General features: G+C 38.4%; 2 protein-coding genes across 2 annotated transcripts; one reads left to right on the top strand and one right to left on the bottom strand.

The window, feature by feature from the left end:
• The first annotated feature begins 3576 nt into the window (after positions 1–3576).
• Positions 3577–25207, top strand: usp14 (ubiquitin specific peptidase 14 (tRNA-guanine transglycosylase)). The gene is made up of 16 exons (XM_057857340.1): positions 3577–3739; positions 4274–4419; positions 8657–8689; positions 8773–8877; positions 8955–9058; positions 9127–9185; positions 12695–12825; positions 12905–12985; positions 13062–13144; positions 16647–16761; positions 16910–16975; positions 17075–17167; positions 17231–17359; positions 17425–17494; positions 23889–23996; positions 24076–25207. The coding sequence occupies exons 1-16, from the start codon at positions 3724–3726 to the stop codon at positions 24222–24224; spliced, it is 1488 nt and encodes a 495-aa protein (XP_057713323.1). The 5' UTR covers positions 3577–3723; the 3' UTR covers positions 24225–25207.
• A 19-nt stretch (positions 25208–25226) lies between these two features.
• Positions 25227–45027, bottom strand: thoc1 (THO complex 1). The gene is made up of 21 exons (XM_057857339.1): positions 44869–45027; positions 44613–44686; positions 44481–44541; positions 44328–44397; positions 38665–38783; positions 38538–38586; positions 38356–38451; positions 35993–36075; positions 35843–35916; positions 35668–35776; positions 35466–35600; positions 33808–33908; positions 33679–33745; positions 33465–33515; positions 33328–33398; positions 33154–33249; positions 33012–33077; positions 32864–32947; positions 32626–32773; positions 32460–32544; positions 25227–25580 (listed from the first exon to the last, which is right to left on the bottom strand). The coding sequence occupies exons 1-21, from the start codon at positions 44914–44916 to the stop codon at positions 25303–25305; spliced, it is 1965 nt and encodes a 654-aa protein (XP_057713322.1). The 5' UTR covers positions 44917–45027; the 3' UTR covers positions 25227–25302.
• Between the last annotated feature and the right edge of the window lie 6019 nt (positions 45028–51046).

The following is a 51046-nucleotide window of genomic DNA, read 5'->3' as shown; positions in this document are numbered from 1 at the left end:
ACAGCCAGAAAGTACTAAAAAATGCCTTAAGAAAATACTTAAATGTAGTTCTGTCAAATAAGGACGGTTTAAATATGCTACGTAACTAATGTGATCAACAGAACAACACTCTGCTTTAAAGTGACCACAAAAAAACACAATGATTAAAAGTTTTAGAGGGAAATACATGCAAAAAGTATTTTTGAGACAATGAAAAAGTGTTTTTAAAAAAACAAAATAAAAACATAACTAGTGAGTACTTGCCGCTTTTAACCGATGTGGACATACATGCCAATACTTGCGCAAGCCGCTGAGCATAGTGTAGGACATTTTTGCCGCATAGTAAGTCATTGCCGAACACCGGTAGTATTTGTAGAGTGACAGTGACAATTCTACGTCATCACCCAAGCGTCCATTGCACACATAAAACATGGCGCCACACTTATACATTATTTTTACTTCTGTCCTGTGACAACTGCATTTTGGCGAGATTCTGTGCATTTTTTGGGTGAAAAAAAAAAAAAAGTGTGATAATTGTTGGATTTAGATCTGATGTTAAAACTTTATCCTTTGTAATAAATCTGATGTTGCTTCTTGGTAAATTTTACTTGCACAAGGTGAGAATTTCAAGGTCTGTACCATATTTTCGACTATTTCTTTTGGAATTGAATTTTTATATAGATACGCTTAAGCGGAAAAACAAGAAGAGTATTTGTACACTACAATATCTCAGGGATCTGTCTTTGATTGACTCGTAGTGTTGTGTGTATTTTTAGTGTTCCTGTTTTTGTACATAGGACAATTGAAGTGACTTATTTTTTGAAAAATTTCTGCCACAACTCACGAGTAGTACAGTATGTACAAAGTACCTCATTTATTTATTTTGGCTTTCATGTATTTTTTTGTGTTTCTTTTAGGGCTGTCAAAATTATCGCGTTAACGGGCAGTAATTAATGTTTTTCATTAATCACATTAAAATATTTGACACACTTAACGCACATGCCCCGCTCAAACAGATTAAAATGACAGTGTAACCCCTTTTTCTTTGTCTGCTGCGATTTGGAGCGTCGAACTCCTGGACTCTGCGTTGTGTTGTGTTTTAATTTAGTTCCAGGAGACGTGGATGGTTTCGACTTTTTATTGTCTGCATAACACACGCACACGATGCGAGCTGGTCACTCTCACAGGCCTCGCCACAACATGCTTTGCTGATGACAAATTACAACTGGCATGAACAAATAATGAACAACAATTGTACCTGCATAACACACGCACACGATGCGAGCTGGTCACTCTCACAGGCCTCGCCACAACATGCTTTGCTGATGACAAATTACAACTGGCATGAACAAATAATGAACAACAATTGTACCTGCATAACACACGCACACAATGCGAGCTGGTCACTCTCACAGGCCTCGCCACAACATGCTAAAGAATAATTGAAAATGATTAGCTCTTTGGCGCTAAGCTAATAGCAACTTAGCAATGCTATCAAACTCACCTTTGCTGATGACAAATTACAACTGGCGCCATCTGCGGCGCGCCCAGCTACTTATAGTCACCACATGAGTTGGGGGCGCTATTATGCCTTCTAATGTGGACAAGTGGAATCACACATATCCATAATAAGTCTGTTACAACAGCACAGTGTCATTTCCACTTGTTACTTGTGTTTTTTGGTGTTTTGTCGCCCTCTGCTGGCGCTCGGGTGTGACTGATTTTATGGGTTTCAGCACCCATGAGTATTGTGTAATTATTGACAACAACAATGGCGAGCTACTAGTTTATTTTTTGATTGAAAATTTTACAAACTTTATTAAAATGAAAACATTAAGAAGTGTTTTAATATAAAATTTCTATAACTTGTACTAACATTTATCTTTTAAGAACTACAAGTCTTTCTATCCATGGATAGCTTTAACAGAATGTTAATAATCAGGGGTGCACATAGGTGGTCTGCATGTGCGCATGCGCACTGGACGTAGACAAACGCGCTGGCCCTCAACGGCTTCCATACGCTTTTGCGTACCGATGGCTGACCACTGTATTTGCGGTGGACACGAGAAAATAACTTCTCAAAATATCGAAGAGGCAGGCCACACTCAGTAATTACTTCCGTGTTCCCCCACCCCCGTCAAAAGACAGACAGACGACAGAGACGTCACCAGAGCTACCGAAAAAAAGGACTTTTGCTGAAAAGTGGCTACAGGAGGTACCATGGCTAGAAGCAAATGATGCTCGCACGGAAATGCGGTACAAAATGTGCCGTGAGAATCCCAATGTCGCCGATAAGAGCATCGCATTTTATGTAGGGTCAAAGAATTTCAGCCATCCAAACTTAGAAAAGCACGAAAAAAACAGAGAGCATGTGGCAATTAAGCAAACTATCGATGTCAGACAGGACCCCACTCGCCTTCTGGACAAGTGGCGGAACAGGGCGGAATAAAGGTAATGAACAGCGACATGCACTGACAAACGTGTTTTTGCTCGCATTTTACAAAGCTAAACATGCACGTTCAATGAGGTCTTATGAGGAGGACATCCCACTTTTAAAAAGGCCTGGAGTTAATGTGGGAGCCGCATAATGCCCTTTATTTTGAATTGGTGCTTTTATGTTTATTTCTTTACATTTCACTTCAAAGTAATGGCAATTTTGTTGTGCCAGTTTATGTTAATCAAGCATTAATTGTTAATATAATTAATCAAAGTTAATTGGCTCTAAATAAAGCTTGTCATAAATTTATCGCATCAGGCGGGTCGGCTCTCAAGCTCAATGAGGACCAAGTCACATCTCCAGGTCCTCCTCTGAGAACCTGGGCATAAAAATTATGTGCACCCCTGTTAATAATGTTAATGCCATCTTGTTGATTTATTGTTATAATAAACAAATACAGTACTTATGTACAGTATGTTGAATGTATATATCCGTCTTGTGTCTCATCTTTCCATTCCAACAAAAATTTACTGAAAAATATGGCATGTTTTATAGGTGGTTTGAAATGCGATTAATAACGATTAATTAATTTTTAAGCTGTGATTAACTCGATTAAAAATTTTAATCGTTTGACAGCCCTAGTTTCTTTGTATTGCACAGTTTTGTATATGTTGTGCTGTAGTATGTGTGTAATTGTTTGAATTTAAAAAAAAAACAAAAAAAAACTTAAAGCATGGCGCCCTCCGTAGGTCAAAACATGTAGTAAATAGTATAGATTTTTAAATCAATGGCAATATTTTATGTGTTTCTATTAACATATTTTATTAAAAGAGAACAATTGTGGCTTATTAGAGCCTACAAGTCCTTGACGCTATTTCTTCATCCATCTAATAGTGTAAAGTAGTATAGACACCACAAGAGGGTGCTGACAACATCCCTGGTTGTTCCCAAGTGGTCAATGTTTTAAAAAATGACGTTTAATCGGTTTCAGAAAAATCTAAAAAAAAAAAAAAAATCTCATCTCAAATGAGTATGCAGGGTCTCAGGAGGGTACGTATTTGTAATTTTGATTTCAAATTTTCCTCCTGTTAGTTCTCAAATTTTGACCTGAATCATCTGCGTCGTGATGCCCCAGGCGTGGCGAGTCGACACTGGAGCGCATCGATAAATTCCCAGCGTGTTGTTGCAGCGTCATTCTATTTGAATGAAGTTCAGACTGTACTCAACCAGCAGCCAAGTCGTTCGCGCCCCCAGCGGACTGAAAACAGGACAAAAAGAACACTTCGGCACCTAACAGCTTGCCAAGCATGCCTGTGTTTTCAGGTACGTACTCATCCTTTACTGGGATTTGAGAATTTTAAAATCCACGAAACGAGTTCTCATATTTTAGTTCACTAAGACATAATTTAGCATGTTAGCTCATGTGCAGTTAGCGTGCTAACGGCTACAGACAGTCTTCTACGAATTGGGATATAAATGCCAGACTAAAACTCGAAAGACAACACTCGTCGTTACTCGTTATGCGTATCACAAATAACAAACATTTAATTGTATCAGATGTGTTATTAAGAGCGTGTATGTGGAGTAACTGCCGTTTATTGATACTAGAAGGAGCTTACTCTCGCTATCTCTGCTAGTAGTTTGGCTAAACAGGTGGCTCTTTGGCATCATTTAAAAGCATGTTTCCTCTAAAACAGTGATGCTTAATGATGTTTGATTAGATAAGATTATAAATCATGTCCGGGAATATGTGACTGACTCACGCTGGCAGGTACACAAGTGATAATATCGTCGCAAAGTTGTATTAAGATCTATAATGTAAATGTAACCAATGTGGCTTGTCTACTTCTCGTCCAGTCAATGTTAAATGGGGCAAAGAGAAGTTTGATGCCGTGGAGCTCAACACTGAAGAGCCACCCATGGTGTTCAAGGCTCAGCTCTTTGCCCTGACAGGAGTGCAGCCGGACAGACAGAAGGTGATGGTGAAGGGAGGCACTCTCAAGGTAAAGCACACAATATTTACTGATAAGGCCAACAACACACAGTAAATTCGGATCAGAACTTTGTTTTGAGTTATTCACTGTAAATCCAGCCTAGCTGCTTTGTTTGCGTGTCCCTTCTTATTGTCCTGCTTCATCTACTGGCTGAAGTCGGAACAAATATAAAAATGTGGGAGAGTATAAACTCCTGACTATCATTATGTCATGATCAAATATCGATTATGATTCAGCAGTTGGTATTTTGGGTTACAGCATAAAAATGGGGGAAAATGTTGATCATTGTTTTCAAAAGCAAATGTCATATTTCAGGGTTCCCCAACTTTTTTTGCACCACGGACCAGTGTGATTTGGGTCTTTTTTTTTTTTTTTTTCACAGACCGGTGTTCTGTCAAATTTTGCACCCTTATAAAATTTTGCTCCCAAAGCTTTGTGGTGGTGAAAAAGCCCTTTTTTATATTCACTTGGACTCTCAATGTTATCAAACAGTGCTAAAAAACTATTTACATCATAAACATACATGTGCAACATAAAAATGGCGTGAACTAATGCTTAACGACAAGGCGAAGTCGTTAAGTGAGAGAGCTGCATGCATTTGTTGTGTGCAGCTAACATGGCAAACGTAAGTTAATATTCCTTTCTTTAAAGAAAGTTTGTAGTGTTTACTTTGGAATCGCTGCATTCGCGGCCATTTTTAATGTTACGCGCATGCAAAATTTGTCAGAACACTGGCAATGTGCGGCAGAAAAATACAGCAAATATAAAAACACATTTGTTTTTAGCCCCATCGTGTTAAGTGCAGGGAAAATATAACCCACCTGCTGAATCAGTGGGAGGCCTGAGCTTGTTTCGTTGAGACGAGGTTTTCCCATCAATGTATGATGGGAGAGTGAGAGAAGCCCACTTCACCAAGATACAATGTTGGAAATCGTAGCATGGTTTTCAATGCTGAATGACTTCAATCCAGAGCCTTGGTAGAATTGTTGTTTCAAATGTAAGTTTAAGGTCGCCGTCATTTTTTATCTCTACAAATTGATCCTCCTTTTGTACAGACATGCTCGAATCACTCGGTTTATTCGCAAACGGGTCACAAATCCACTCTTCGCTGTTTGTGGGTCTTTAGTGATTGGGAAGTAGCGTAGATTTTGTTTTCTTTCGAGGTTGTAGGCTTATCTTCTGGCTCGTCAGGTGCCCTTTTCTCCGTACAAAAAAAATCTTTCCAAAGACGTCTGTTTTTCAGTCATTCTAGTGTCGGGGCTAATTATTTCTGGGAACAAATGTGATTCGCCTGCCCTACGTCAGACATTATTATCAAGGACAAGTGCACGTAGATATAAAAAACAAGATGTACTGCTAGCAGTCCAATCAATGGATTTCTATGACGTCATTCCATCCTGTAGTATTATATCTAGAGTAGACAGGGATATGTGTGTGTGTTCAGGGGCACAGGCCAAAGTTAATTTGGCCAATATGCAGTCGTTAATAAATTATTATTTCTTTTGCGGCCCGGTACCAAATGCGATGGTTGCGGACCCCTGTCATATTTGGATTAACAACTAAAGAAATCAGATATTTACCTTTGATAAGTTGAAACCTGAGGATTGTTGATAAATCGATTGATTCTGATTCCTCTATATTTTCCTTGCAATTTGGTTCAAATTTCAAATTGCACAACTTTACAAACACAAGTCAATGATGTGTGCCAAACCTCACATTCTGAAAGTTGAATATTAATACAGGGGTGAAAGTGAGCGGGAACGGTCAGGTACGCAGTTCCGGTATAAGATTCAGGGCCGGTATACGGTGCTTTGATTCTTAAAATATGACGGCAACTGTCAAAACGCTATGTAAAAAAGAAAAATACAACGCCTTCTCACCCGTACCCCCTACAGGAATCACATTACCCCCGTCCTTCACAAACTGCACTGGCTTCCCATCTCACAGCGGATACATTTCAAAATCATCCTTCTCACATACAAAGCACTCAATAACTTGGCTCCTCCTTACCTCACGGACCTTCTCTGTCCCCACACTCCCTCCCGTCACCTCCGCTCATCTAATGGAAACATTTTCGCACTGCCCCCACAAATAACACACCGTACTTGGGGGGACAGAGCCTTCTCCGTTGCTGCCTCCTCACTTTGGAACGCACTCCTTAAAACCATCTGCACCTGTTCTGATCTTCCCACATTTAAAAGATTGTTAAAAACTCACCTTTTTAAACTGGCTTTTAATTTGTAATTCTTTTCTCTATTGTTTTGTACTGCCCACGTTGTGTGAGCTTTATTTATTTTTTCCTCAACTGTAAAGCGCCTTTGAGCACTGGTAAAAGCGCTCTATAAATAAAATGTATTATTATTATTATTATTATTATTACAAAGCTGTCTCACATGCATTTCATCTCCCAGAAGAAAACAATCTACCAACATCAAATTTACATACACAAGTGTTAACAACAAGCATAATAAAGTGCTGTTTAGGGTAATCAGTTTCCACTGATATTTATTGTTTTATTCCACGGACGGCATGGAGGTTTCCCCAGCTGCTGCAGTTATCTGAGTCTGACGAATTCCCCCAGCAAAGCAAAACGCCTGGACTCATTTATCTGTTTAATTGGCTGACATACTGACATGTGAGCACCAGAGATAGTTAGCTCTGATTGGTTCAGATGTGCAATTTTTCTGAAACTGCAAAAAAAAAAAAAAAATAGGGTAATGCAACAGAAATGGATCAAATCTGTAAGAGCAAGGAACGAGCTAAGGTGGCATATTTTGTTTTATTTGCTCTGATGGGGAGGTTCAGAACGTCTTAGCTGTCAATGCGCACTTTGGACTTATATTTGTTCATTTCTGTTAGGCTACCTATTCATTTCCTTATGATTTAAAAAAGTAAATGTTTGTGTAATCTTCAAAATATATTCCATTTCACCCTGCATAATATAAGTCATTTGTACTTATTTTTTCTGAATGTATGTTACTTATATCTTTATTTTAAAAAAACACAACTAAAAGTAAATGTTTACATTATCTTCAATTTCAATATACATCTTATGTTCTTAAGTAGTTAAAATTGAGATTTGGCATGTAGTATGTGAGGAAATGAGGGAAAATAGAAATTAGGAGATGGAAGTTGGGGTTATAGCTGTTTTTGTTAACTTTTATTTTGCAAATCATTGAAAAAAATACAATTTTGAATGAAAATCAGTGTTTGTAGTGTTATAGAAATAACTGACCAAAACAGTTTTCTTTGCATTTCAGTAGGAAAAAAAAAAAAAATTCTGGCTCCGTGGTGACCTTCACGTCCAGGAGTTCCGGCAAGAAATTCTAACCACTTTCACCCCTGGTGGTATATCTACATCCAATCGCTTCGACACACGGTCTTTTCGACATCCGACGTAAATTTTGACTCGCCATTTGTTTCTACATCCGACAACATGCTTAAAGTACGACGGTCTATGACAGCACCGCAGTTTTTGTTTTCCCCCAAGATGGACGCACGGCAGATTTTCTTGTGAAAGCAATCAACGTGGGTTCCAATAATGTCTGTACAGGTGGTGAGAAAAACCGAAAAGGTGATGCTTACCCTTAAATTGAAGATGGAAACAATAGAAAAATACGAGCGTCTTGTGCGCATCCGTGAACTGGCTCGACAATATTGCCGTAGAATGTCTACTCTCGAAGGTCCTCCTCCACCTTCCGTTCGCCAGGTTTTATAAGTTAAGGTGGCAGTTATTATTGTGGTAACATCGCCAAAGAAATCTCCTGCTTCATCAGGTTTCTAATCATTTATTCCATTGAATTGTGCAACACAGCACGCCTACTGTCCCCCGCAGTTGAACAAAGTGAAAGTTAAAAAGTCCCATCTCACTCTGTCAAGTTAGCATCATGATGCGTTCATGTACCCCATGCAAACACATTCGCCACATTAGAACCCGACTCGTTACAATATTACAGGAATTATTATTATTATTACTGGTATCATATTATTATTCCAAATTTTATTCACAATGTATTTGTTTTGCTCTTTGTAATTGCCATTTGCAATAGTGCTAGCAGTATTTATTAAAATATAGTGTAGGTTTTCGGGCTGTGGAACGAATTAATGGAATTATAATGTTTTCTTATGGGAAAATCCTGCTCGACATAGAACCATTTCGACTTACAAACTAGGTCCTGGAATGAATTAACTTCGTATGTAGAGGTACCACTGTAATGGAATAATCAATAGCTGTTCTACATTTTAGGACGACGAGTGGGGTAACATAAAACTGAAAAATGTGAGTATTTGAGCACTTCTAGTAAGAATTCATCAACATGGGCGAGAGATAACGATGCAGTGAAATACGACCTGTGCATTTAGGGGATGACTTTGTTGATGATGGGATCAGCAGAGGCTCTGCCTGAGGAGCCTGCCGTCAGACCCATGTTTGTCGAAGACATGACTGACGAACAGCTGGCCTCAGCTGTAAGTAAAGCGTATTCATTCATTTATACACTGTAGTGTTTATCGACTATATTTATGAGTGTCCTTTTGGTTGTCAGATGGATGTTCCTTGCGGGCTGACCAATCTTGGAAATACCTGCTACATGAACGCTACCGTGCAGTGTCTGCGCTCTGTGCCTGAGCTCAAAACTGCACTCAGAAAGTCAGTTGCTCTTTCACCCTCGGCTACCTCTGACTCATTCATTTGACAACAAGTGTCTCCCTCTGCAGGTATTCGGGTGCGCTGCGCTCTTCAGGGCCCAACTTGTCTTCACAGTACATCACTGCTGGTAGGAAGAAGGCACACTTGTCCATTCACTTTCTGTACCACCTTGTCCTCATTGGCGTGGCATGCAAGCTGTTGCTACAAATCAATCATCATACACACATTGGTTGACAATTTAGAGCCATTAATGAACTGAAGATGTGTGTTTTTCAGGAGTACTTTGTAGGGCTGGCCAATATGGCCTTAAGTACTTATCACAGTAAATTGAGCAGATTCAACACGATAACGATAAATGACAATAAATTCCCCCAAGCGGACTGTTATGTAATCGGAAAATATGAATCAATGCATGAAATACAAATCAACTGTTTCTCGTTGATATATTTGCTAGCTTTCAATGTAACATATTTAACAATTGTACATGCAGTGTGAACATTAAGTATATAAAAATGTCTTGTAAACATTAAGCATTCAAGTCTGAACATTTATAACCTCTTCTATGACTTGAACAATGTACACCGTTATAAATATCAATATGACCACTGTGCAAAAATGTCATTGTAACACAAAATGACTTAAAGCAAGAGGGGCTTGAACAGTGCACTTCAAACAGGACCCAGTATCAGACAACTTATTGTTAATGGCTGCTGTGACATGATTACTCAACACGACAAGCAACAAGTTTGCTTCAAGGTTTCAGGCTGTTTTTTCCAGAGCATTTTCTGAATTACACGCACGCACACATGTACCCCCAGTACCCCCCCCCCCCCCCCCACACACACACAAAGCTATACTGCGTTAACTCTTAACATTTAAGATTTTATGATGGCAGTAATGACACAATAAAACAAGCACATACGTACAGAAAAATGTCTGTGGTCATTAAACGGTCATATTATAGGCTACACTGTTGGATTATACTTTATCCTGAATGCTGTACCATCATAACAGTTATCAGAGAAATCACACACACACACACACACGCACTGATTGCTATATGCAGTCTGTGCCCTATCCACTCATTACGTTCAGCCGCTTCGACAAGGTAAGAGCCGCTTTCACAGGTGGTGATGGCAACTTCGTCCTTCTTGAATCCAAAAATTTTCCAGACATCCGACTTCGAGTTCTTTCTTGGCACCAAAACTCCACTATAAGCGTCGACTAATGCTATACTTGAAATGCCTGTGGCCTGGCTACAAGTAGCCGTTTCCCCTTTATCAGACTCCATCACGTTCACTTGTAGCGTTAGCATACCGGGCTTTTGTTTGTTTGATTTCCTGATGGCCACATGACTTCACACTTAAGCACACTGGCTTCGGCTGTACTACATGGTGAAAACTGATGTTCGCACATATTACAATTTGACAGAAATACAGTGGTACCTCAACATATGATCCTTTTGACATCCGACATAAAATTTGGCTCGTCATTTGTCTCGACATATGACATGCTCAAAATACCTTGATGTATGACAGCGTTGTAATTTGCTTTCTGCAAGACGGACGCACGGCTGATTTTCTTGTGAGAGAAACCATGGATCTCAAGAAGTTTAGTGCAGGTGGTGGAAAAAGGTGACGCTTACTATTGAAATTAAATGGAAATGATAGAACAACATTAGCATGGTGTGTGCGTCAGTAAACTGTCTCGACAATACGGCCGGAATAGCCTATATAAATGATCTTGACGGTCCTCCTCTGACCTCTATTCGGCAGTCTTTATAAGTTAAGGTGACTATTATTATGATTATTGTAACATTGGCGTGGAAGTCGCCAGCTTCGTCAGGTTTATAGTCATTTATTTTAGAACTTGTCCAACACAACACGGCTACTGTCCGCCGTACAACAACAATATGAAAAGAGAAAGTTAAAAACTCTTCGCACCTCTCACTGTCGCCAGTCACACTGTGCGTTTAGGAAAAGCATGCGAAACACAACCGCTACATTCGACCCCGATTCATTACATAATTATTATTATTATGATTTGTATTCATAATTCATTTGTTTTTGCTATTTGTAATTGTACCAGCAGCATTTATTAAGGATTTAGCGTAGGATTTCGGGCTGTGGAACGAATTATAATGTATTCTTATGGGAAAATCCTGCTCGGCATACGACTATTTTGACGTGCAAACCAAGTCCTGGATTGAATTAAATTCGTATGTAGAGCTACCACTCTACTGTAGTTATGACCCCCAATAACACTCAATTATGTCGCAGTATTTAACTCATTGCCATTCATTGACAGCATAGATTTCAAAACTGGGAGGAATAGCTGTGAAGGCTCATCTTTCAGCACCACTGATGGTGCCAGATGTCCAATATACTTTCACTTGGAAGGCTAGTAGTGATCATTTGCTTTTGAAGCTATTTTTCAGTGGATCGGAATGTGGTACAAAGGATTGGGTTGGTTTTTAGTAAAAAAAAAAAAAAAAAAATATTAGGGCTGTCAAATGATTAAAATTTTTAATAGAGTTAATTACAGCTTAAAAATTAATTCATCGTAATTAATCGCAATTCAAACCATCTATAAAATATGCCATATTTTTCTGTAAATTATTGTTGGAATGGAAAGATAAGACACAAGATGGATATATATATTCAACATGCGATACATAAGGACTGTATTTGTTTATTACAACAATAAATCAACAAGATGGCATTAACATTATTAACATTCTGTTAAAGCGATCCATGGATAGAAAGACTTGTAGTTCTTAAAAGATAAATGTTAGTACAAGTTATAGAAATTTTATATTAAAACCCCTCTTAATGTTTTCGTTTTAATAAAATTTATAAAATTTTCAATCAAAAAATAAACTAGTTATTAATAAACCATTGTTGATGTCAATAATTACTTACACACTGCTCATGGGTGCTGAAGCCTATAAAGTCAGTCGCACCCAAGCGCCAGCAGAGGGCAGCAAAACTCCACAAAACACTATTAACAAGTGGGGATTTCACTGTACTGTCATTTAAATCCGTCTGAGCGGGGCATGTGCGTTAATTGCGTCAAATATTTTAACGTGATTAATTAAAATAATTAATTACCGGTCGTTAACGTGATAATTTTGACAGCCCTAATATATATATATATATATATTTACAGTATTATTTTTAATGGCTAAAACAACAAAACAAACAGTAACAAAATAATCCAGAAATACAGCGGCATTGCCAAGAGAAACAAAAATATAAATATTTTGTACCCCCTAAAACTCCCGGAAAAAGCAGAAGAGGCAGTAAACAGTACGGTACTGTAACGTGTTTGGAACTTTTGTTCAAGTTAAAAAAAAAAAAAAAAAAAAATTCAAACACTCAAAATCAGGGGACTCTTTGACTCTGGTGCAGAAATATGCAATCAGGACATCCCTTTGGAGAACAATGATCCAAATTTTGCCAATTCTTTGTTTTGTTACAGACCAAATCAGTAAGGGATCATAAACTATTTGAGCATTTTCCACATTTTTCTGTCGTTTTTGTCACGCCGGGCCCTCCAATTTGCTTCAAATCATTTTACACAATGCGCAAAGTTCCGAGAGATGTGCTAAAAATAGCCTTGCGTTTGCTTCCACAGCTCTGCGTGACTTGTACGAGACTATGGACAAAACCTCGTCCAGCTTGCCTCCCATCATCCTTCTGCAGTTTCTCCACATGGCCTTCCCGCAGTTCGCAGAGAAAGGAGATCAGGGTCAATATCTCCAGCAGGTTGGGAAACCGCTCCGAGTGAAATTGCAGCTTCATATCTCTCATATTTCTTGTGAATTCCATCCTTTCTTGTGTTTAGGATGCAAATGAATGTTGGCTGCAAATGATGAGAGTTCTTCAGCAGAAGCTGGAGCCACTAGAGCCCGAGACTCCCATGGAGGTCATCCATTCCTTTTATATGCACAATTTGACGCATTTCTGAAAAATAACCTCAATAATATTCCATTTAATTTTAGACTGACTCTGAAAGCGGTGCCGCTTCTGCCTCCACAAAGAAAAATTTTATTGATCAGTATTTTGGTGTCGAGTTTGAGACAACGTATCCTTACTTGCCTTACTTAACTTAGTCATTTTGTATTTTGGAGCAGGGATGCACCAGAAAGAAAACTGAGGCTGAAACAACTATTCAAAGTGATGTTTTTTTTTTTTTTCATATTTATATGAACACAATTAAGGTTATTATTAGATTTTCTTTTCCTGAATACATGAATTCTCAATGCTAAGAATTACCAAAATATTTGAGATTGACATTTGAACGATTCAAAACATGATGTAAGATTGAACACAAAATTCAATGTTTACTTGGCTAACTAAAGAATAGAACAGGCTCACGCGGGTCATTCAAAAGCATTGAACTAAATATTTAAGGCATTAACATTTATGTAAACTTAACAGTTAGAGTTTTTGTTTACATTAATTTTTTAGAGTTGTTCGATTAAAATAATTTAAAACTGATATCAGATAATATCGACCTCAGTTTTGGAACAATATGCAAGTTGCCTTCAAATTGAATGTAGAAGCCTTTGTACAGTGGCTGGTCACAGCTTAGCACAGAAGTTATGATTATTTATCTCCAAACCTAGATGCTTGGGATTTGTTATGTGAGCAGATCATTTGCATTCATGATGCAAAAATTCAATTATTTAAAAATACTAGGGTTGTCAAAGATTGTCAGAATGTTACAAGTTGCAACCTTAGTCATATTACTAGAATAAAAAAATTTTGAGGAAAAAGTCAGAATGCAACAAGAATATAATTTTGTTGCAATGATAAAATGATTACACAAGGTATTGAGGAAAAGGTTTTGATACATTTTTTATTCATACTTCATTAGGTACAATTGAATAATATCTTCTTGTAATTCTTTTTGTTTAAGTTAGGGCTGTCAAACGATTAAAAATTTTAATCGAGTTAATTACAGCTTAAAAATTGTAATCAATCGCAATTCAAACCATTTATAAAATATGCCATATTTTTCTGTAAATTATTGTTGAAATGGAAAGATAAGACACAAGATGGATATGTTCAACATATGGTACATAATTACTGTATTTGTTTGTTATAACAATAAATCAACAAGATGGCATTAACATTATTAACATTCTGTTAAAGCGATCCATAGATAGACTTGTAGTTCTTAAAAGATAAATATTGGTACAAGTTATAGAAATTTTACATTAAAACCCATCTTAATGTTTTCGTTTTAATAAAATTAGTAAAATTTTCAATCAAAAATAAACTAGTAGCCCGCCATTGTTGATGTCAATAATTACACAATGCTCATGGGTGCTGAAGCCCATAAAGTCAGTCGCACCCAAGCGCCAGCAGAGGGTGACAAAACTCCAAAAAACACAAGTAACAAGTGGACATTGCACTGTGCTGTCATTTGAATCTTTTTGAGCGGGGCATGTGCTTTAATTGCGTCAAATATTTTAACGTGATTGATAAAAAAAAAAAAAATTACCGCCCGTTTACGCGATAATTTTGACAGCCTTAAAAAATACTGAATTATAAACTCTGACATACCTCATTCACTGTACTGAGGCTGTGTGCCTTTGTTGTTATTTTAAGACAGAAGCACTGTGTGAGTGTGTGATCCATACGAGATAATGCAGTGCCTTATTGTCACTTTGGACTTGCAGTTAATCCAAAAAACCTGATTTTTGCGCGATTTCGACTTCAACAATAAATATTGTGATGATATATAGGCCTTTTCACCATAACTTCAGTTGAAGTTGTTCCCTTTTTTTTCATGAAATGTTTATTGGAAAACCTGGCGGCACGGTGGCTGGGTGGTTAGCACGTCTGCCTTACAGTTCTGAGATTAAGGGTTACATCCCGGGCTTCCGCCTTCCTGTGTGGAGTTTGCATGTTCTCCCCGTGCCTGCGTGGGTTTTCTCCGGGAACTCCGGTTTCCTTCCACAAATCCAAAAACATGTATGGTAGGCTAATTGAACACTCTAAATTGTCCGTAGGTATGAGTGTGTGCGTGAATGGTTGTATGTCTCCTTGTGCCCTGCGATTGGATGGCATCCAGTTCAGGGTGTACCCTGCCTACTGCCCGTAGTTAGCTGGGATAGGCTCCAGCACCTCCGCGACCCTCATGAGGAAAAAGCGGCATGGAAAATGAATGAATGAATGAATGTTTATTGGAAAACCTTGAAGTTGTTACATTTATCATTATTAAAGTGTCCAGCCATAATATGTAAAGTCCATGACCGAATATATTGGTATCGGCTTGATATCTGTATCAGATTTTTGCAGTTGGGCAATATTGGGTTATCGGTTAAAAAGTCATTATCGGACAACTCGACTTACAATTTGTGTGTGTAAAACTATCTGCAGTTGGGCATGGGCATTGAATTAGTTTAAAGTGATATTAAAAAGTACTAAATGAGATTTGCTGATACCTGTAGAAATTTAAAGCATGTTCAAAATGCTAATAATAATCTGCTATTAGTTCCCAGGCACATATTTTAAGTACCGGTATTTGTATTAGGAGTCGGAACCTCTTGGTACATCACGATACGATACGATTTGAGATACAAAGCTCACGATAACGATGATCTGACGATATGGCGATACAACGATTATGATACATTGGTCAGAAAATCCCTCTAGGATATTCTGCAAACAACTATTTGACAGAAAAACAAGCTTCTGCTGTGAATTTGAATTAGTTTATCACTAGTAGACGTCCAATCCATTTGAAATGGGAGGGTGGCAGCGAATATTCATTCGCTGCCACCCCTCCCACTTCAAACGGATTGAACGTCGATGGCCGTCAGTGGCAGCCAATGCCAGGCAATGAGGTAATTTTGGGCCATTTAAGATAATTTTCCTGTTGATTTTCAGTTACTTCCTGTTGATTTTGGGGTATTTGATGGGTTACTTTCAGTTTATTTTAAGTTACAGAGCAGGAAGTGACCTGGGAATCACCCAAACGAATAGGCAGTGACTCAATGCCCTAAAATGAACAGCAAGTGACCGTTAAATACCCCGAAAATCGGACCGAATGACTGTGAATGCTCTGGTTTTGAATGAACAAAAGTTCCCAGTCTAAATGGATTGGGCGTCGAGCACTGTCAATGGCAGCCTTAACTGCCTTAAGTAGCCTTAACTGAGACACTATTATGGTGGAAGATTTTGGTAGCAACTTGTTTGTTCCTTTTTTTTTTTTTTTTTTTTTAAACATTGACACCTTTGTAAAACAATATCTCGATTGGCAGGAGCATATCGATAACCTTTTGGGATACAAAGTATCACGATATATCACCATTTCGATATTTTGTCACACCCCTAATTTGTATTATATTTTTATTTTATCGCTTTCATTTGTATTCCCGGATGATAATTGACTCAATCTTTTACTTGTGCTCGCAGTTGAGTCACTGTGAGAAAAGAGGTCAAAATAAAGTTTCCGAAACTGGAAAGTTTCGTGTGGAAAGTCACCTGGTAGCTCCATTTTTTTCTTGTGCATCTCTACTTTTAAGCTCATGAAAACATACAATGGGAATTTTTTTTCCTTAAGTCTTGTTCAGCATGAAATGCACAGAGTCTGATGAAGAGGAGCCAATCAAGGGCAAAGAAAGTCAGCTTCAGCTCAGCTGCTTCATCAATCAGGAAGTCAAGTATCTGGCCACGGGTTTGAGGCTGGTATGTGCTTTGCGTACTTTGTGAATGATGACGCATCAAGGCCGTTTACGGCGATAGACGTGAACTGGGAGGGCTGTTGTTATTGTCTATCAATGGCAGCAAACATTTGGTCATTTCAAAACTTTACAAGTGCTGTTCATGTATGCAGAGGCTTCAGGAAGAAATCACCAAGATGTCGACCACCTTGGACAGAAATGCTCTTTACATTAAATCTGTAAGGACGTAAATGTATCGAATCTCTATATTCATTTTTGGTTGAGAGTTGGCTTTTTCATAATAAAAAACAATCTGCCTTATTATTCGTTGCTTTCAGTCAAAGCTGAGTCGTCTTCCTGCCTATCTGACAGTACAGATGGTTCGCTTCTACTACAAGGAAAAAGAGTCCGTAAACGCCAAAGTGCTCAAGGTGAGTCAATGTCGCGAGTGGCCGCCACTTCATTTTATGACTATGTTCGCGCTCCGTTTTCAGGACGTGAAGTTCCCTCTGATGCTGGATGTGTATGAGCTGTGTACAGCCGAGGTGCAGGAGAGCATGCTACCTGCCAGGTCAAAGTTCAAAGAGATGGAGGACAAGAAGCTGGAGAAGCAGCAGCAAAAGGTAATGACGTGACACCCTGCTTGCAGGTCCTCATTTTATTAAGATGGGTTTATTCCTTTTTGTAGCCCAAACAAGTGACTAAGAAGGAAGGCACAACCAAGGAGGTGAAATTTGAGCCTTTCTCGTTCCCTGACGGTGAGTTGTGACCTCGCTGATAATGTGACTTATTTTAGAAGGAAAAAAAGACATTTGACACTCCGTCTCTAACTGATTTAACCCTTTATAGGTCAAGTGACATTTTTGTAATTAAAAAAAAAATCACCCTTAACCCCATTAAGGTCTGGCATCCATATATTGTACAGGGACATCACATCCTGGGTCATACATGACATGTAAAAGACAGTTGGTCAAAATATTGAAGTATGCAAACAATAAATTTCTTCAACCCCTGATAATGGCGAAAATATGTTCAAACTCAACAAACCTCTCGAAAAATCCCCACTCGAAAAATGACAGTTTATGGGTGCAGCCTTTTGTGATGTCAGTTATAATCATTTACATTTACACTTATGGACTCGAGCGCAGGTGCATGTGATATTGGTATTAAGGACGAGAAAGGGTGGGAAATTATAATAGTAGGGGTGTGCACGATATCCATTTTTTGAAACCGATATCGATAACTTCCTGCTTCTCAAGGCCGATACCGATAATATATATATATATGTGTATATATATATATATATTTGGCCTGTCAAAAATAACGCGTTAACTACCATGATTAATCTGGAAATATTAACGCATTAAAAAAAATAACGCAATTTACCGCTCACACTAAGTTTGGCCACAACTGCCCCCCCGTAGTCCCACACGCTGATGTTTACATTCTCCGCGCGGCAATGCAGGACAAAATGCAGCCAGCCACTATGAGTGAGGATGATGACCCAGGACTGCTTCATGGCAAATTCCGTTTTAAAAAGCTGCCTAATGGAAATCTGGATAAAACCAGAGTTGTGTGCACATACTGCTGTGATGAACTGTCCTTCCATCGAAGCACAGAAATTCATCAACTTTTTGAAAATGAGAAGGCAACGAAGGTGGAGCAACTAGCCAGAGCTACGTTTGTTGCAATGACAGGAGACCACTGGACATCGGTAAGCAACCATAATTATCTCGGAGTAACGGCACACTTGATCGATGATAGCTGGCGGCTGCATTAGCTGGCGTTATGTGTTGTGAAAACAGAAGAAAGACATTTCGCTGAAGCATGTGTTTGTCAGTTTCTGGATGTTGCTAAAGGGGAGGGGAGGGATAACAGACAAAGTTACTACTATTGGAACAGATAGCGCTCGAAATATGATGGCAGCAGGCAGGAGTCTGCCATTCGAGCATTTGCCTTGTGCTGCGCACATGATACAGCTGAATTTATTTGTGTGAAATGTTCAATTTAACAGACAAGTTGTTTACACATTTCTTGAAACACTAGCTATTGTTACTATATTGTGCTTGTCTGCTCTTTAAGTTGGCAGTTCATTTTGGGTAATATGCCAAACGGTAATTGAGTTACTGTGGCGGATGCGATGCTTGAGTGAGTCTTGTTGGCCCGTTGAGCAGGCGAGTTGCTGTGTCCGGTGTTGTGCCGAAAAATAGCCGCCCCGCATGAAATGTCCCCCCTGACGGGAACGCTTATTTATAACGCTTTATTGAGCGTTTATTTTATTTCTTTATTTTTATTTATTTATTTTATTATTGAGCACCCACACGTCACTTGTACAAACAGCTTTTTCTTACCAATCGATGGAAATGGAAACGATTCTCTTGTACCGTGAATATGTATCATTTTACTCAGCTTGAACTAATAAATGTCATACCTGTGTGATTGTCATTGGGTCATTGGTATATTGTGTAATTTATTTATTTAAAACTGATTTTACAGTCGTAGATCCATTACTGTAATGCGTCCATGAAAACATTTGATGTTTTCACCTCAATAAAGCCTTATAAATAAGCGTTCCCGTCAGGGGGGACATTTCACGCGGGGCGGCTATTTTTCGGCACAACACCTGTTGGCCTCTTGGGACTCTCTGTGAACTCTGAATTCAGCCGTAACATGCACGGCTCTTAAGTGTCTGTCACATGACTGTGACGTAGCCGGTAATGCGCTTGGCCAACTATACACACAAGTTCCGTGGGTGAATTATGTCATATAATGAAGGGTCACCAAACTACATTTGCCACGTTTCCATGGAGCCAAATATTCCAATTACAATCGGAATATTTGTTCAAACCGAATAAATGTGTTCCATATAAACACCTCATTCGGAATGAACAGGCCCAAACCGAATGGAATTTCATTCCGATTCACAGGGGTGGAATATTCCTTTTCCCAAACAGATTAGAAGTAAAATTATATCATGTAAACAGGGAAGCGGAATGGTATCTGGTTGCATTCTTTCTGCACATGCTCCGTACTGACGTGGTGACGTCACTTTGTGACGTAAGTAACGTCACTTGCAACATGGCTTCCAAGCACAGCGCACCTAATTGAAGTCCGGCGGAAAGATTGTATTTAATTCAAACTTTAAAAGAATTGAATATAATTGCTCGCTTAGACGGGCGTAAAACGAGGAACAGTGAACTATTTAAAAAAAGTTCACGAGAGGTTACACGAAGCCGGAATAGACCGGAGCGTTGACCAGATTAGAAACCGGTGGAAAACCGGCTACTACTAGGCAAAAGAGCAAAACAGCAGAAGCGGATACGACCCCACAAACACAACAAGTGGGTTAAAGTTAAAACAGCAGCACTCCGAGATCGATCTCCATGTTTTGCAACGTGACGCTTTGTTTTGATTAATCTGCGCATGTCAGACGGCAGTTGTCAAACGTCCTTTCAGAATAAAGGCAGTCACATGTAAACGCTGGATCGGAATAGATGAAGTGACATGTAAACAGCTGATCTGAAATTTCCATTCGGAATGATTTGAATCGGTATGAATAAAAGTCAGCATGTAAACGTGGCTATTGTTAGTCTGAGGCATTTCAATCTGTTAAAGCTCTTTGCTGTATAATACAGACATTTTATTTTATACGTGCTGAGTTATTAAATAAAATTTTAAAACTCTATTTGGTTAAGTATTAATTCATTCACACATCATACATTTAATCTTAAAACAAATTTTAAGTCAAATATAGTGTATTCCTAGATTTTTTTTTTCCTGAAGAGCAACTTTATTCATCCCGAGGGAAATGTGATTAATCATGATTAATCACACAGTTGACATATGATTAACTCGATTAAATTTTTTAATCATTTGACAGCACTAATATATATATATATATATGTATGTATGTATTAGGGCTGTCAAACGAATTAAAATTTTTAATCGGGTTAATTACAGCTTAAAAATGAATTAATCGTAATTAATCGCAATTCAAACCATCTATAAAATATGCCATATTTTTCTGTAAATTATTGTTGGAATGGAAAGATAAAACACAAGATGGATATATACATTCAACATACGGTACATAAGGACTATTTGTTTGTTATAACAATAAATCAACAAGATGGCATTAACATTATTAACATTCTGTTAAAGCGATCCATGGATAGAAAGACTTGTAGTTCTTAAAAGATAAATGTTAATACATGTTATAGAAATTTTATATTACAACCCCTCTTAATGTTTTCGTTTTAATAAAATTTGTAAAATTTTCAATAAAAAAATTAAGTAGTAGCCCGCCATTGTTGATGTCAATAATTACTTACACAATGCTCATGGCTGCTGAAGCTTATAAAATCAGTCGCACCCAAGCGCCAGCAGAGGGCGGCAAAACTCCATAAAACACAATTAACAAGTGGGCATTTCACTGTACTGTCATTTAAATCTGTCTGAGCGGGGCATGTGCGTTAATTGCGTCAAATATTTTAATGTGATTAATTAGAAAAATTAATTACCGCCCGTTAACGCGATAATTTTGACCTCCTGAAGGTAAAAAATAATAGTGGTGGATTCAGCATAGATTGGCCTGTGACCTAACCAGAATTTTCATGATGACATGAACATTATTATTATGAACAAAACAAAGTCGAGAAAAAGTTTTCACTTCAAATAAAGTGCCCATATTTAGTTTTTCAAATAAATTGAGTCAATCAGTCAATGTCATTGACGACGTGTTCCCCTGAACAATGAGCACTGAACTAATTTAACTCAATTGCGCTTTGTCAGCAAATAAATCTTTTGGTGCAACAGTAGTGGAGACTTTTGTGGTCTTGGCCCATGAAACAACTTTCTTAACAAGGCAGTTATAGGACAGCAAGCCTATCAATAACCAAAAGGCCTCTCAACAACTTGAAAATATAAAACTTTAAAATGAAAACATTTGCTAATTCCCATAGTAAGGTTTATCACCCAGTGATGCAAAAATAAGGCCTCTAGAACGGTAACAAAACTTTGCATGCTGGCAAAACAGGAGTGGAAACAAACGCACACATCCTAATCCACCGACACCGTGCCAAAAACATGATACGGTATATTATCGGGGCCTATTAATAATGTAATTGGATTTATTGGGATGACGTCATAATTATTATTGGACCGATAACTATTGTGCACCTCTATAAAATAGTACCGGTGTTGATAAAATGCCTGCCCCCTTGTCAGGTGGCCCAGAAATACTGGTTTTTAAGTTTTTCTCCACGATTAGACATTAGGAAAATAAAATTGTCCCCCCCCCCCCCCAATTAAACAATGGATTATTAATAATTTATTATATTAATTTATATTTATATTATAATATTATAAAATTATAATATTAATATTGTGGCCTACATCGGGGTGCTCATACTTTTTTGCCCCAAGAGCTACTTTTCAGGGAGACAACCGCCCGCAGTCTACATCAACAGCGGGTGCTACTGCTGCAGAACCCCAAAGAAGTTGCTCACACAACATAATTAACTACCAATGTACATTTATAAAAAAAAATATTATTATTTATTTATTTTTATTTTTTTGTGATGCTGCGAGCTACCTACACTAGCATTGCAATTGTAATGTAGATGTTATCTTGCGCTTTAACTTTCTGGCCTATATGATCCAAAATGTGATGCCCACATATGTGGACACCAGGTCCCAATTAGATTTTTATGATTATTATTAATCTTTAATTTTATATATATATATATATATATATATATATATATATATATATATATATATATATATATATATATATATATACTGTGCATATTTATGTATGAATAAAATTATAATGGCGTACCACAAGCAACACGTCACTTTTGCTCATTAATATTCATGACGTTAGCAATTGTGGCTAGGCAGGTCAACCTTCCGTTTGTCCCTAATAATTGAATGGAAATAGTGTATGAACGAGATGTTTACTGAGCTAAACCTACCAATTCTGTCTGAAAATCATGTCCCAGGTGCCAAATTCACTGGTAAAGATGTGGAAGAACATACAAATGTTCAGTTAGAGATGGGTTGGGTGTCGAGGGCTGAAAAAGACGGGAGCAGACCTGATCCGGAGTTAGCTTTATTATCGACACCTTTTTCTTGTGTGCATTGCCTTACCCCACTGACAATGACATTGTCCTGTTTCAACAATCTATCCTGTACCACCATATGCTCTGTCTTTCTTATATATTATATCCTCTGGTTGTCTTACGTCTCCGACCGTTCTTGGGGACAATTTACATGGCCATTTTTGTGTAGCAATTGCAAATGCTACTCAGTGACGGCCAACGAACACTTTTAATTTTTTCATTAATAACAAATCTTAATTCTATAATTTATTTACACTTCAACCTTACTAAAGTTGTTTTTCACAACAGAAAAGGTAACAGTGGCAGTCGGATACCATTTTAATTTTTTTCAGGTCATTCATTGTCAGACAGAAGCAGCAAGGCAAAATGCCACACTAAAAAATAAGTAAAAATATCCAAATGGCTTAACCCTTTGTCCAGAGCCCCCAACAAAATGTTCACTGCATATGAAATGTGGATGGCTTCACCTTGCTGGCGTTAAACTGTTTTTTTGAATGTCCGCGCAAGTTGTTCCATTCTTCACATTTTTTCCTCCTAGTTTTTGCTTTCGGGAAACGTATGAAAGCGTTCTTCATATGTCGTAATGTCTAGAGTTGTTTCTACAACTTCCGTAGCAGCAGTGTTTGATCGGCATGTTCTTTTTTTGCAAGATTACCGGAGAGAAAAAGCAGAAATTAAATGGATCGTATGCGAGGGCGTGTCTACAATGTCCCACTTCCACGTTACGATGGCGACGTCACGGTCTAAAAATAGCATTCGTGCGGTACGCTATTGAATGAAATGTTAATATAAAATTAAAATGATTACAAGCAAATACTCTGCTTGTGGCCCCCAGTAACTGTGAAGTCTTTTTTTTAAAAAAAAATTTTTTTTTTTTTTTTTAGAATTTGCCTGCCATCGACGATCATAACTAGGATGGCTGGCATTGAATTCTTTCAGTGCCATCCATTTGGACTGGAAAGGCCAATGAAAATGGATTGTATGGTTCATGCAGTCAATTAAAGCGTTAATGTGGTGCAATTTGCAGACATAGGCTCCAACAACAGCGGTTATTACGACCTACAGGCGGTACTGACGCATCAAGGCCGCTCCAGCTCGTCCGGTCACTACGTGGGCTGGGTCAAGAGGAAAGAAGGTGGCTTCGCATCACATTTACACACCCATCAGCTTGATCTGCATTTCAGTGATTTGTGATCGTGAAAATGTCTCTGCAGACGAGTGGGTGAAGTTTGATGACGACAAGGTGAGCGTGGTGTCGCCGGAGGACATCCTGCGGTTGTCGGGCGGCGGCGACTGGCACATCGCATACGTTCTACTCTATGGCCCGCGGAGGCTGGAGATACTGGAAGATGATGAACAGTAGCCCCCACACCTCCGTGGGACGGAGGACGCCTTCCTCCAGTTTGCCATTTCCCAAAAAACGCACTGTTTGCATAAGCCGTGCAATAAAACTGGTGTCTTATTGGATCACGTCAAATATTTGTTTTCCTGTAAGGTGTTTAAATTTAAACCATCGTGAGCTTAAGAAAAAGGACTGTGTCCGATTATGACGCTGCTAATGTTTTATATGCGTCATGTTTTTAAGTTGCTTATGAGCAGCTGTTTTCACTTGCTTGGTTTGCGTTTGTTCCTCTGTTCCACAGCAGGGTGGACAACCTATACTAATATAGCACAGTGTACATTGAATCGCCATGTTAGCTGCTCAGTTAATTTTGGGGAAAACTTTTCTCCATGGCTGAAAAACTATTTGCTTGTTATGCTCAGGTCAATTGAGTGGCGTTTCAAGTAATGGGGAACCACCATATTGTGATAATGGAAATTAAGCCCTTACTGATTTGTCCTGTTCATAGTGGAGTAAATTTGTTTTAAAATGACCTTATTGGATTTGTGCCCACTTTAGCTAAGGTCACGCATGCACCAAAAGATGTCTTCAATGCATATTTTTAGAAAGTGAGAGGAAGTGTGTACAGACCACGCAGGAAAGCCAGATAATGAACAGTGAATCTCAAAATTGCAGTGCTGAATCATTTCTGCCTGATCTCCTAGTTCAAAGGGACAGGACATCTATCGCTGTCAATAGAATATTAGTGTCTGATGCCAAATGGTCCCGACCAGTAGCATAAAGGTTGTCCACAGCTGCTCTAGAACATCTGCCAAATGTCTTTCCTTTGGACCGTTAAGAGCGATCAGTTGAGCCGTGTTGGTTTCAAGTCTTAATGTGTACTAAAACTAAAAATGCATCCGTTTTGTTTCTGTGAGCACATTTTGTGCTTCATATCCACTCCTGTTCTAAGTTATTGGCTGATGGCTTTTCATAAGTGCTGCAAATAAAAAAAGTGAATGCCACTTTGTATCAAAAGCCGTCTTTAATGTGACGCTAGGAAACAAACTTTCTACACTCTTAGTATGGAAAAAAAAAAAAAAAAAAAAGCCAGGCTTTTTCAAGCTTCGCTGAGATCATCCGCCATCTTAGCAAAGCCAGCGGCATTGAGGGCTGCCACCAGGCTCTCCACAGTAGCCTGCGCCCCTTCCCGGTCCTGCCAGGTGACCAGCAACAGCTTGGCACGGATCTCGGCATCCTCGCTTTCGTTCTCTATCTCGCGCAGCTCTGCCGCGCGCATCTCCAAATGTGAGGCCAGCGACTTCCAACGGCCACCCAGCTTGGCTGCCACTTCGTCCATCTGTTGGTTGCTTACCATCTTGCTCGGCATGCTCGGGCCTGGATGGGCAAAAGTCAAGAATATGTACCTCAAGGAGTTCCAGTTAACTCTTTTACTATGGCTACACAAACACAGAACCTGCAAAAAGATCCCCATCTTTCATTATAATAAAAGTTTGCTTCCACTATTTTGTTCATTAGTTATGAGCAGTTTCACATTAACATTGTTTGTCTTTCGTATTGAATGAGTTAAGGACAAGTGAGAAATTTCCTCAGCGCTAGTTTTAAGACCACACATAACAATTGTGAAGTTACCAAATAATGAGTATCATTTTTAGTCCCAATTAATGAAGAAAAAAAATGTTGGAATACGGAGTTCTGAGCAGTACCGTATTGGCCCGAATATAAGACGGTGTTTTTTTTGCATTGAAATAACACTGAAAAAGGGGGGGGTCGTCTTATACCCATTTACGACGCTAGATGACGCCAGATATCATTGAAGCGATGTTCTGTTATGACAGATCTCAGCTACTCTCCCCATTCACCACGCTAGATGGCACCAGATATTATTGAAGCGATGTTCTGTCATGGCAGATCTCAGCTACTAGTTTAACCAGTTTGCAATGTTTTTCCTTATTCAGATTTGTTTCAAGACTCCAGTTGCAGTTATTGCAATTTTGTTGTTTTATCACAATAGATTGGTTTATTTACATTTCAAAAACCAGAAGCCATTCATTTACGAATGTGATTGCACTTTAGTTTACATATTTAAATGTTCAGATATTAAGATTTGAATGAGGCAAAATAACATGCTTTTTCTCTCAAATATATTGTTATAATCATTTGTTTCAGATGTACTGTAATAATTTTCTGTATAAAAATGTTGGTGTTCAAAGTCTTTTTTTCCAAACTTGAGTCTTGAAAAAGAGGGGGTTGTCTTATAATCAGGGCAGTCTTATGTTCGGGCCAATACGGTACTTTAAAAAGAAAAGCAGTTAAAGTGTCAATAGCACAATTCAAAACACTGCACTGAAAAATCATCACTGGGAATAATAAGAGAAATGTGTTGTTCTCCGAACATCTGTTGTGAACATGTGTTGTGTTGAAATCTGTTGTTTTCGTCAAAGATGACCATAATGAAAATATTTAGTCAACGAACAATTCGTATTTTTGGAAACTAAAACATAACAAGACCAATGCCAGTTTTTGCCTGACGAGAACGAGACGAAAATGTGCAGTACTTTCCGTCATATGCTCACAATGTGTGACATTTGAAAGTGTAGTTGGCCTGCATCATAGCAGTGTTTGGTTTTGTCACTCGTGACATGCAGCACCCCACCGCCCCGACTCACCTGTGTGTCCTCTCCAGTCTCTAAGCCAAGGTGAGATTTGTTTTCTTATCTTGGTCAGAGAGAATATGCGATATTGCTTTAGCCTTTAAAGGTTTTTGCTGAGTGATCATCACACACTAAATGTAACTTGTAGCATTAGCATAGCATTAGCCTAATGCTAACGGCAAACTTTTTTCACATACAGTTTGTGGTCTCCAGGTGGGTAATTGAAAATAATGTACTGTTTTCCTGCTAAGTGTGTATCAACAAGTTGGCGTTGTCCTTGTACAATATGTTCTCGTCTGTCAATGTTCATTCAAAGTAGTTTTTTATGGAGTGATTTTTTCTTTTAATGTTACAGAAGAAAACATTTTCAGGAAACGGCGACTAAAACTAGACGAAGACTTCTTGTCCACAAGGCAAAGGGACCGTTTACATGGTCACACTCCAAGAATACGACAAATTTCATGTTTGCATTAACATTCAAACAATGTCCGCATGAAAATGATGTCGTATTCATACCGGGCCCTAGAGGGCAGTACAGTTTTACAAGGCGACAGCCAATGATGCACTTCCTTGACAATAACCTCCTCAGCCCGGAAGACAACACACTCACCAACTCGAAGCAATGGCGTTTTTCCTTCCTTTTTTTTTTTCTCCACCCTACGTTTTATTTTGCAGTTTTATTCGGTTTTTCCTGTACAGTATATTTAATCTTTCATTTTTCTTGTACGTCTGCTGTTGTTTTAAGCAATGGCATCCATGTTTTTTTTTTTTCTCTTGCTTTAAAACGCGAAAATGTATTCAAATTAAACATATTATAAAAACATGAACCTCGAGTAGCCTATCCGCTATGTTTGCCGTTTTGAATATTTACTAGCAGCGACTGCCCATACCCAAAGTGACGTGTGCTAGTGCTGACGTAATCGGAGTAAGAGCATTCCATGCATACGGTTGCGGAGCAATCCCCACAATCAAATATTTCCGCTTTGGAGGCCCGAATCAAAAGTTTCCATTTTAGCCGTCACCATGTAAAGGCGAGGCCATTCAGCAACATGATTGTTGCGTCTTGGTGTCTCAGCGTCACCATGTAAATGGCCCATTAAACGAAAATGAAAAGGGCTGCCAAAAACATCACTGTTCTACATGATGTTACGAGAAAAAAATGTTTTCTTTTTTAAAGTTCTGCTGCCAGAAAACAAATATATATACATACAGTGGTATTAAAATATGCAAACCTATAAATGTTTGGGTGGTTTTAGTTAAAGCAGACACTTCTTACATCTGTGTGATTTTGACAAAGATCAGATCACATTTGATGGTGATTTTATGCAGGAAATTTGAGAAATTCCAAAAGGTCCAAACACTTTTTCATACTACTGTCTATAAAATGTTAAAAAAAAAAAAAAAAAAAAAAAAAAAAAAAAAACGATGACCAAGGGATTAACGATGAAACGATTAACTAAGTAATTCCATTAGAAAAAAGCTTCGAAACAAATTTTGTAGCTTCGAGGATTCGTTTAAATTGCCGTTGTAATGGTTGGTTTTGAAGGTGTTTGCATTTAGTTTTATTCATTTGGGTGGATACACTTCCTTCTAGTATCAACAGCGAATATGTAAGAACAGGGAGCATGTTAGATGAGTTAAGACATACAGTACATTAGGTTGTAAGTTTATGTTTTTGCTTTGTTTAAGCAGTCGTAATTTAGTTTAGAGGTATATTTTGCAGTTTTTTTTGTGGGAATATGTGTTTGAACAATTTGTTAAGAGCATTGTTTGAAAAAAAACAAACAAAAAAAACAGCATTTTATACCATTTGAGCTAGCGGACTTTTGCTATGCATGTCAGCCAATTGTTGTTTTGTTGTATTTTGATCCTCATCCTTTTTTTATACCGTTTGAGGCTAGGATCAGGCATTTTCCCCACTGTATTTTTTATTGATTTTCCAACAAATAATTCACACCATCAAAAACAATACCATAAAAAACACCAGAACACAAAAAAACCCAACAAAAAAACAACAATTGTTCATCTGCCATTATTAAGCTCCAGCTTCACCTCTTTTTTTCCCCTTCCTCCTCCCTCTTCCCCTTTAATCCTCCATAACACAGAATCACAGTTCACAGTAGGGCTGCAGCAATCGATTATTTTAGTAGTCGATTAATCGAAGAACTACGTAGTTCGAATAATGGAGTAATCGGATAAGGAACATAATAAAAATAAAATACCTGACCTGAGCCTCAAACGGTATAAAACAATGAATAAATGAGGATATATGTACAACAAAAGAACAACTGGCTAACTTACATAGCAAAAGTCCGCGAGCTTAATTGCTATAAAATGCCAAAGTTTTTTTTTACGATGCTCTTAACAAATAGTTCAACCTCATATTCCCACAAAAAAATGGATAAATATACTGCACCGTTAATCTAAATTACGAATGCATTAAAAAAAACATTAGCTCAAACAAAAACTTAGCTTATGTTGGTCTTAACAGGGAGAAGCTGGATTCAGCCATTTGAAATGTGGCAGACTAGAGGGCAGTGTATCCAACCGAATCAATAAAACTAAATGCAAACACTTTCAAAACAAACCATTACAACGCCACTTTAATTAAGCGAATACTCGAAGAAGCAAAATTTTATTCGAGTATTTTTTTTCTAATCGAATACTCGAGTTAATGGATTAATCGTCGCAGCACTAGTTCACAGTTTGATCCAGTGGCCCTCATGTTAGTTTCCTCTTTTTGACATAACTCATAAAAGGTGTCCACATGCCCTCAAAAGTCTGTTGTTTGCCCTTCAAAATGTATGTCATGCGTTCTAGAGGCATTATTGACAACATCTGATTCATCCATTGTTTGGTAGAAGGTCCATAATTCGATTTCCATACCAGAGCAATGCATTCCTTCGCAATTGTTAAACCAAGATTAACAAGTGTCTGTTCATGTTTGGGAAATTTATGTTATTCTGGAAACAGTCCGAGCAAAAAAAAACTTTGGTCCGAATGGAATGTCTTTTAAAATCACTTCCTCCAACATCTTTTTTACCTCGTGCCAAAATTTCTTAACTTCTCCGCATTGCCATACACAGTGAAATAGGGTACCTTTTTCTCTTGTACATTTAAAGCAGGTATCAGGAATGTTTTTACTATATCTGTTTAGTTCTACAGGTGTTATGTATGTTCGCATTATCCACTTATATTGAATAAGTCTCAGCCGTGCATTCATGCATTTAGTTTGAGCATTCACACACAACTTAGCCCAATCCCTTTCTGTTATGTCCTCAACCAAATTATGACTATGCCCTCATTTTGTCCTTTGAGTTTTCAGGAGAGTTACACATTAATGTATACCACCTCGAGATAGCCCCTCTCCCAAGGATGTCTTTAGTCATTAAATCTTCTAAGAGGGAGAGAGGACGTTTAAGGAAATCGAGACTGATTTGTTTTAGTAAAACTCCTGAGTCGCAAGTATTTTAAAAAATGTTTCCAATCAAGTCCAAATTTCAATTGTAATTGATCAAAGGACATCGTAGCATTGGTGTCAGGAATATAAAAGTCATTCATTGTTTTAAGTCCCTCCACAACTTAAATATAGGGTCCGCTCTCCCTGGAACGAACAAATTATTTCCCCAGACTGGGCTAAACCGGGATAACGTATTTGGTTCTTGTAAACATTCTTTTATTTGATGCCATATTTTTTTAATCATGTTTTTCAGGATTGGGTTTTTGGTCTGCTTGAGCAACCGTTTTTTTCCAAATCAGAGTATAGATATAAAAACACCGGCAACTTAAGACCACATGACTCCATTTTGACCCAACATGGAGGGTCTTTGTTCAAAAAATAAAACATAATGGATCTCAGTTGGGCTGCTTGATAGTACCAATTCAGGTTGGGGCATTTCAAGCCCTCTCGGTCAAATGGGAGGTACAGCAGTGTTAATCTCAATCTAGTTTTTCTACTGTTCCATATGAATTTTACGAATTCCTTTCTCAAGGTTGGAATAAATTCTGGAGGGGGTGGCAAGGGGATATTTTGAAAAAGATAAATCAGCTTGGGAAGCTGAATGCATTTTCAATGCATTAATTCTTCCAATGACAGATATTGGTAGTGAAGTCCATCTGTTGATTGATTTATTAATTTCTTTCGTTAAAGGAGAATAATTAGCTTCAACCACACATTCCATTTGAGGCAAAATTTGAATCCCCAAGTATTCGAATTTTTGGACCACATTGCCAAAAATTTGCTGTCGGAAGCAGGTTGTCCCTTTCCTCCGTGTTGACTAATAGTCTAGAGGATTTATTATTATTCACTTTGTATCCAGAAATCCTGCCAAAAGACTTATTAGTTGCAGTAAAACTGGTATTGACTCAGACAGTTGAGAAATCATTAAAATGATGTAATCAGCATACAGGGCAATTCTATATTTCTTCTGTCCCGCCAGATGTCCTCTAAATTGTGTGCTAGACCGGTGGCAAACGCGAATGGCTCTATTGCCATATTAAATAGTAATGGAGAGAGAGGACAGCCCTGGCGACAACCTTTTCTTAGGTTTATAGGCGATGAAACATTACGATTAGAAGAATTTCTGCTGTTGCATTTATGTACATAAGTTGAATCCACTTAAGGAAAGACTCACCACATCCAAATTTTTTTTTAACACTTTAAAAAGGTAAGGCCACTCCACCCGAAGAAAGGCTTTATCGGCATCTAAAGAAAGAATTGCAGAATCTTTTCTTTCCCTATTATGATGTAAGATATTCAGTAGTTTTCTCACATTATGAAAACCTTGCCTTCCTGATATAAAACTATTCTGATCTTTATGAATAACCAGAGGCAGAAATCTTTGCAACCGAAACGCCAGAAGTTTACTCAATATCTTTAGATCCGAATTGAGTAGACTTATAGGTCTCACATTTTCACGTTTATTAGCTGGCTTACCTGGCTTTGGTATCAGGGTGATAAGTGATTCATTAAAGAGAGGTGGAAAACAGCCATTATCAAATGCTTCATGAAACATTTCAAGGATGGGCACGAGTAACTTGTTTTAATTCCGTCTGGACCCGCCCTCTTTCCTGGTTTCATACTATCTTTAGCTGTTTCAATTTCCCTTAGATCGATTTCCGCCTCTAATTTTTCCACCCGTTCATTTGTGAAGTTTGGAATATTTAACTCGTCTAAAAAAAGATCCACCTCTGGCAGTGCTATTTTATTTGTTGAACCATACATATCGCTATAATAGGATCAGGCATTTTAATTTATTTTTAAATGCATTATTCTAATGAAAGTGCAATTCTGCATAGTTTGAAAAAACTGGATTTTTTGAAATATTCACATTTAATGCTCTTTTAAAAGTGCAATCTTGGCAAGCCTTTGTTTTACATCTCCTCAAATTTATTCTACAACGCATTAAATGTTCCAAATCCGATTACTAGATTATTCGTACGAACTAGTTGATAGATTAATTGATTACTAAAATAATCGATAGCAGCAGCCCTAAACAAAACAGTCATAAATAGAATAAAATGCTGGAACTCTACCCAAGGATTAAAATAAATAAAATAAAGCAGCATTACAAAGACAATAACAATAAAAAACTAAACTCACTGTCGTTGCTGTCTTTAAGCAGATTGTCTCCGTTTTCGTCATCGTCATCTTCGCCCGTCTTGATCTCCTCTGACGGAATATCTTTCTGCAACGATCACATAACGCATCACATCAGAGGCGGTATTCATGGTTAAGATCTTAATTGAAACGTGAGATTTTTCCTTACAGGTAGCTCCTTGGCCAGCTTGCTGACCATGCTGTCCAAGTAGTCTGCCAGGCTGTTAAACTTCTGGGTGGTGGGCTGAAAAAAGTGCGGACTTCTCCTGGAGAGCAGCCTTAACGCTCGCCAGCCGTAGTTTGGGTTCCGGACAACCCTGTGCGAAGGCACGCGAACGTCACAAATGGAAAAGTTTGCTTTAAAACAACCTTTTTATTTTCATTTTTGTAAGGGTGAGGAAACTTACTTGTACTCTTCCTCCACCATGTTGACGGGGTCGGCCTGCTCGATGGCTTCGGCAAAAAATTCATCCAGCGAGGGCATGAATTCCCTGATCACGGAAAGGCACAAAAATGGCTGAAATCTTCCAAAAAAGGCAATAAAAGAGTTTTTACCTGGTGTCTGATTTGCAAGCTTCCATGTTGTCCAGGTTTAGGTTCCACAGGCGTGTCAACTCATCACTTGATGGAAAAAAAAACAAAGATTAGGGTAACTTTCCCAAAGCAGGTATTTAATAACAATAATGACGATCCTAACTTTCCCATGAAGATTTTCCTGTCAGGCCCTTTTCCCAAGAAGTCTTCCGGTGCCGCTCGTTTCCGGGTGGGCCGTTTGGGCTTGTCGTCGGCCGGACTGAAGAATAATAAGTCAAAATGTAACCAATCAAAACATTTATGAGAAAGTCAATCCCCCTCCCCGCTTGTGGCGTACCGTTCTTTGACAAAGCTCGGACAGCCCTCATTTTTCCAAGCGATCCAATTTTCCTCGGTGCTGAGGATCCGCTGGCGAGAAGGACGCACGCAACGTTAGCATCGCTTTATCTTGCGTTAGCATTGGTGATGACTTACTTCCACCATGGTGGCAAACTTATCGCCGTCAGGAGGAATTTCCTTGAGAAGCTACAAGACACAAATATACCTTCATTTTTAACTCATTCACTATCATTGCTGGCAATAGACGTCCAATCCATTTGAACTGGAAGAGGCTCTTTCAGTTCAAACGGAGTGAAATGCTTTATCGATGTCAAACTACAGGCAATAATTGTTTTTCTTTAAAGGTTACCTGATAAACGAGCTTGGTGGTTTCATCAATCCACGTGGTCTGCTCGTCATTTAGCAAGCAGCTGGAGCTTCAAGGGGGGAAATTCAGCATTTTGAAAGGTGATCATTATTATCAACCCGATGGGAATACCTTTTGAATTTGACTTGTCCTTTGAGGTACTGAAAGAGGATCAGGTATTGGAGCAGAATATGGCGGCGGAAGTTGCTGTCGCTCAACTGCAAATCCATCAGCTGCAGAGGTTGCCATGAGAAGAATAAATCAGTGACTGGCAAAGAAGTTCCATCAAGTGGTACATGAATGACGTTCAATACAATTACTAGTTTTTATAGGTTCATTTAGCTACAATTTGAATTGACCTTTGTGTGATACATTTATTCAAATTGTTTACTAGAGGGCAGGGGTGGGCAAACTGTTCCACAAAGGACCACACAGTGGGTGCGGGTTGTTGTTCCAACCCATCAAGAGGACACTTTCACCAATCTGGTGTCTTACAAGTGCAATCAGTTGATTGCAGTCAAGTGCCTATTATTTCTGCTGAAACATCATTGCTTTACCTGTCTGTGCTGAATCAGATGGAACAAAGACAAGGACCCGCTGCAGCCCTCGAGGTCCGGTCTGCCCACCCCTGCTATAGGGTCATTACCACTCTAAAATTCTGATTTAAAAAAAAAAAAAAAAAGTATATTTTTCATTTTATTCCAGTCAATTTTTTGTGTATCTTTAATTTAATGTAAATAATTCAAGTTTAGAGTTGTCCAGTATAATACGGTAGCCGATAAAAGCATTTTAAAATGATATCGGATAACGGTTTTGGGCCATTATGCATGTTGCTCTGAATCTGAAAACCTTGAAGTTTTTACATTTATAATTATTAAAGCACCCAGTGGGGCATAACAATATAATTAGCAAAAGTATGTTAAAGGGAAAGTTCAGAATTTTTGTCATGTGGCTTAATTTTCGAGTTAGCAGGTTAACTAGTGCAAGTCAATGGTGCTTGCGAGTTTGCCAATAAAAACAACATATACATTAATGAGAATCCCCAGTGATCCCTGCAATCAATAGTGTTGACTAGGTTTTCAGGATACCGTTATTAAAACTTACCGTAGCATGCCAATAATTGTCGTATGAACAGCAACATTTGTAATCCAGCAGCTCTGCAGGGAACAGGCTGTCTAGACAAGCAGGGCGGCGTGATATATCAGTTTTTTCACTGCTGATGTTTTGGTGGGAACAAAAGGGACTCCCTATTCCCCAAATCAATCACCTTCACGCACTGTAATGTTTACTCTTTGACCACAAGATGGCGACATTTAAACAGTTGAATCTGTTAATATTGTTTTTTACTGGCATGTAAACTGACTTGCGCTAGATTACCCACTCCTAAAGTAAAAAATGCTGAACTTCCCCTTCAAATCCACAACCGCATATATCGCTATCGGTATCAGATTTTTGGAGTCGGATATATGTTAAAAAGTCATTATTGGAAAATTCTATTCAAATGGATTCATTGTATTGTAACTACTATATTTTGTTATATTTTCGAGAACTTGTTTGAATTATGCTATGAGAAAAAAATTATGAAAAACTATTATTAAAAGTGTTTATTGAATATACAGGAGGTTAACTATTACCAAAATCCCCTAGATTAAATCAGCTAAAATAAATGGGTCGATTTAATTTATATTCTAAATTCAAATATTGTAAAATTAAAAAAAAAAAAAAAAAAAAATCAAGTCATTTGTGAAAAATCTACTATTCCAAAGTTAATGAAAGAGTACTGGTGTGACCTTTTCACTTGTGAGGAACTTGGCAAAGTAGACGTGCTCCCCACTGGAGGCTCGAAGCTCTTCCAGCTTCCTCTTGGACGCTTGCATGTCGTCCAGCTTAAAGCTCTTGAACACGGCCAGCGTCTCATCCGAGTACTGCCACGAGCACGTCAGCAAATTTGACACTCTGCGCCGATGTCGAGCGGTGACTTACAGTACATACCTTGAGGAAGGTCATCCAGGAGACTTTGTCGTAGCACTGTACCGGATTTCTGAAGTAGTCCTGCAGCGTCCAGAACTTTCTGTAAAGGTTGTAGTCGATGGGGATGGAGCTGAAAGCGCAACATGAATGTCGGTGAGTTGCTAATGTTGTTGCACTGTCGAGGCGTGTCTCGTACCAAGACGCTGGCGCTTCTTCCTCGCCCATCTCTCCTTCCTCCACCTCCATGCCATCTTCCTTCTCTTCTGTGTGCTACCATGACAACAACAATGATTCCGACAAGGGAACGGTGCTCAGATGCAAAAAGCATGTCGGGGAAAATGCTAACCTTGAGTCCAAAAGTGCTTTCATCTTCGTTTTTGTTGAAAACTGTGATATTGTCCAGGTTGAACTGGCTCTGGAGATTCAGACCTGCCAGCAACCCAAAACAAACTCAGTTACCCCAGTCAATGTCAATCTCAAATACAACCCCTAGCAAAAAGTATGGAATCACCCGTCTTGGACAAGCACTCACTCACACATCTTATTATGTAGAACAAACTCAGATAAAAAGCTTGAAAAATAATTAGTTAAAAGTGCAACTCCTTGGCATTCAGAAACACTGAATGAGATGAATAAAAAACATTGTGGTGGTCAATAAATGTTACTCTTATAGAGCAAGTGCAGGGAAAAAAAATATACAATCACTCCATTCTGAGGAAAAATATATGGAATCATGAGAAACAAACAAAGTAATAACAATCAAAACACAACTCTAGTACTTAGTTGCACAACCTCTGGCTTTTATGACAGCTTGCAGTTTCTGAGGCATGGACTTGATCAGTGACAAACAGTATTCTTCACCAATTTGGTGCCAACTCTCTTTGATTGCAGTTGCCAGATCATCCTTGCAGGTCGGAGCCTTGCTGTGGACCTTTTTTTTTTTTTTCAATTTCCACCACAGGTTTTCAATAGGGTTGAAATCTGGGCTATTTGCAAGCCATGACATTGACTGGATGAGTCTTTCTCCAAGGAATGCTTTAACAGTTTTAGCTCTGTGGCATGATGCATTGTCATCTTGGAAAATGATCATTATCACCAAACATATTTTCAATTGAAGAGATAAGAATGATGTCTAAAATTTCATTGTAAACTTGTGCATCTATTGAAGATTTATCCACAGCCATCTCCCCAGTGCCTTTGCCTGACATGCAGCTCCATATCATCAAGGACTGAGGGAATGTTGATGTTTTCTTCAGGCAGTCATCTTTGTAAATCTCACTGGAACGGCACCAAACAAAAGTTCCAGCATCATCACCTTGTCCAATGCAGATTCTTGACTCATCACTGAAAATAACCTTCATCCAGTCATTTGCAGTCCATGATTTCCTCTCCTTTAGCCCTTTGCAGTCTTGTTATTTTCTGTTTAAGTGTCAATGATGATTTTCTTTTAACTTTCCAATATGAAAATCCCATTTCCTTTAGGGGATTTTGCACAGTTCTGTCACATACCTTGACTCCAGCTTCCTCCAATTTCTTCTTCATTTGTCTTGTTGTACATCTTCTGTCTTCAAGACATATGGCCTTTAGTTGTTTGTCATGACGTTTGGATGTCTTTTTCGGTCTACCAGTACACTAAACTTTAACAACCTTGCCATGCTGTTTGTACTTGGTTCAGATTTTTGATACAGCTGACTGAACAGCCCACATCTTTGGCAACCATACGTGTAGCGTTTACCTTCTTCAAGCAGTTTGATGATCCTCTCCTTGGTCTCAAGAGACATTTCTCTTGTTGGAGCCATGATTCTTGTGAATTCACTTGGTCAAGCAGCCCTCCAGGGTGTGATAACTGCACTGTTTTTAACTGCTGACTAACAAGCAGATCTAATCTGAGGCAGGGGCCCGATTAAGGAAAGGAAATTGACTAGGTGTGTCTGTATTTTGTACTCAAAATGGAGTGATTCCATATATTTTTCTTCAGAATGGAGTGATTCTATATTTCCCTGCACTTGCTCCATAAAAGTAACATTTACTGACCACCACAATTTTTTAAAAATTCATTTCCTTTAGTGTTTCTGAATGCCAAGGAGTTGCACTTTTGAACTAATTCATTGTTATTCATGATTTTTTCAAGGTTTTTTGTTCTTTTTGTAGTTTGTTCTACATAATAAAATGTCAGAGTGAGAGCTCGTCCGAGACAGGTGATGCGATACTTTTTGCAAGGGGTTGTATTAGGGAGTATATTGTGGTTACATACGTATTTTAGCTCGAGTTCACCTGATCTTGGCAATTTATTTATTACAAAACACACATTTTTTTATTTCTTTAGACCATATTCATTTTGTTTATCATGTTGCTTTGCAGCCATTAAAACAAAATCTTAACAAAATCTTTTTCACCTGATTCCGATCTTCTGAAAATGTTGCATAGTACAAAGCATGTTTATTTTGATGGCATCCTTGTACATCTTATTTTGTTGCATTGCAGACCTAAAACTAAAAAATGAATCTTAAATCTTCATAAATATATATATATAAATCCATTTGAACAGGTAAATACATATATTTTAAAAACCTACATTTTTTCCCACCCCATTCAGATCTTCTAAAAATGTGATCGGGCGCGATTTCCGATCACGTGATCGGATTGTGGAATCCCTACTTGTGATATTTTCAGAGGTTAAAGCGGTCCATTTTGGTCAGCTGCGCTTACCGGATTTTTCCGAGAGCGGGAAAAGACGGGCCAGGAAAAGTTGTATCCGTCCACAGAATACAGTGTTCTGAGACTTGGACAGACGTCGTAGGAGATCTACGAAGTTGGAAAATAAAAGCGTGAGAAGCTTCTAGGTTAACAATATCGAGATAATAATAAGAAATAAAAATAAAATAGCTTACCATTACACATCCTCAACAGGTAGTTTTTGCCAGCAGTGTAGAAGGAATTCTAGGAAAGACAAGAAGAGTTTAGAAAGGAAACCTCGAGATTCGAGAAGCAAAGAAGCTCGAGTTTTTTTTCTTTTACAGATTTCCACGTGGCGACGTTCTCCTCCACAAAGGTAAAGATGTTGTCACACTGGTCCAGAGGAAGACTGTCCAGCACATCTCCCAGCAGCACGAAAGGCGTTGTTGCAGAGCAAATCCCTACATGAACGAGTCATAATATTAACAATGCAGAGAACTACTAATAAACACTTCAAATATGAACCTTTCTTTCCATGCATCAATTATTTTTTTGTCTTTTTTTTTTTTTTAACCCTAACAAGGCACTCATTTGTCTACTCAGTTGCCATTGACGGCGGTAGACGCCCGGTCCATTTTGACTGGGAGGCGGCGAATAAACGTTCCCACTAAGGATGTCCCCGATCTGATGTGATCGAAATCGGGCTGATTGGGCCATTTTTCAGAGAACTGGAATCAGGTGAAAAGGATCACGTTTTTGTTTAAAATAATAATCCAGAAATACAATGGCATTGCCAATAGAAACAAAAATATGTTTTATACTCCTCAACACTCCCGAAAAAAGTATAAGAGGAAGTCCCAATAGGAAAACGTTCTGGAAGCTCACATGGGAATTTAATGGGTAGCTGCCAGAGTGGTAATGTCTGCTGTGGAAATATTTTACCATCGAACTGGGGGATGCAATGGTATGAAAAGTTGGAATTTCGCGTGGTGGAAAGGATAGAAATTAGTTTCTGCCCCGTCTATATATCAGGCATGAAAATGGGTCAGGGTTAAAAAGGTGATAAGGGTGTGGAGGAAATATGTTCCGGTACACTGTACAACTAGGGCTGTCCCAAATGACCAGTTTTCTCTCAATTAGTCAGCCGACTGTTTTTACGATTAGTCGACTAATTAAATATTTTTTTTCTTTCCTTTTTTTACTCATTTAGCAATGAAAATTTTGATGACGCTTATTAATTCACAAAAATATTTTGGAACACTTAAATTCTTTATTAATGTACAAATAAACACATAAATAACAACAATAAATCACAAACAATGAGGTCAAATGCTGATAGCATTAACCAGTGCAAAAGAATGGAATGTAAACGGATTCAGAACACTGACGTCGCCTTTCCAACATGATTCAAAACAATGAAAAAAAAATCTAGCATTAATATTGTAGTATATGGTACTACAATATATAACAGTAGTATAATATTCATTGTCAATCAGATTTTTCATAAAGGGTGTCATTTTAAAGCTATTTTTAGTGTAGAATCTGAATTCTGAAATGAAGTTGAACGAACTTCAGAAAACGTTATTTATATGACAACCATGACGTGCTTTTATTTTGAAATGTTCACCTGAAGTACGTTCATTAAACCGCTAACAGTGAGCTTTACACTCTGCAAAAAAAACTCTTTTTGTCATTGCATGTGGTGTCAGTAATCAACCCCCCCCCCCATTTTTTTTCATTTGCAAATGCTGTAAACCAGTGATTTTTCATGTTTGAAGTGTCACCTTTTAACCGCAAGTTTGCGTTTTGGAGAGGACTGCCAATATTTTATAGCAAGCTAAAGCAGGTCGTCTTTTTCCCCATTAGCCTCAATGTAGCAATGCTCATGTTTACACCATTTAATATAGATGTGCCCCCTTTTTTCTATGCCTGAACTTTAATTCTATGGCGTGTTAATGACCAATAAACATCTATGAAAGGAACTGAAGTCTCATATGCCATCAACACACACGCACAAATGTATGCACGCAGAAGCGCGGCGATAAAACACAGCCTGAAAATTACCGCCCTCATTTTTATTTACCGTGTGATAAATGGACTCATTGCATATCGCAACAGGCTAAGTAACTTCAATAAAACATGTCGTTAGTTAGATGGACTTATAACCTGCAAGCTTATAATTGTCTCCTGTTGTCTTCCAAAATTACAACTGGGCGACGGCGCTTTAGGTGTTCATTCATGTAAAGCCAAGCTTGGCATTGAAGAGACGGGACACAAATATGTGCCCTCCTTTGTTTTAGAGCTGTCCCGACTAGTCGACATAGTCGACGTCATCGATGACGTAAATCCGTCGACGAGCACAACATCCCGTCGACGGTTAATGAAGGGTTAAAAAAAATACATGTGTGGAAAGTTCAGAATGTCGGATGCTCTGTATGCAAGCGGGGAAAGCGGCACAAAGCCAAAAAAGGCGCACCAGAGTGTCCAAAACATTGACTTATTTCAAAGAAACAACGTAGGGTACACTCTTCTGTCCTGTCTGTTCAATGCCAAGCTTGGCTGCACGTCGGCCGTGAATAAACACCTCAAGCGCCGTCACCGTTTGTAATTAAATTTTTTTTCTTCATTTTTTGTACACCAGAGGGTGCTGTCGCCTTACTGAATAATAATGTTTCATTGAAAATGGGCCTATAAGTGCTATTAGTATTGTCCTTCATGCTAACTGAAAGGTTTATTTCATGTTATGGTTTATTTTATGGTATAGAAAATTATATAAGGTTAAAAGGTCATAAATATATACAGTATATACAGTGATTGCACTCAAGGGAGAGATTGTCAATGATAAGGTAATAAATTAAGGTAAAGGCAATTCATTGATATATAAATAAGGTTTAAAAGGAAAAAGGTGAAAAGTTTTTGTTAATTTCTAATTGTGTTGTTTTATTTGTGTGCACCATAGCTCTTACGGTGTGATTACATCAAGGATGGAATAAAAGTTGTAAGCCATCAGTTTAAGAGACCACCTTTTCAATCAGGGATGCTACACTAGTAAATTCTATCAGCATTTGAACTAATTGTTTATTTGTGATTTATTATTCTTTATGTGTTTATTTGTACTTTAATAAATAATTTAAGTGTTCCAATATGTTTTTTGTGAATTGATAAGCGTCAACAAAAATTTCATTGCTAAATTAGTAAAAAAAAAAAACAATACATTTTTTTTTTTAATAATTATTAGATTAGTCGACTAATCGTAAAAATAGTCGGCTGACTAATCGGGAGAAAATTAGTCGTTTGGGACAGCCCTACTTTGTTTCGTTGAAATAAGTCCATGTTTTGGCCACTCTGGTGCACTTTTTTTGGGCTTTGTGTTGCTTTCCACGCTTGCATAACAAGCATCCGACATTAAAAAAAAAAAATCTCCCGACCCCACCCCCGACCCTTAAAAATTTTCTCCACAGATCTACACAATTCACGTAGATCACCCTTTTTTGACTTCAAAACGGCGAATTTCGCTGAAAGGTGAAAGATTTTCGTGCCTGATATATACAGGGGTTGGACAAAATAATGGAAACACGTTAAAAAAAAAAAAATCCACAAAATTAAAATGGTGTAGGTCTGCCTTTTTGCTCAATTACAGCCTCAATTCTACGAGGTATTTAATCATACAACTTGTGAATTGTTTCCAAAGGAATTTTAAGCCATTCTTCGGTTAGAATACCCTCTAACTCCTTTAGAGACGATGGCGGCGGAAATCGATGTCTTCATAGAATCTCTAAAAATGGCCATAAATGCTCAATAATGTTGAGTTCTGGGAATTGTGCCGGCCATAAGAGATGCTCAACTTCATTAGAATGTTCTTTAACAATTATGTTCAATGAGAATGATGCTAAAATGTTAGGTTTCTCCATTATTTTGTCCAACCCCTGTATATAGGGCAGTATCGGCTCTGGACTCTGTATCGGTAGATTCTCAAAATCAGGTACTCGGACTCGGGTGCAAAAATATGCGATCGAGACATCCCTAGTACCCAGCCCTGAAAGCGTTATGACTTGTACTCCAAACGTGTTTTGGGCTAAAATTATTTAATTTGATCATTTATGGAAATGTAAGTTAGAAACATGCAACCAGTGTTGTTAATAACAGCATTACTGTATAAATGGCGTAATTTTTTATTAGTAGTGAGTAATCTAATTAATTACATTTCTCATCTTGGCAACGCCGTTACCGTTACTAAGGATGTAAAGGCGTGCGTTACTACGTTGTTTGAATGACGCGAGAAAAGTGAGAGACGCGGACTCACGGAGAAAGCAGAGCGGAAGTAGTGAAGAGGAAAGGGAGTTGTGACGCCGTTGCAAACGCAATGCTCTGGGTGGCACCAATAAGACCTGACTGTAGCAGATAGCCTACAAACTACGCCCACATGATGCTACGATAGATAACACATGTATAGAGAACTTGATGCGAAATGACAGACTCGCTGGCGTAAGTAAACAGCCGCCATCTTAAAGCAGTAGACACCTCAGGAAGGCCCTGTTGTAGAGAACCTTCCTAGCGAACCTAAGTAACTTTTTATCTAAGATACTCATAAATCGGCAAAATCTTGGCTTGAATCCATCATTAAATGATGAAACTGTTAACTCTATCACATGTCGAAAGTAGACAGAAGGGAACTAATGCAATAACGGGAGCAATTTGAACTTTAACAGTTGATTCACAACATTAAACAACTTCCAAACATAGCAAAGGTTAATATCTAGTTATCGCAATATCCGCAGTACCCCTGTGTCTAGTTAAGTTTAGGGTAAAGAATTGGGCCAGGGCCAATTGTGCTAAAAACCCTTTGAACTTCACATAGTGTGACCTATTGTTTTTAATTAATTTGTAATGAATTACTTTTTTAAAGTAACATTAACAACATTGCATGCAACCATATTGTTTTTTTTTTTTTTTATCACAATAAAGAACAAAAGGTCTTATTTCAAGAGAGTGGCTTTTTAAAATTTCACTGCACATTCTAAGTAACATGTCATGCAATGTAGGTAAAAATAATCAAGTTAATTTCCGAATCAAAATCAAGCCGACCTAGGATGAATTAGGTTCACTGGCAAGTAGGAGTAGGAACCTCTTGGTACCTCACGATACGATGCGATACAAAGCTCACGAAAACGATGATCTGACGATACAAGGATTATCGATACATTAGTCAGGAAATCATTCTAGGATATTCTACAAAGAACTAATAAACAGAAAAACAAGCTTGTGCTGTGAATTGGAATGAGTTTATCACTAGTAGACATCCAATCCACTTGAACTGGGAGGGTGGCAGCGAATGAACGAAAGTTCATTCGCTGCCATCCCTCCCACTTCAAACGGATAGAACGTCTTTAGACATCAGTGGCAGCCAATGCCAGGCAATGAGATAATTTTGGGCCATTTAAGGTCATTTACCTGTTGATTTTCAGTAACTTCCTGTTAATTTTGGGGTAATTTATGGGTCACTTCCAGTTCTGTAACTCAAAATAAACAGGAAGTGACCCATAAAATACCCAAATGAATAGGCACACACATCACATTTAAATGCTCTAAAATGAACAGCAAGTGACCTGTTAATGCCGCGAAAATCGGACAGAATGACTGTGAATGCTCTGGTTTTGAATGAACAAACGTTCCCAGTCTAAATAGATTGGGCGTCGAGCACAGTCACTGGCAGCCTTAGAGTCAACTTTGACACCATTATGGTGGAAGATTTTGGTAGCAACTTGATTGTTTTTTTTTTTTTTTAAACATTGACACCTTTATAAAAGGACATCTCATTCATGACAGGAGCATATCGATAATCTTTTGGGATACAAAGTATGACGATATATAACCATTTCGATATTTTGTCACACCCCTACTGCCAAGCATCCCAGTTTGGAGTCTTTGGACGTCTATAGCTGCCATTGCCAATGGAAGCCGATGAGTAAAATATACCAATTATATATGCCAGGTGGATCACATACCCTCAGTGACTGCATCTATGCTCATACAGATAAGAGACAGGTAGTCGTCACAACTCGACGCCTGGTCCATCTGCACACAAACACAAACAGAAGTTCCAAACAAACAAGCGAATTTATAACAAATCATACAAAATCACAACTGATAAAGCTTACAATCTGCTCTCCGAGAACCACCCGAAAAGCCTGGTCCAGTGTGGTCTTCTTTTCGGTCTCACTGCAAAGGGGGAAACATGCCTTTAGCATAAATGATGTGGTGGTGGCGGGTTTCAAAATGTGATCACTTACTTTCCGGTGATGTGATGGAAAGCGTTAATGACGGCTCTGCTGCTTTTGTCGCTCAGTGCTTGCTTGGCGGATTCCTACGAGTTTACGACAGGAACATTTAACGTGAAACAACACAAATTGTTAGCAAAGTTATTAAATAGGCAACCAAAAGGGTCGTAGCGGCTCGCGAGCTCGCAGAAGGAAGCAATTGGACGACACTACACAACACTAAAAAATGTCGTTTTCCATAAATTAATACTATTTGACGTTTTCCCACCGTGAGTTTGTCTTTAGCCTCGACAAAATCAAACAAGGGAGGCGACATCTTTACACACGGCAAGCCGGAAGTCACGCAAAGTTGCTTCCGGGTCGTTGGTCATCTAGCGGAGGTAGTTTCATTTTATACATTCGTAACTGGACATATGGCTCATCAAAATGTTTGTATACGTACTTATATATGTGTTTAGAAAAATAATATATAAAATATTAATAAAAGCAAAAACAGTAAATGTTACATTCGTTGGTGTCGTTCGACGTAGAGAGAGTGATGCGTTCAATGACTTTATTAGGCTCGAGCGTATGACGTGGCACTCGCGAGGTTTCCGCCACTATCGCCATTGTGGAAGCGAGAAACATAAGCAATGAGGCATTTCAACACAGGTCGCTCTTTAAAAATGGTTGGAAATTATTGTGCGGTAAAGAATTGCAACAACCGATCGAATAGAAAGGAGAATGTACAGCTCGACGGAACACCATTGAGTTTCTTCCGGATCCCTACATGGAGAAAAGGCGAGGGAAAGCTCATATCTGAACTTACCAAACGTCGAAGAATGGCATGGGTGGCCTCGATCAGAAGGAAGGGCATAACGTTTGATTCTCCAGTTACACACTGAGTTTGCTCTATGCACTTCCACTCCGGTAAGTTAATTTCGTTTGTTTACGCAAATTTCAGTAACTTTACGCCCTAAGTCGGCCTGTTGTTAGCTATTGCTAAAGCTAAACAACTAGCATGCATACATGTGCATTGTCTTCATAAGACATAATTCATGTCGTTGCTAAATGAAAAAGCTGTAATATTTTGACGTGAGAGAGTGGCAAAGAATTTGTACACAGGCTACATTTTATGCAGCAAAAGATTTGTACATCCGTGGTCACAGACTAATGTAAACACACATTGCCTACCTTTGCTAGAAAGATGTGTTGCCGTTTGCTATGGTCATAAAGTGAAGATCCTGCACCCATCCCCAGCAAAACTGTTCGTAGCTTTGTAGCGATTTGTAGTTTCGGAATTGCTGATGAGTGTAGTAACATATACCAAACACTAAATGCAGCATGATGTCCATTTCGCGTAGTGGTGGAAGCTTGTCGACATCTTTATTCCATTTGTGTTCGGCTTGCTCGTGAGGGTCAACATTGTTCACATCCTTAAAATTGCTCACATATCTGTCCTTCGCCGTGGTAACAAGTTTGTCTCTGTATCGAACTGGCAAGTATTCCTTACTTTTTTCCATCTTTGGTTGCCGCTAAGTTTAAATGTCCCGTGATGCTTCCGCAATGGTTGCGTTGTCGCAAATCTCGCATGATCCCGTGCTGCTGTGACGTAAACGCTCGAGCCTAATACGTCCTGTTTTCTGGTTCACTTCACTTCAGCAGTGTAAATGTAAATATGACGATTCTCCCGAAAATGTGCATACGGTGGAAAAAGCAGTTATTCTGACCAGTTTTTCTTACTTTCTTTAACTTTCCAGAGTGGGGAAAATATCCATATAAATTACGACTTTTACTTTTTACTGTACTTTTTTATTATTATTAATGTTTGTATTTCTACAGTAATCAAATTAGCATTCATAAGTTCCTTATTAAAATAATCCTTTGTTTCAAGCAAATCTTGTGCTGGTTTACCGTATGCAGAGCTGCAGAGCCACTTCAGACCTGCTGGTAGCACTGTTGCACATTACAGAAACTATCATGGTACATATGGTAAAATACAATACAGTAGCCTACTGCATATCACACTTTAGTTTTAAATACTAACATCACTAAAACTTAGTTATGAATTATTTGAAAGCGTAAACAATGCAGAATAGCAAAAGGCTAGCTGTTTTGTTTTAATGAGCAGTAGCAGCAAGTTCAAAATGAAATCAAGCATGCCCAACATGAGTGAATGAAAGAAGTGTTTGACTGAATTGACTTTGTCACTATGGCCTCAGAGGTCACCTGGAATGGCTGGCTATCAGCCTTTTCCTAAATTCAGCTGGGATGCAGTCCATTTCATACGTAACCTGAACGAGGGTCAAAAACAAACAAAAAAAAGGATGCTTTCACAAGATTCTGACCATGATTAATCACTAATCTATAATTCACCAATGAGTTAGTAAGGTAAAACAACAAAAGCAAGTTTCCTTGATTGTCAGACATTTTCTAGGCCTTTACAGTTTTTGAATTTCAGAAACAGAAAGGGGGGAAATCCACCCGCTAAACTCAAAGGCAAGGGCTTAGGTTTGCATAGGGACGGTAGGGACAAAACACTACCAACTTTTCAGGATGCTGAAATTGTTTCCACAAACTTTTAAGCAACCTTATTTGCATGATAATATGTGTTCAGTTATATACAGTGGGGCAAATAATTATTTAGTCAACCACTAATTGTGCAAGTTCTCCCACTTGAAAATATTAGAGAGGCCTGCAATTGTCAACATGGGTAAACCTCAGCCATGAGAGACAGAATTTAGAAAAAAAAAGAAAAAAACAGAAAATCACGTTGTTTGACTTTTAAAGAATTTATTTGCAAATCATGGTGGAAAATAAGTATTTGGTCAATGCCAAAAGTTTATCCCAATACTTTGTTATGAACCCATTGTTGGCAATAACAGAGGCCAAAGGTTTTCTGTAACTCTTCACCAGCTTTTCACACACTGTTGCTGGTATTCTGGCCCGTTCCTCCATGCAGATCTCCTCTAGAGTAGTTATGTTTTGGGGCTGCCATTGGGCAACACGTACTTTCAACTCCCTCCACAGATTTTCTATGGGGTTGAGATCTGGAGACTGGCTAGGCCACTCCAGGACCTTGAAATGCTTCTTACGAAGCCACTCCTTTGTTGCCCTGGCTGTGTGTTTGGGATCATTGTCATGCTGAAAGACCCAGCCATGTCTCATCTTCAATGCCCTTGCTGATGGAAGGAGATTTTCACTCAAAATCTCTCGATACATGGCCCCATTCATTCTTTCCTTTACACAGATCAGTCGTCGTGGTCCCTTTGCAGAAAAACAGCCCCAAAGCATGATGTTTCCACCCCCATGCTTCACAGTGGTTATGGTGTTCTTCGGATGCAATTCAGCCTTCTTTCTCCTCCAAACACGAGAACCTGTGTTTCTACCAAAAAGTTCTATTTTGGTTTCATCTGACCATAACACATTCTCCCAGTCCTCTTCTGGATCATCCAAATGCTCTCTAGCGAAACGCAGACGGGCCTGGACGTGTACTGGCTTCAGCAGGGGGATGCGTCTGGCAGTGCAGGATTTGAGTCCCTAGCGGCGCATTGAGTTACTGATAGTAGCCTTTGTTACTGCGGTCCCAGCTCTCTGTAGGTCATTCACTAGGTCCCCCCGTGTGGCTCTGGGATTTTTGCTCACCGTTCTTGTTATCATTTTGACGCCACTGGGGGAGATCTTGCATGGAGCCCCAGATCGAGGGACATTATCGGTGGTCTTGTATGTCTTCCATTTTCTAATAATTGTTCCCACAGTTGATTTCTTTACACCAAGCGTTTAACCTATTGCAGATTCAGTCTTCCCAGCCTGTTGCAGGTCTTCAATTTTGTCTCTGGTGTCCTTCGACAGCTCTTTGGTCTTGGCCATAGTGGAGTTTAGAGTGTGACTAACTGAGTTGTGGACAGGTGTCTTTTATACCGATAATGAGTTAAAACAGGTGCCATTAATACAGGTAACGAGTGGAGCCTCGTTAGACCTCGTTAGAAGAAGTTAGACCTCTTTGACAGACAGAAATCTTGCTTGTTTGTAGATGACCAAATACTTATTTTCCACTCTAATTTGGAAATAAATTCTTTAAAAATCAAACAATGTGATTTTCTGTTTTTTTTCCACATTCTGTCTCTCATGGTTGAGGACCGAGGTTTACCCATGTTGTCAATTACAGGCCTCTCTAATCTTTTCAAGTCAGAAAACTTGCACAATTGGTGGTTGACTAAATACTTATTTGCCCCACTGTAGGTCATTTAGATTGTCTAAGTTTCCATATGTTGTAACGATAGAATTGACCCTACCATTATTAAATGTATTATTTTCATTATTTTCAGACTTACATTTACTTACATTTTTTCACTTGCTGAATTTGCCGCTCCATTTTTTTTCCTCTAACGCACGTTTGATTGGCTGATGACTTGAACCCCCCCCCCCCCCCACCACCACCACCACACACACACACACACAGTCACGCACACTCTCAAAGTTCAGAATTTCGTTGCATGTCGACATGCCCTCCTCCGCCCGCTTCGAAGAGGAGGGTTAGAAGTTTTTTTTCGGCCAGCAGCCACTGTATGTTATGGACGTAATAAAGCATTGGCATTACCATTACGATAAACTCTGAACTTGCTAACCTGAGTAGAAGTCTGCTTAGGTACAGTTGAAGTGTCCTCCTGTATGTGTTTTCCACTATGTTAACGATAATTAAACTGTGAGAAATATAGTAAACTCTGCTCAGCTGTAAGAAATGTAGTGAACCAAGGTTTACGCCCTTCTCCCTAGTTTTCATTTTTATTTTACTTATGTGGTCTTAAAGCAACCCAAAGGAGCTTTCATTTTTTGTTGCGTTTGGCTGTGCTTGTGGACAAAAACGTGTGTTAATCCTAAAGGAAGGCTCCATTTTCATTTATTTTTGTTATACCATGACTAAGAACTTTTTTTGTTATATTTAATTTACTCAGAAAGACAATTTTGAGTGGTGATAAGAAAAATGTTTTTTTTTTTTTTTTTTGCATTCCTGGATACTCAAGAGATGATTAAGAAGTTTGTATTTCTTGTGGATGTAAACATTAAAATTTGTGTTCAAATAATGCAATTTAAATTTGCTAATAAAGTCCAGACATTTATTCATTTCATTTCAAAATTTGTCTTTAGTAGTTTTTTAAAACAAAGGGTACAATCGAACAGTGTATCACCTAAACCAATACATATTCACGGCAAAAAACCACGTCCTTAAAACTGGAAAAATTTTTAAAAATAATAATAATAATTTCCCTTGTTTTCAGTGTAAATCTACTAATAATAGGTGAAATTATCTGCCAGTACTTCAAGTAAATTTTACTCAGATTTCTCGAAATAAAATTGCTAGCAGTAAATAAGACTTATTTGAAACACAAAGTTTGTATATTTAATCTTAAAAAAACTGGTTTGTCAGAAATGTTCTTAATTCAAGAATAGATATTGTTCAAAACATTATTTGAAAGCATTTTTGTCTTGATTTAGGTGAAAAATGACCAACTTGTAGATGTACGGGCCTAATAAGAACAAATGGTAATATTTACTAAAAGTAAGTGGAAGAATCTGACACATTTAGCTGTTAACTAGCCTTTAAAACTCAACACAATATAGAAAAAAAAGATTAGACTCGATTAAGACGTTATAATGTAAAATTTGCAGTGTTGAGAAAGGGACAATGTTTCAGTCAAAGTTTATATCTATTAAATTTGAAAATCATTATGAAACAAACTACATCCAGTCACCTTTCATATCTCAAAGCCCCTGATGAGGAATTATCAATTCTGGGACTTTTTGCCAATGTGACCATGTACGATGATGGAATGGCTCAAAATGCCAATGGCTGAAAGCTGCGAAAGTTTTCAGTTTCTGTTCTTTCAAGAGCATGTACCTGGGATTTGGTTGAACTTTGTGGGCTCCCAGCAGAATGGAGCACTCTCTTCCGCCATGTTGTTATTTCGAGGTTCCTATAATGAGAGCATCTCTCGCTATAGTCTCCCATGTTTCCCTAGGCCTGGAAATAATCAAGCCCCGCAGTCCCGGGGGCCAAATCATTTGCGGAACGACACTCTTGTACAAAACGAGCCCGGGGCAACAAAAAGTGCATTGTGTACTCAAACTGAAAAACAATTTTGGCACACACAATGCTCCCAATCTCCACCGGGGTTGAGCACACAGAAGAATTAGACGTCGGTCACACGGCGCCCATAAAACATCACGTGAAGATGTTTTGTGTCATATCAGGCCAGGCTATAATGTGCTTACAGTGTTATTGAGGATATTACATTTCTAAAGTCCAATATGGTCCGGTTGGTTTATGAGGATTCAGATGTCAAGAAACATTCCCAACATGGCGGAAGAAAAATAAGAAATCCTCATTTTATTAGACTTTACAGGGTTAACTTTAAAACTAGGGTTTGCTTTCTTTGTTTTTTTTGTGTGTATGTGATACCAGCAAA

This window comes from Corythoichthys intestinalis, chromosome 14 (assembly GCF_030265065.1).
Source record: "Corythoichthys intestinalis isolate RoL2023-P3 chromosome 14, ASM3026506v1, whole genome shotgun sequence".
Lineage (NCBI taxonomy): Eukaryota > Metazoa > Chordata > Actinopteri > Syngnathiformes > Syngnathidae > Corythoichthys > Corythoichthys intestinalis.
This window is presented reverse-complemented; position numbering and strand designations above follow the sequence as displayed.

Bases quoted from the DNA above. Each gene is read 5' to 3' on its own strand.
- usp14 (XM_057857340.1), top strand. The intron at 12,986-13,061 runs GTCATCCATTCC...ATTTAATTTTAG, and splicing joins AGCCCGAGACTCCCATGGAG to ACTGACTCTGAAAGCGGTGC. The intron at 23,997-24,075 runs GTGGCTTCGCAT...ATGTCTCTGCAG, and splicing joins CTGGGTCAAGAGGAAAGAAG to ACGAGTGGGTGAAGTTTGAT.
- thoc1 (XM_057857339.1), bottom strand. From the start codon at position 44,916: ATGTCGCCTCCCTTGTTTGATTTTGTCGAGGCTAAAGACAAACTCACG. The intron at 38,452-38,537 runs GTAAGCTATTTT...CCAACTTCGTAG, and splicing joins CCTGTTGAGGATGTGTAATG to ATCTCCTACGACGTCTGTCC. The intron at 33,399-33,464 runs GTAAGTCATCAC...CCTTCTCGCCAG, and splicing joins AGTTTGCCACCATGGTGGAA to CGGATCCTCAGCACCGAGGA.